This window comes from Dromiciops gliroides, chromosome 6 (genome assembly GCF_019393635.1).
Source record: "Dromiciops gliroides isolate mDroGli1 chromosome 6, mDroGli1.pri, whole genome shotgun sequence".
Lineage (NCBI taxonomy): Eukaryota > Metazoa > Chordata > Mammalia > Microbiotheria > Microbiotheriidae > Dromiciops > Dromiciops gliroides.
This window is the reverse complement of record NC_057866.1, coordinates 166,866,797-166,938,885: the sequence shown is the minus strand read 5'-3', so window position 1 is coordinate 166,938,885 and position 72,089 is coordinate 166,866,797. Positions and strand designations below refer to the sequence as shown.

Here is a 72,089-nt window from a genome sequence, read left to right as displayed (position 1 = left end):
TGCTATCATCCTGCATATGGTGTAGTAGAAATAATGTTGGTGGCAAAGAATTGGAAATTGAGGGGATGATCATCAGTTGGGGAATGGCTGAACAAGTTGTGGCATATGAATGTAATGGAATTCTATCGTGCTGTAAGAAACAATGAGCAGGCAGATTTCAGAGAAACCTGGAAAGACTTACATGAGCTGATGCTGAGTGAAATGAGCAGAAGCAGGAGAACATTGTACACAGTATCAACATCATTGTGTGACGATTAAATGTGATAGACTTAATTCTTCTCAGCAATACAATGATCTAGGCTAATTCTAAAGTACTCATGATGGAAAATGCTCTCCACATCCAGAAAAAAGAACTGTGGAATCTGGATGCAGATGGAGCCATACTGTTTCTACTTTTTTTTTCTGTTTTGATGTTTTTCCCTTTCATTTTGATTCTTTTTTCACATGACTAATGCAAAAATGTTTAATATTATTGTGTGTGTATATATATATATAATATATATAATTGATATCAGATTGCTTGCTATCTTGGGGAGAGAAGAACAGGAGGGAGAAAAATTTGGAACTAGAAATATTATCAAAACAAATGTTGAAAAAAATCTCTACATGTAACAAGAAAATAATAAAATACTTTTATGATTAAAAACAAGAAATAATTTTGGGTTTGGTGGAAGAAGACTATGGTTCAATTCTAGTCTTTGCCTCTCCACAAATGACATGCTAGACTGGGAAGGGAACAAGAAATCCACAAATGTGAACAAAAAAGACACAGAGACACTGTGACATGATAAGTACCGGCTTAAAGTAAAGGCAGCATTTTAACTGTTTTAGATTCTCATGTAGAAAAAGGCTTTCCCATACTTCCATCTTCTCATCACCTCTTCATATACCCATTTATTTTTCATGTGTAAATGTTTTCCTTGGTTTCTGGTAGCCTCCCTCGAAATAGCTAGATGGTGTGGTGAATAGTGTATTGGGCCTGGATTTCAAATCTGGCCCCAGATACTTACTGGCTATATTACCCTAGACAAGTCACCTAACTTCTGTCTGTTTATATTTCTTCACCTGTAAAATGAGATTAATGATAGCATCTATTTCCCAGAGTTGTTGTATGGATTAGATGAGATAATATTTGTAAAGCACTTACACAGTGCCTGGCTCATGTTGTTCTATTGTTTTTTAGTCATGTCTGACTTCTTGTGACCCCATTTGGGGTTTTCTTGGCAAAGATACTAAAGTGAATAGCCATTTTTTTCTCCTGCTCATTTTACAGATGAGGAAACTGAGGCAAGCAGGGTAAAGTGACTTGCTCAGGGTCACACAGCTAGTAAGTGTCTGAGGCCAGATTTGAACTCAGGAAGATGAGACTTCCTGACTCCAGGCCCAGTGCTCTATGCACTATGGTGCCACCTAGCTACCCTAGTTGGGATACAGTAGGTGCTTAATAAATAAATACATCCTTGTGCCCTTCTCTTCCCCCTTCTGACTCCCACCTTAAAGGGACAATTATTTCATTTTGGAGTGGATCTGAATTCCATAGGTAACTTATGTTAGTTGTCCTCACTGTCCCATGTAAATATACACTGTGAAATGAAAGAAAATATCCCAAGTGTCACAGCATATGTGTTGTTTTGGAGCCAGGCTATGCTTACTATCCACTGTGGCTCAGAGCAGGTCAGGCGTTGGACTAGATAATCTCTGAGGTTCTTTCCACCTCTAAAAAATGAAAGAAAGTGGAAAAAAAACAAAACAAAGCACTTTTCATCTTGAAATCAGCACCTTGACAGAAAGACTTAAAGACTGTAATCTGAATGTATAAACCAAGTGTGTATAGCCATTTACATGCATAGGGTGCCATTATAGAGGGAGCACATATTTTCCTAGTGGGATATAACATACAATCACCCAGTTGAGTAGCTAGAAGTGAAATATAGACTTACAGTACTTAGGTCCAAGGGTGGAAAGGTATATGTTGGGGGATAAAAAATAATGAACTGATAATTCTTCCACTGAATTTTTTTCCCCAAATGATGGGGGATCTCTCTCTCTCTCTCTCTCTCTCTCTCTCTCTCTCTCTCTCTCTCTCTCTCCCCCTCCCCCTCCCCCTTCCCCCTCTCCCTTCCCCCTCCCCTCCCCTCCCCTCCCATAATCACTAGCCAGTAGCTAGCCAGTGTAACAGGCAGGATTCAAACCTAAGTATCTTAATTCCAATTCCAGGGTGCTTCTCACTACATCAAGTTGCCTATCTATACCATTTTGCCCCTCTCTCTGTCCTACATATATATGGCAACAGGTAGAACATTGTAAATAATAATACCACCACTACTACTGCTGCTGCTACTACTACTACTACTACTGTTAAGGGGTCCCCTGAACTTGTCTTTTTGAGCTGCCATATTTTTTAGAAACACTGGACCCAAAGCATGCAGGAGGCCCTGAATGTATCAAGAACAAAGCTCCCCCTGAGCTGACATAATTTGTTGTTGTACCCCAAGCTGGACTCTCTGTGTCCTTGAGAGGGAAGACAGTTGTCAGTCAGTCTGTGCCAGGCTGGGATACTGCTTGTGCAGCTGGGGTCCTTTGCGGAAAAGCAGACCCTCCTATCATCATAATCCAGCAGTTCCCAAGGGAAAAGAATGCTGCTCCTCCCTGTGGGGAGTGGTTTTGGTGTCCTATGCTTTGATGCACACTGGTCCTCTCCCCATGTTACACCCCTTCCTGGTATCTCCTTCTTCCCTTGTCCTGCTATTATAAAAGTGTAAACTTCTGTAAAAACTTCCAGCCCTTAGGGTTCCCATGCATGTTCATTTCTCTTGTAATAAACATGGTTTTCACATAAGTCTCATGGTGTGATTGTCTGTTGACACTACTACTACCACTACTACTGCTACCACCACCACCACGCATTTATATAGAACTTTAAAATTTGCAAGGTTCATGTATATCCTATTTTGTGCTCACAACAACCCTGAAATATAGATATTATTATCCCCATTTTGCAGATGAAGAAACTAGGCAGATTAAAAAAACCCAGGGGACTGGACCTTGATCTCCTAGAGTTTTACACTCAGCATCAGTGTGACAGCTATTTCTTTTATCCTCACATGCTCTCCAGATGTGTTTGTCCCCAGATATTACACTGGAAACCAGCAGTATGTAGACTTGGCACTCTGTGTGCATAACGGTAGAAGTAGCAATTGGTAAGTTCCCAAGCAGAGAGAATTTTGATTGTCTGTATTTTACCTTCCTGTCTTCAAATTCTATCATAATCTACACCATCTACTCCAAAATAATCCATAGCACTTTCCCCGGATGTTTTCATTCATTTCTGTCTCTCTCAATATTAAACCTCCCAAATTTTTAGGTTTACATAGATATCAAAGTTATATGCCATACAATTTATAAACTCAATTAGTTTATTAACAATTTATTAAGTATTTAGTAATATTTATTGATTTATTAAACAATGACATAAATAACACTATGGGCCTTGACTGTAAGAAAGATCACAACCAGAGTCACCTCTAACTAACCATCACTGCTACTACTGACTTCTAAATTCTGGAAACACATTCTTTTCCACTCAATTCTCTCAGGATACCAGTTAAAGTCTCCTCTAAAGAATTCTTTTGATGTTTCTTCACAAGATAAATAATCCCTTTTGTCATTTCTTTCAATGGAGTAATGTTCCATTAGATTCATTTACCATAATTTATTCAGTCATTTCCCCAATTGATGGATACACCTTTTAGTTTCTAGTATTTTTATTTTTCCCTTTTAATTCCTCCCCCCTCCCCCCACACACACCTTAAGGTTCAGGAAATTTATTTTGATAGTCCTTCACAGTGTTAGCCTCCCTCTCAATGCCTCCCCCTCCCTGTTCCCACTTGATTCCCTGTTGAGTTTGATATATTTCTACTTATGTCTACACTAAGGTATTCCCTTTACTATCCCTTTTCTTTCTCCTCTTAAAACCTGCATAAAAGAACCAATTTACTCCTAGGCTCTCTGTTTTTTATATTTAACTCCCTCAATGCCTTTGGAAAGAACTAGAAACTAGTAGATTTTGGCTCTAGTGTATAAAAAACCTCAATGATTAGAGCTATCCCACAGTAAGATGGGCTGCCTCAGAAGGAAGTGGGATCTTCAAGTACAGTCTAGATGACTCCTTATCTTAGATGTTGTAGAGAACTCCTGTTCAGATACAGATTGAACTAGATCTCTTCTAACTCCAAGATTTTGCATTGGTGGGAGAGATAAGAGCGAATAAGGTTACAAGATCATGGTCACCAGAGAAGGATACACGGAGATCTCTAGAGGGGAAGGAGAGGTCTGTATCCAGGTCTTGGAAGACATGATCTAAGCAGTTCATGCTTACAGTATAGGATTTGAAGTCAGGATGATGCCTCAGCCACTAGCTGTGTGACCCTAGGCAAGTCACTTGATCTCTTTTAGCCTCAGTTTCCAGATCTCTAAAATAGATAACAATAACAACTACCTCACAGAGTTGTTGTGAGGAACAAATATATTAACATATGTAAAGCACTTTTCAGATCTCAAAGCACTATGTATAAATGTTGTATCTTTATCACTACCTTTAGGACAAGGACGGGAAATCAGTCATTTCAGATTCCAAATGTAGGCCAGGGGGTGGGGAGAGGAATTATAGAAAATGGAGAATAAGGGGGAGGTGGAGAACCAGGCAGCAGGAGAGGGTGTGTCCAGAATGGAGACAGCCCTTTTTAAGAAGCCAGAGGTTTTTCAGACTACCACAGTTACACAAATGTGGAGACCCTGATGAATTTAAAAGAAACTCCTTCTAAAAGTCTCCCATTTTCAGACCTCTCCATTGAGAGGCAATAGTTTCAGTAATATTCAGTTCTGAAGAACTAATGAGTATGTCAGAGAGTCCCTCGCTATCTTCTCACTCCCTATATCCCCAAATGTTTGGGCAATTAAAATAGAGTTGAGTTCACTTATAGGGGAAAAAATGGAAAAACAATACACGGGCTTGTCCCAGTTACATGAATTAATTCTGTCTTGGGGTCTGGTGGCCACATAAACCAAAGAGCCCAGAATCCCATGATGAAATCATATCATTAAACTCCTTGGCAGCCCAGTTATTCTTTTATGTAAAATATATGCATGGGTTGAGAGAATCTCTATCTACCAGCAGACAGGATGAAAAAAAATAATAATGTATTAGCAATGATATGATTCCATGCTATTGTGCCAATATTTATATGACGTTATTGGTAAGAATGTGGCTTGTTTGGAATCTGGAAGGTAAACAGACAAAGTTTCAAATTCCAGCCTTCTATTATGGAAAGTTCTAACAGTACTGCTTGGTCATGCAAATTCAGAAACGCTGAAACCCCAAACCACCAATCACAGATCACAGCTCACTAACATTCCAAGCACGTCTCGCTCCCCAATGAGGAGAGTGGTTGATACAGTGGAATCTTTACAGTCCAGGCATCAAAGGCTACAGTATCAGGCACAGTATTTGGGACATCTTGTTACTGCAGCAGTCACAAGGTGGGGTGGGGTCAGAGGGTGCAAATAGCTAAATAGTTCTCTCCTTGCTGGTTCAAAACGCCATACTTGGAATTCCAGACCGTGGGCTGTGCTCTCCTGTGTTGCCCCCTCCCTTGCCCTGTAGCATTTTTATAAGGGTGTCTCCCTTGCCCTCTGTCCCATTCTAACATTACAACTTGCACTCTGTTTAGCATCTGGCCAATACTCAACACCGTCCACCTGCTACAAGATGTTGCTGAGCCCTGGCATTAAAAATCTTGCCCCACACTAGAGTAGAACAGGCAGGGAAGACGCCCTGCCATCTATGTATAGAAAATCCATCTGGGATCTCTCCTGACAAGTCACTCTAGATTTTTCATGGGCTTTATTATGTCACTGGAACCCTGTCTGGAATGCAAGAGATTGTGTTACTCTGACTTCACCACACTGTATGCAATATCTGTCTGTACATCCCGAGCTGCTGGGCAGGGAAGGAAGGAAAGAAAGCCAAGAACTTTTTTTCCCCACAGGCACAAGAGAAAATCTAGACTTTTTAGAGCCTCCCTACTGATGGCTACCCAAGACTCTGTTGGCAAAGGGACAAGTCTTCCTGTAGAGCTCCTGAAGTTTAGTCTCCAGACGGACAGGGAAAGATGAGGGGAGTTCAGAAGTGCTCTCATGAAAGAGTGGAACTCTTGCTGAAATCTCTCTGCATCCCCAGTGAATAGATCTAGGGTTTGGGTACAGTGTAAAGAATGGGAGTTAACTCAAGTGGGGTTCCAATCTTGGCTCTGCCATTTACTACCTATGCGACCTTAGACAAGCCATTTAAAACTTCAATTCTCTGGCCCTCAGTTTCCTTATCTGTAAATTGGGGGTGGCTGGATAAGATATCTCCAAAAGTCTCTTCCAGATTTATGATCCTTTATCTCGGGCTCACAAAGGTATAGAAGAGGTAAGAATGTATGGCAGAGCCATAAATAATCATACAAACAACTCATCCTTATATTACACTCAAGTTTATGGAACACTTTGTTGTCACTACCCTCATTTTGAGGAGAAGATATCTGACGTTCAGAAAAATAAATTAACTGATTCAGTCACAACTAGTAAATGTCAGAACCCAGGGCTCCTGACTCCAAGGTCCCATTCAGCCCCCTTTCCACTGCCCAGGCTGCCTATGTACATATTCTGTCCGCCCCCTATGAGCACAGGCTAACTTCCTGAGCAGTTTGAGATCAGTCCACACAGGTGCTTATTTCCTGAATGCTGGAAAGTTGTCAAGAATAGAAAAGGCTCATGGTTGGGCTATTTCCTTAAGGTGGGCCAGATGATCTTCAGCATACTAGGAATTATGAGTGGAATGGCTTGGTTTGTTCCTTAAAGGACTGGTGTAGTCAAGAGGACATGAGTTTTAAATCTGGGTCTCGGCACTTACTGACTGTGTTACCCTGGGCAAGTCACTTAACCCTGATTTCCACCCCTCCCCCCCCCCCAAAATAAGAAGACATCTATTTTTTTTTAAGTAGGGGGAGGTGTAGGTGCAAGGAAGAAGAGGAGCCTCTTCCTAGAATGCCAAAACTACTTGAGTTTTTTCAAGTTGGGAACTTGGGGGTAGGGTGGAGTGGTAACTTCTGTGGAAGGGATTGTGATCTGGACTTAGATGGCCATGATAGCATTTGCAGCCTTTCAGCAGCACAGAAACAGAACATTGCACCTAGTTAGCAAAAATACTAAGTTAAAATAGGACGCTAACAGATGGTCTGCTTTCTTCTTGCGGGCTGCACCCCAGGTGCGCTGTTCCCTGGCCCATTGTCCTCCTCCCATCCCGACTCCCCCCTCCTCCCCACCCGCCTGCGCCAGCAGTACAGTTTAACGCCCGTTTGTCTTCTCTTGCTCTAGGTCTCAAAATAGCTAGTTCTGGCTCTGGGTAGAGCTAATCTGACCCTGCTAGGAAGCCAGGTGCCTTTTAGATAGCGGGCTGCCTCTAATCCTGTTTAGTCATCTATCCACTGAAAACGCTCCTTTCAGAATGACGGGGGATCTCTTAATGGCCAGATCTGGTGGTGTTTTCTTAGTCCTTACTCTTCCTGACCTCTGGACAGCATTTGACGTTGTTGTCAACTCGCTCTTTTGGGAAACTTTCTCCTCCCCGGGTTTTTATTACAAAGCTCTGTCTTTGTTTTTCTTCTCTCTCTCTGACATCTCGTTCTCAGCCTCCTTTGCTGGATCATCCTCCATTTACCAACCCTCTCTCTGTGGGTGTTTCCCCTGCTTCAGTCCATGGCCTTCTGTTCTCTCTCAACACACTTTCTCTTAAAAACATTTTTAAAAAATGTTCAGCTTCAAGTTCTCTCCCTCCCTTCACCCCTTCCCCTCCCCATTGAGAAGGCAAGAAATACAATGTTCATAATAAATATGAAGTTATAATATGCTTCTTGCGATAAAATGGATGTGACATAGCACTTAAATGTGTGGGATTGTTGTGAGTATCAAATGGCATAATATATATAAAGTAATTAGCACTTCTTAAAGTGTAGTTTATTCTGATTTTTTGTTTGTTTGGTTTTTTTCCAGGGTAAGGAGGATTAAATGACTTTGCCCAGGATCACACAGCTAGTAAGTGTCGTGTCTGAGGCCGGATATTGAACTCAGGTCCTTCTGAATCTAGGGCCAGTGTTCTATCCACTGTGCAACCCTAGCAGCCCCCATCACGCTCTTTATCTGGGTATTGTTTTGTTTTGTTTTTAAAGTGTAGTATAAATGCTAGTGATTATGATTAAACATGGAGTTTGGATGAGACTAAACTGCCAGGTGGGTCTTTTTGCTAGCCCGAGTCTGAAGGTCCCACCTCTTGCTCCGCAGGGCATCAATGGCTTCCAAACCCCATCTCCTAAATATCTGGGGCTCCCATTCCTCACCCTGGTTGGAGTCTCCACTCTCTTAACCTAGAAATGAAAAGGGCCAAGGACAATGGCCTATTTCTTTTAGCTTTTGAGGGGAAGAAGGGCCCTAATGTCCTTCCTTATTGTGTGACCTCTCACTGGACACTGTTGGAGGGTTACTGAGCTACCCCCAGATGGAAATGGAGCAAAGAAGAAATAGCTGAAGGCCTTTTGGAAGATGCCAAGAGTTGTGTCTATACACTCAACTCAAAGGATCCTCCAACCACATGGTAAAACAACTGAAATCAGTTACAGAAGGTCCACATACGCTTCATGGCATCTCCCAAAGCACTGCCTGCTTAATGTCATCTCTGCTCCCCTGCCCCTCCGCAGGTTCAGCTGAACAAGGTGATGGGATCTGTACCAGACCCCCATTGTATTGTTGTTACTGTTACATCATCAGCTCTTATGGATTTAATTATCATCTCTTTACACCTGACACCCATATCCACATATCCATCCCTGGTCTCTCTCCCGATTTCAGTCCTGCATCACCAGCCACTTATTGGACATTTCAAATTGGCCTGTCCCATTGACATATCCAAACTCAACTGGCACCAAACAGAACTCAATCTTTCAAGCCCATCCTAAAACTTATCCTTTTTCCCAACTTCCCTATTTCTTTTTTTTTTTTTTCGGGGGCAATGAGGGTTAAGCGACTTGCCCAGGGTCACACAGCTAGTTAAGTGTCTAGTGTCTGAGGGTCGGACCTGAACTCAGGGTACTCCTGAATCCAGGGCTGGTGCTTTATCCCACTACACCACACTAGCTGCCCCCTTCCCTATTTCTTTTGAGAGAACCATCATTTCCCAAGTCCCTCTGATGTGCAAATTAGGAGTCATGCTGGATTCTTCCCTTTCCCTCATCTCCATATAAAATCAATTGCTAATCTTGTTAATTCTGCAATTCACAGCATTTCACATAACCATCACTTCTTCCTAGTGATATAGTCAACACCATAGTTCAGATCCAGTCTTCTCATCACCTGGATGATCATAAAATTCTCCTTATTGGTCTCTAAGCCTAAAACCTCTCCCTTTTCTAATTCCTCCTCCATGCAGCTACCATCATGTTATTCCTAAATCCTATATCACTGACCATTCCACTGCTCACACATCATTCAGTGACCACTAGGATCAAATACCAATTTCTCAGTTTGACAATAAAGTCTTTCACAATCAGATTCCAGCTGGTCTTTACCTAACATACATTATTACCCTTAATCCCCTCTTATTCCAGACAAAACCTCCCTTACTTCTTGTTCCTCACATACAAGATTCTGTGTTCCATCCCCTTGCTTTTTCACTGGCTTCCACCCATTACTAGAATCTAGTAATCTAGAATCTTCCTCCTTACCTCATCCTCTTTGAATCCTTAGTTTTCTTCAACACTTATAGGAATGGGGGCAGCTAGGTGGTGCAGTGGATAGAGCACTGGCCCGGATTCAGGAGGACCTGAGTTTCAAATCCAGCCTCAGGACACTTGGACCCTTACTAGCTGTGTGACCCTGGGCACGTCACTTAACCCTCATTGCCCACCCCCCAAAAAATTTACATTTTAAAATGACAAACATAGCTATCAACAAATACATGAGCCAATAACATAGACAAATAAAACATAAATTTTCCTGGTTCCAAGTGCCTACTTTCTGCCCTCTAAAGGAAAAACACGTAGTTTGCAAGATTTCAGCAAGCAGCTGACAAAGTTTTTAAGTTATACTTGTGAAAAAGGAGAGTTTATGATTAGAGGTGTGCTGGTGAGTACTTTAATAACTAGCTTTTTGAAAATGTTCAATGCACACACTTTAAGTTTAAGCTTCATTGATAACATTTCCCTATCATTTCCTGTATAATCATCAAAACAATTAACTCCCTGATTTGTAATGTTTTCTTATTTCTGAGTATAAGTGCTCACAATGAAAACTCTAAGGGTCATATCTACATGAAATAACTTCTGTTTTTAGTTCTGTTTTTGCATTTTCACACTGATATTCCTTCTGCCCATAGTAGAAGAGCAAGTGAAACATATAAAGAAATGATAAATTATGTTTGAGCAATGGGGGTGTGTGGAGAGTCATAACTATAAATATGGACCCAAGGGAGGGAAAGTTTACTGAAGGAAGCTGTGATAGGATGCACCAAACCGGTTGCCAAAAGCATTATTTCATGATCAAAGTCACTTAGCTTGCCTAGGACAGAAATTTGGCATGACGCTGCTTTCTGGAAGGGTGTCTTTGTCTCTTTTTGACCTCCCTATTTCTTGTGTGTTTTTTAAAATGCCTTTTTTTTATAAAGAAAGAGTCTTTTTAAATACAGTTTGTGCAAGCAAATTCCTAAAGTTGCTCTAATAGGGATTTTTTTGTTCAGCATTTTCCAGTCATGTCCTAACTCTTCATAACCCCATTGAGTTTTTATGGGCAAAGATCTCGGAGTGCCTTGCCATATCCCTTCTCCAACTCATTTTAAACTTAGAAACTGAGGCAAACAGGATTGGGTGGCTTGACCAGGGTCACAAAGCTAGTAAGTGTCTGATGCTGGATTTGAACTCATGAAGAGAAGTCTTCTTCCTTCCAGGCCTGGCACTTTAGCCACTGTACCACCTAGCTTCCCAAGAGACATTTGGCTTATCCTGAAAGAATGAATTTCTTTTCGTGACAGTTGTGGATACTAGACTGGATCAAGAAATTTCCCCTCTCAAGGCTTGTAAAGTAGTAAAGATTCTTTATTTCTCCTGGGTGATGGTCTACTCAGCTGCAGGCAGAGAGATGATAAAGATATGTCCCCTTCAAGTTTTGTTAAAAACTTTAATAACAGCTAACATTTATTATCTTATTATGTCCTTCTCACTATATATATACATACATATATGATGTATGTGTATATAATATATTTATATGTAGTATATAGTCTTATTATATCCTCAAAGAATCTATGAAATAAGTGTTATAGTTATTACATTTTACAGATGAGGTTGAGCAAAGTCAAGGACTTGTCCAGCGTCCCATAGCTGTTCAAGGCAAGATTCAATTCAAGTCTTTCTGACTTCATGTCCCATGCTCTATCCATTGTGCTGCTTAGCTGCCTAGGCTCTACTTTATACATTCAATCTTATTTGGTCCTCAAAACAAACCTATTATATGAGTACTATAGATATTATTATTTCTGCTATAGAGATTTAAAAACAAAATAGGTTCAGATTGATTAGATGACTTTTTTTAAAAATTTTGATAGAAACTATTTATTAATAGACAAGGCAGCCAGTGAAGATGTTTACTTCCTCTTGAACACACCCACAGTGCAACCCCTGAGGCCTGTAGTCTTGGTTTGCTGGCCCCAGACTTGGAGACCCCAGAAGTGCCAAAGTCTATGATGGGCCCAAATCTTTTTCAGTCGCTCCAGATCCTCACGAAGCTTATTGTCCAGACCATTGGCCAGAACCTGGCTATATTTTCCATCCTTTACATCCTTCTGCCTGTTAAGGAGCCAGTCTGGAATCATGTATTGTGGGGGATTCTGCATGATGGTGATCACATGCTCCACCTCATCTTCAGTGAGCTCACCAACCTTCTTGGTGCTGTCAATGTCTGCCCAGTACTACATGGGTATATCTTCGACCCACGCCCTTGATGGCTGGCTGTGAAGGCAAAAGCTATTTTCTGCCATCCATCAATGTTGGTGTGGAGCACTCTCAAAGTGTGCTGGAACTTCTCGGGGATTACTAGAGACATGGCTGCAACGGTGGCATGAAAGCCTTCTCTGGAAGAGCTAGATGACTTTTCTAAGGTCACACAGCTAGTGAAAGTCAGAGGTAGAATATAAAAACACAACTCTTCCTAATTCCAAGTCCAGCATACCTTCTGCCTCTGAAGGAAAAAAAGCACATAGTCTTCTGAGATTTCAGAAAAGCATCTAAGTCTTTCATGCTATGCTTACAAAAAAAGAGTTATGGGGAGAGGTGTGCAGGTAAGTTTGTAATAACTAGCTTTTTGAAAATGCTCAATACACACACTTTTACTCTCTAGTTCCATTGCTAACATTTTCTCCATCACTTTCTGGACAATCAACAAAACAATAAATTCCTGCTTTGTAGCACTTTCTTGTTTCTGGAGTGTAAGTGCTCACAATGAAAACCTAATGATCAGTTTCTGCTAACCTGCTAGAGCTGGCTCCAGCACATTGCTAGGTATAGGCTGGTACAGTTAGAAGACTTTGGTATTAGTTAAGTGACTAGGTACGTCTAAAGTTGTCATTAATGGATGATGTCAGCTTAGAAGAAGGTTTCTAGTGGAATGTTCCAGCTGTCTCTCCTTTACCCTGTACTAATCAACATCTTGATTAATTAATTGGAGAATGGACACAGATACTCATTAAAACTGTAGGAGACACAAATTAGGAGCAATAGATAAGATTTTGGATGACAGAACAAGGGTCTAGAAATATCTCAGCAGGCAGAAGGATGGGCTAAAAAGAACAAAACCAAACTGAATAGTCATAAATATAAATTTCTGTGTCAGTTCAAAAATCAAATACACAATATGGGATTTGGGAGCCATGTCTAGACAACCATTCTTTTGAATAAAAAAATTGTAAAAGTTAGGAGGAAGTGATCAGCAAGATGACATAGTGGTTTGCTTTAGATTTCCCCAATCTAGAAACCTGCAGAAACATTTTAAGCAATACATATGTGCCAGATAAGAGAACAATTAAAGGTGAATTCACAAGCTAAATGATAGAAACTCTACATGATTTAAAAACAAATCCCTTGGAGAATTTTGAGAAATAAACATTGGAGAAATAAAATATTCTACCTTCTAAATGGTGTCCTCATCCTAATCTCATGCCATTCACAGGGCACAGTCAACTTTGTAGAGTTGTGCTTCAGACTCCAAGTGTGGGGATCACTTCCAATTCCCCACCATAGCAGTTGATTCAGTTTAAACTCCCTTCTTAACTCATAAGAAGTAGTAGACACTAATTCTACCCAGGTACTCTAAGGAAAGCAAAAACAACTGGAGGAGGCAGTGGAAGCAGGCAGAAAATGTGACAACACTGAGGGGAAAGGGCATCTCTACCTGAGGGAAAGGATGCTGGGAACTCACCTTGTGTTAGCCCTCTTTCTGTGACTTTACTGTGATTAGAAAACTGGCCAGTCCAACCACATCTCTCAACAGAAAAAGACTGAGGATGATGCTTGGGGATCTTTCCAGCGAAGAAGGGAGAGATGGCAAAGGATGAGAAGATAAATCAAACTCCTGAAATACAATAGAAGGATTAAAAAATCAAAACCTGAACAGTGAAAGGACTCCTAAGGAGATAAACCAAGAGACTCATAAAGACAGATAGGAAATTAGGAAAAACTTCAAAGAGAGGCCAAAACACAACACAAGTGTTATATACTCTGAAGGAACATAAATCAAACATTTATCTTTAGGACTAGAAAATGCGGACGTAGAACACGAAAATATAAAATATGAAGAAAATTTGACAGAAGAGAAGCTAAATGCAGCAACTTTCAAAAGAACACATTAATTCCATGGAAGCCAAAGTAATTAACCTTGAAGACGAGTTGTGCAGAGATAGCTTAAGGATTATGGATCTCCCAGAAGAACATGATTAATAAAAATATGTATATCACATTGCAAGAAATTATACAGGAAAATTTCTTAAAACTCTTAAATACAGATAAGAAAAAACTGATTGATTAATTCTACAGACCATGGCCGGAGAACAACCCTGCACTCAAGACTTAGAGACATACTGTGGATACATGTCATTATTTCTATAACAAGCAACACAGTTTTTAAGTAGCAAAGAGAAAGGTCACCATCTATGAAAGAATACTCCAAGATACGAGCAGCCCAGGAATACTCTGGTAGTCACAAGAATTCAAAGGAAAAAATGGAATACTTTATTCCAAAAAGCAAAGGAGATCAAACTCTAATCCAAAACAACATATCCTGAAAATTTTAGCTTAATAATTAACAAAAAAAAAAAGAGTTAGACCTTCAATAAAAGTCAAACAAACTCAGAATTGAGACAATATGCAGTTGGCAAACACTTCCAACAACAGAAACACAAAAAAAGTAAATTAGTTCAATTTTCAAGAAAAGACCAAGTAATGAAATAAATTATCTCATGTTAACTAGGATTATTTTTTTAAAAGAAATAACTAAAGGACAAAAGAAAGAATAAATAAGAATTGTCAAAGGACAAAAAGGACCTAAAGGAACCTAAAGACCTAAAGATTTAGGGGAAATGTAAAGAATTTGCACAAGGCAAGGAAAAAGAGTTGAATTAATATTCCATAGAGTCAATTCTGTTTTTACTTACATGTAAATCCATATCTTTTGTTGGAAGGATAAGTCTTTGGGAAGTTACACAAATGAGCATAGAGAAGTTGGTGACATACCTCATACAAACACACTTAGGTAAGAGATGATTAAGGCAGCTAGGTGGCACAATGGATGGAACACTGGCCCTGGATTCAGGAGGAAGGACCTGAATTCAAAACTAGCCTCAGACACTTGATACTTACTAGCTATGTGACCCTGGGCAAGTCGCTTAACCCTCACTGCCCAGTAAAATAAATAAACAGGGGGCAGCTAGGTGGGGCAGCGAATAAAGCACTGACCCTGGATTCAGGAGGACCTGGGTTCAAATCCAGCCTCAGACACTTGACACTTACTAGCTGTGTGACCTTGGGCAAGTCACTTAACCCTCATTGCCCTGCAAAAAATAAAAACTTTAAAAAAATAAGTAAATAAACAAACAAATAAGTAAATAATGAATGAATGAATAAATAGTTAAATAAATGAATGAATGAATAGATCAATCAATAGATAAATAAATAGACAAATAAATAGATAAATGAATAGATAAATAAGCAGAAAAATAAATCAATAAATGGATGAATAAATAGATAAATAAATAAATATAAAAGAGATGATTAAAAAGGAAAATTAATATCCTTAGTCCCTCAAGAATAGTAGGAGATGAAGTAATGAAGATGAGGGATAATAAGGACAGGGGAAGTAGAAATTCAGTCTCATCCTAGAAGGGAAAAGAAAAGAGTTCTACTACAGAAAATTTCCATGGAATAATGGGGGAGTGGAGAATGATCACAGAAAGGGTAGGGGGTAGGACTGGACATCATGATGTAGACCCAGAATCATTCCTGGAACATAGAACAACATGCGTTCAATGTTACTTAATTCACAAATTGATATTCCTAAGTGTGGGGTACAGCAGATTTTTTGAGGAGGATGGTAAGACCTATGGATTCAATGACATAGAAATGGTATAAAAGATTAAATTCAAATTCAGTTTTCCAGAGAACTTCTTGAGGGACATGAGAGAACAAAGAAGTTTAAAAAAGACATAGGTCCTGACCTTATGGAACTCATTTGTTGCCTTAAATTCAGATATCCTCCTGTCCCAATTCCCTAAGGTTATCTCAGGAGCAGCTAGGTGGCACAGTGGACGGAGCACTGGCCCTGGAGTCAGGAGGACCTGAGTTCAAAAGTGATCTCAGACACTTACTAGTTGTATGACCCTGGGTAAGTCATTTAATCCCAATTGCTTCCAACATCTGGGGCCATCTCCAGTCATCCTGATATATATCTTGTCACTGGACCCAGATGTCTCTGGAGGAGAGAGTGAGGTTGGTGACCTTGCACAGCCCTGCTTCATTTAAATCCAATTCAGTGCAAGTCATGGTCCTCTTTGAGAAGGAAGGACAAACAACAGCAACAATGTTATCTTAACAGAAGATGTCCAAACAGTTGAAAAATCCCTTTCATTATAAATCATGCCTCTGTGCCAGGCTCAAGATATGTTTCATAAACTCTTCATCTATTTTCTCCTCTCCAGGTGATCTGTAGTATACTCATACTCCAATACACTCAGTATACTCTATAGTGGAGATGTCAAAATTCATGGCCAGGGAACAAGCAACCAGGCTAGCACAGACTAACATGCAATTGGAAAATGTTTATCAAAATAAATCAAAATGCAATGTAGATAATGTTCATTTAATTTGTGGTTTTCCAGGTCAGTGTGTGGCATCCATTTCTATTTGAATTGGACATCGTTGCTTTTATCCTATGTTATAGAGGCAGTTACACAGCACAGTAAATAGGGTCTGTAATCAAGAAGACCTAAGCTGAAATCCAGCTTCAGACACTTCCTGGCTGTGTGATCTGGGGCAAGTCGCTGACCCTTTGTCTACCTTAGTTGTCTCAACAATAAAATGGGGCAATATACTGATCTTACAAGGTTGTTGTTAGGATCAAATAAATATTTTGTTTTTGGTTTTTTTTTAGTGAGGCAATTGGGGTTAACTGACTTGCCCAGGGTCACACAGCTAGTAAGTGTTAAGTGTCTGAGGCCAGATTTGAACTCAGGTACTCCTGATTCCAAGGCCAGTGCTCTATCCACTGCACCACCTAGCTGCTCCAAGATAATATTTGTAAAGTACTTAGCTGATTGCCTAGTATGTAACATATGCTTCCACCCTGCTCCACCCCATCCCACCTCACTCTTTCCATGGTGATATTGCTTATGTCCTTTGGTTAATCTTCAAACAAATATTGTCCACCAAACCCCCAATATCTTAAACCTTTGTAATTCCTGGATATCCTTAGAGGAATATATTTTTCGGATATTTTCCATTTACATATGAGTAAGTTGTTGTTTGGTCTTCATTTTCAAAGAGGGCAATGATATCAGGAGGTGATATCATGGCTTGCTCTGAATTGGATTTAAGTGAGGGAGGGCTGTCCAAGGTTACCAACCTCACTCTCTCTCCCAGAGCCATCTGGGTCCAGTGGCATGATTTATATCAGGACAACTGGAGATGGCCCTGGATGTTTAAGGCAATTGGGGTTAAATGACTTATCCAGGGTCTCACGGCTAAGTAAGTGTCTGAGGTGACATTTGAACTCAGTTCCTCCCAACTTGAAAGCCAGTGCTCTATTCATTGTGCCATCTAGCTGCCCTATTGGTAAATAGTTAAGTCCTCAGAACCAGATTTCTTGTTGAAAATGGGGATGATAATAATACTTGCACCACCTACCTCAAGATTGTTGTGAAAGAAGCATTTAGAAAACTTTAACATTCTATATAAACGTAAAGTGTCTTGTTACTATTTATGATGTTCCTCTGCCACCATTTCCCCTTTCATCTATTCTGTTTTTTTTTAATAAGATATAGAGTGTCCCAAAAGTCACAGTACATTCTTAATCTTTAATATCTTAAGCCACTGGATTTGGCAACTTAATAGCTTAAGCTATTAAAGTTATTAAAGGAAAAAAAAAATCTTAATATGCACCAAGACTTTTGGGACACCCAGTATCAACCCTCCCAAAGACATATTTAATTATGAATCTTATCTCATCAAGTCTCAGTATTATATCAAATTTATCTTTCTGTCAGGGCCTCTAGTTCACCTCACTTTTTTAAAACTCATTCGATGTTCATTTATATATAAATATTTGAGACCTGCCATGTTATTGTTACATATATGGAGGTAAAATTAATAACCGAATATCCCAATGAAGACATGCTACAGGCACATGGAGATCTAGAACCGGAACTCAATTGGGAATACTCCACCAAAGATAACACTATGGTGTTCATTTGAGTATGAGTGACAGTTTAAGGCCAAAAAGAAAAGGAGATGAATTTTCTGGTTGGGGTGACTGCATAAGGAGTTGGGCTAGGGTCCTTTCCTTCTGTTGTCCCATGAAAGTGGAGTCTACTTGGCTGAATTCTCGGCCTCCAGCCTTGCTTGCTTTCTTGGATCTTCTCTGACTCAGAGATGAGCTAATTAGCATCAAGGTCTGGTTGTTTAGCCTTTAAATTCTCCCTCTTCCTTTCTCTTCCCCCATTCTCCTTTTCTTCTTTCTCTCTTCTTCTCTCCCTCCCTTTCTGTCTCTCCTCCTTCTCTCCTCATTTCTCTCCCCACCTCCTCTCTCCTGTTTCTCCCTCTTCCTTTCTCTTCCCCCATTCTCCTTTTCTTCTTTCTCTCTTCTTCTCTCCCTCCCTTTCTGTCTCTCCTCCTTCTCTCCTCATTTCTCTCCCCACCTCCTCTCTCCTGTTTCTCCCTCTCTCTTTCTCTTTCTTTCTCTTCCTCCCTTAGGAGTTGAGAAATCCACTTGTTCTTGTGTCCAGGAATAACATATTGATTGCAGTTTATTTTAATCTTCTCTACCTAAGTAAGTGTGTGCCTCATATGTTTAGGATTCTATTTTCATTATACAGGAACAATTTGATATATTAATATATTTATTACTAAACTAAGAATTTCCCTATAATTTATATGCTGATGAACTCCATGAAATATTTCCCTTTAAAACAGGGCTTCCTAATTTGGGGGCTGTGAGTTTTAAAAAATATATTCTGATAATTATTCAATATAATTCATTTACTTTGTAACTCTATGAAAAGCTTTGATTTTCTTTTATACATTTCAAAACAATTTTCTAAGAAGGGATCCAAAGGCTTCACCAGACTGCCCAAGGAGGATCATGACACACAAAAAGGTTAAGAATTGTACAGCTACTTCCTGGGGTTCTGCTCTGCAGGTATGGCCAAAGCCTAAATCAACCCCAAGATTCCCAATTCTCCAACAGACTCAGAGGCTGGGAGTGAGTAAAGAGGAGGACCAATAATTAAATCTTGGGATTGGCCATAGAGATAGGGTAGAAAATGAGAAATTAACAAAGGAGACACAAAGAGCAGTCAGGGAGTTAAAAAGAAAGGGTGACACACTGTCACCGGGACCCTGGAAGGAAAACATCTGGGTTAAAATGAAGTGCGTCAAGCCACCCAAAGCTACAAAGAAGGCTAAAGGAAAATGATGCCTCTGGATTTAACGATTCTGGGCTTGCTCCTCGGTGATCCCGTTCCCTGTAGGAGTGAGAAAGAGGTTCTTAGGATGGAGACCAGTCTGTGAGTCAGGCTTGCTGCACCAAGTCGTGACAGAAGGAGAAGTAGCCAACCTCCCAGGGACTGGCTCATAAAGGAACAGGAAGTAGCAAAGCAGCTAAGGTTCTGGACCCATTCAGCGTGATCCAAAACATATGAATTGCCAGGCAGGTGGCCTGCCCTTCTCCATTGGGAGAGAGAAGTGGAAGAAAAATGAACTGATTTTTAAATTGTTTTTTGATGTGCCAAAACCCAGGAGCAAGCGAGCCCCGGTTCGCCAGAAGAGGTCTGACTAAGCTACCACCAGGGATGATGTGGTGGTGAGCAGACCCCCCTGGGTAAGGCGGGAATGTTCCACTATCAGGCTGTGCTTTATGAGCAGGAGACTGGGGAAATGAGCTCTGATATCAGTGAATAAAAAGGAAGCCCTATCACTGTTGCTAGGATAGCTCATCCATCTCTCTAGGACTAAGCCAGAAGAGTTCCTGTTATGCTCATGATAGAATATGACAGCATGCATTTATTATGCACCTTCCACATTCAAATCCCTGTACTATGAGCTTAGGAGGATAGGTAGGCTATATAAGACCCCATAGTGGTAGACTTGACTTCCAGAGAAATAGGAGTTTGAAGGATGCCTTCCAACACGATAGCTATGGACAAATGATTTCACTGTAATTTGCCTCAGTTTCCTCATCTATAAAATGGACATGATACAACTCCCTTTGGGACCTAGTTCTAGTGTGGATCAGAAATTTTTACAATCTCTGACTTCCTTCAAGATTTAGCTCAAATGCCACCTTCTGCAGGAGACCTTTCCTTGTTCCCCCAGGTTCTAGAACCTTCCTCTCTAAGGTTACCTTATATAAGCTTCATGAGGAAAGGGAGACTTTTGGTCTTTTCTTTGGCATTGCCAGTTCTTAGCAGAGTGCCTGGCATTCTGATTGATTCAATGAGGTAATGAATCTAGTATTCTATAACCCTTCAGGCTAATTTGATAATATTATTATTATTATATTAATATTATCATAAGGAATGGTTACTTCTTTCAGAGAGCTCACAGGAGAGGAAGGGGATAAGATGTCAGCACAGATAGCAATAACACTCAATGTCATATAAGTTGGTGAGAGCAGTAAGGTACAATGGAAAGAAGTCTGAATGTGGGCCTACCTTCAAATCCTGTTTTGGTGACCTACTGTTTGTAAATGGGCAAACTACCTATCCTCCCTGGGCCTTAGTTTCTTCATCTGCAAAAGAAGGGATTGGACTACATGGTCTCAAAGATTACTTCTGGTTCTAGATTTATGATTTTAAGACCTTGTGAGTTGTATTGTTGGCATTAAGTCGTTTCAGTCATGTCTGATTCTTCATGACCCCATCTGGGGTTTCCTGGGTTTTCTCGGGGTTCTCTGTGTCTTTGACACACTGGAATAGTTTGCCATTTCCTTCTCCAGTTTATTTCACAGATGAGAAAACTGAGACAAACAGGGTTAAGTGACTTGCCCAAAGTCACACAGTTAGTAAATGTCTGAGGTCAGATTTGAAATCAAGAAGATGAGTATTGCTGACTCCAGGCCCAGCACTCTATCCACTGTACCACCTAGCTGTCCATGAAGTATATCAGAGAGGTATAAAACAAAGTACCATGTAAGGTCTGAGAGTGATGAGTGGGGAAATCCAGAAAAGCTTCCTGCTTTGAATGTTAAGCGTGATTGAAGAATCTAGTCAAGGCGGAAAAAGGAAAAAGGGGGCAGAGCATTCATCTGGGGCTGTGCTCCAGGAAAACTTGAAGTATTAGGAGCTCAGGAGAATCAGGAAACATTTAGATAAATTCTACTGGATCTTGAGGGCTGATACACTGTGGTGAGAGGTGCCCAACCAATGAGAGAGTGGAGAGCAAAACAAAAGGTCACTGAAGCACCCTCTAAAAGTCCATCCTCATAGAAAACTAAATGGATGAAGAATAGATGGTGTCCAATTTATGGGATCCAGTTGAATGACCAGTCCATTGAGTTAGTCTATCAGTACATATATCTTGGACAGGCCCTGCAGAGGGCTAAGGAGCTAGACTGAGAATTGGACAAGAAGAAGAAGAAAATGGACTAGATTACACTTTGAAAATTATGGAGCACTTTCAACAATCTTGAGCTATACCCTGATACAAAACTCCATCTTTTTAACACCAGTATTCTGCTGATCCTGTGCGTCTGCCAGACTCCCTCTATCCCACGACTTACTCCTTCACTCCGTCTCAGCCATACATACACGCCAGACTTCACCATTATCCAAAAGAGTTCCATTCTTTAATTAAAACCTATGGCATCCCTCTATTTCATGATAACCTCCTATCATTCCCTCTCTTCCTATGCCTCACCCTTCCTAAACTCATTCTTGCCTTTGATTGAGACTTCTAACCCCTCTCCAATTCCTCCCTAATTACTTTCTCAAACCATTATGCCTGCTTTGACTTCCCTTCTTTCCCTCACTAGCCATGACCCTACACTGTCATCAACTTTCAAATTCCTCCCACCCTTGTCTTCTTGCTCCTCAGACCTTGCTATCCTTAGGTCTGGGTTGCTGCCAAATTTTGCCTCCTCTGCTCCTACTGGTGTACCACTGAACAAACCTGGAGGAAGTCTCACAATAATGTTGATTGGGTACATTATAAAGGCATGTTATACAAATGCAACTGGGCTCCCACTGCAGCAAGGCAATTCTTTTTATTATTCTCTTACTGAATCCCTATCTTACTCTTAACAAAAGATTTTCCAAACCATTTTTTTTGTGTTGTCTCTTCAAAGCCTTCCACATCTTCCCCAACCCTCCTCTTTTTCAGATGAGGACTTTGACTCTTACTTTACTGAGAAAATTTTTGTTATTAGATGTGAGGTTTGCCTCTTCCCATTCTCTTAATCTCAAAACCCTTCAATCTCATCTCCTATCTTCCTTTCCCATAGTCTTTGACAAAAGGGTGGTCCTTGTCCAGTCCAAAAGAAACACATTCACTGGATCCTATCCCCTCCTGTCTTTTTTTTTGGCAGGACAATGAGGGTTAAGTGACTTGCCCAGGGTCACACAGCTAGTAAGTGGCAAGTGTCTGAGGCCAGATTTGAACTCGGGTCCTCCTGAATCCAGGGCTGGTGCTTTGTCCACTGTGCCACCTAGCTGCCCCCTATCTCCTGCATTTGACACAGATAACCACACTTTCCTCCTGGATACTCTCACCTTGCTTGGCTTTTGTGGCTCTACTCTCTCCTGGTTCTTCTCCTACCTGTTTAACAACTCTTCATTCTCCTTTGCTAGAATATTAGCTACATACCAGCCCTAACTGTAGGTGCTCACTAAGCCCCTCTATTAACCCCACCCCTCTGCTCTTCTTCTTCTACATTCCCTCCCTTGGTAACTTCATTAGCTCCCATGGGTGTAATTTTCATATTTTCCCTCATTAACTTCTAGAGCTATATATCTGGCCCCAGTCTTCCCTGATTTTCAGTTATGTATCACCGATTGCCAATTAGACATTTCAAATTGGATGTTCTGGAGACATCTCAAACTTAACATGTATAAAACATGGCTTATCTTTCCTCCTAAACCCACTGCTTCTCCACTCCTCCTTATTTCTATGAAAGGTAATACCATTTTTCTTGCATACCAGCATCATAACTTTGGTTATCTTTGACTCTTCTTTCTCCGGTATCCCAATGTCCAGTTGTCAAATCTTGCCATTTCTACATGTGTTGCATCTCTCAGGCAGTTACCATTTATTTCCACTCACAAGGTTAACACCTTAATTCAAGCCCTCATCAACTCTTACCTGTACTTCACTGATCTCCCAGCTTTAAGCAGAAAGAGTCTCACTTCAGTCTATCTCCACACTACTGCCAAAGTGTCTTTCTTTGGATATAGATCTGGCCACGTCACTTTCCTACTCCAACTCCAGTGACCTCCTCTCCAATCAGAGGGGAGGGGAGAATACAGGGCCTGGGGACTCTAATGAGGTGAATTAAAGATTGATGTGATTTTGTAGGATAAAATGAATCAGAGTGTGAGTTCTGGGGAGTTAGAGGGATTGAAAGCCAATTAGATTACAACCCTCTTAGAGAAAAAGGAAATGTGTATGAATGCAGGGAATACTTTACTACTTGATTCACTTTTTTTGTTATTTACATTGTTTAACATCCCAATTAAATGATTTCGTTATTGTATTTTAGTATCCCTGGTATGTCTAGCAACCAAGTGACATATTGAGAGGAGGGCCTCAGGTCATGGTTTGAATGGTTATTACCTTGAAATAACCATAGCCTGATATTAGTTAAGGTGGGGCTATACATGTAAATAAAAAATTTTATATGTGCCAATCCATGAGTTATTTATAAGTCCTCTCTTCTCCACCCAATATAATTCATCCAAATATACTAAAGTGGTAAAATAAATGAGACAATGGAACCAGCATCCTTTTATACCTCCCTTAAATAAATTATTCCTTGCCACAGACTATTTTTATAGGACTATGTACAAATACATTTTGACATCATTACAATATATGAACCTGGCAATCTTTCATTTTTATCCACTGACTTTTTACAAGGAGCCCCTTATTGATAGGGTTTTTGCTGATGTACATTAATAATATTGCATAATCATAGGTTTGCATGTAGAATTATGCAAATGTATGCAGATCCTAATACACATCAAGCTAGGCCCTCTGGCTTCCAATTCCCTGTACTGAACTGTCAATGCTGTCTGCCCTTCCATTCTGTAAAAGTTTGAATGCCCCCAGGCTAAATGTAATAAATATCATATTAACTAATATGTGACCAGAGGCAGGAAAATTAATACCTATAAGAAGCAGAAGAAAGGAATGAAGAAGAAACTCAGCAACAAAATAGAATATAAATGAAATCAGTAACATTATCAACAATAATTCTTGGGTCATCGCCTAATTGGAATGTTCTCAGAATAATAATGGGGCAGCTAGATGGTGTAGGGGAGAGAGTGCCAGTCCTGGAATCAGGAAGACCCATATTTCTGAGTTCAAATCTAGCTTCAGACACTTAATAGTTGTGTGACCCTGGGTAAGTCTCTTAACCCTGTTTGCCTCAGTTTCCTCATCTGTAAAATGAGCTGGAGAAGGAAATGGCAAACCACTCTAGTACCTTTGCCTAGAAAACCCCAAATGGGGTTACAAAGAGTCAGACATGACTGAAAAATGACTGAATAACAATAGAATAATAATGAAGGATGAGAATCTTATCTCCAACTTAAAAAAATTCTCCAAGAAAAATCAAGTCATTTCAGCATAATCCATTTTAGCATACTTCCATAGAGAGGTGGGGGGCTGCAGATAAAGAATGTTGTATATGCTGTACTCTGCCAGGTTCCAGGAATGAAAGGAAGACAGAATGCCTGTCCTTGAGCTTACATTCTTGCATGCTAGCTGGGGAGACGGTATGTACATGTAAAGAGAGGAGTAATGATACAAGGTACAGTTATAAGTAGTGAAGCTGAAAGATCAAGGAAGGAAGATCTGCTTCAACCTCCTTCCTGTAAAAAGGCAAAGTATTACCAACTCCCATTTTATATGAAATAACCAAGATCAGCATATCACAGTAAGAAGAGTGGACTTCAGTGTAGGCTGTTTTGTTTCAGTATTTTTCTTTGTAACAAAGGAGGGTTCTGTGGAAAAAATGGTCTATCAGGATGTGATGCATGTCAAGAACAACAGAAATAAAAATCAATAAAACTTTACAAGTCAGTTCAGTAACATTTGGAAGGGGAAGGGAGTGATGTATATGGTGAGCATACCTCTATGATATCATGATATAGTACAAAGAGCTCAGAATCTGGGTTTGACACCCAATTTTGACATTTATTCATTTTGAAATTGTTGTGTTACTCAATTTCTCCAAGGCTCGATTGTTTTTTTAAATCTGAAAAATGGGGCTAGTAATGCCTGTTCTATATTCCATGCCTTTGAAGACATTTGTCAGCCCCAATGAGACAATGAAATAGACAGAACAGAAACCATGCCATTTTCAATATTTGTTTTCCCATTTATACAACAACTCTAGCCAGTGAGCTAGACTACCCTGGAAAGATCAGACCATCTCCTGACCTCAAGAGATTTACAAATGATTGGATCATTCTTCTGAGGATGTAAAGAATCCATTTGCTGCCCTGGAATGGTCACTCTCAACATGAGCCAGTGACTGGCACCTGTCAACGCAGGAAGAAATTTCTCAGGAAATTCTCCAGACTAATCACCTCACATGGCCCCTGAACAGGGGAATTCCATGTCTTCACTTCTGCAGCTATTAGACAAATAATTTTCTGCCTTTAGAAAGGAAGCCTTTGTTATGAGCACAAGCCTGTCATCCCAGGGGTTCCAGGCATTAAAAAGCAAACTCTGCACAGCTCAGTAAAGAAATATCCAGAAGAATAAAAGATAAGAAAAAAACCATAATAAGGGCCCTGAAAAGGAGAAGGAAAGTGAAATTTACACTGATAAAGAGAAAGAAAATAGAGATGACTTAACACTCACTACCCATTCATGCAAGAATCTAAAGATGAAGTTGCTGTACTGAGTCTTATAGAGTTGCATTGCCAGGTCCTGACATTGGACACAAAAAGAAAAAAACAAAACCATAAACCAGACTGTGCTTATTCTGCCAAAGCTCCCCTGGTAAAATCTAAGGATTTTGTGTTGTCCTGGTGTTCTTCCTGGGGATTGTGGCTTCCAGTTACATCTTTAAAGAGTCAAATTCACATTCTATGGCTGGGAAGAATGCAGACAGCAACACAAAACTTTTGTGTTTGGCAACATGCACAAAAGTCTATCCTTGTGTTTTCTTCCCTGGCCACCATAAAAGAAGAGATTTTTTTTCCACTATTTCCTCACCAGGATCTTCTCATTCCTGTCCTGGCTCTGCTTCTGACTTTCTGATCTGTGAGCCCATGAGCCTTAGTAAGTGCCTGCCCCAAATTTGGCTTTTAAATTTTAAATTTTCCAGTTACATTCATAGATAGTTTTCAACATTTGTTTTTATAAGATTTCTAATTTCAAATTTTTCTCCCTCCCTCTCCTCGCTGACCCCTCCCTAAGACAGCAAGTAATCTGATGTAGGTTATATATGTATAATCATATTAAGCATATTTCTGCATTAGTCATGCTACGAGAGAAGAATCAGAACAAAAAGAAAAAACCTCAAAAAAGAAAAACAACAACAATAAAAAACAATAGAAATAGTATGGTTGGTCTGCATCTAGATTCAACAGTTCCTTTTTTTTCTGGATTTGGAGAGCATTTTCCATCATGAGTCCTTTGGAACTATCTTGGACCATTGTATTGCTGAGAAGAATAAAGTCCATCACAGTTGATCAACACACAATGTTGTTGATACTGTGTACAATGTTTTCCTGGTTCTGCTCATATCACTCATCATCAATTCATGCAAGTCCTTCTAGGTTTCTCTGAAATCCACCTTCTTACAGTACAATAGTATTCCATTACATTCATATACCACAACTTGTTCAGCCATTCTCCAATTGATGGGCAACCCCTAAATTTCCAATTCCTTGCCACCACAAAAAGGAGCAGCTATAAATATTTTTGTACATGTGGGTCCTTTTCCCTTTTTTATTATCTCTTTGGGAAAAATACCCAATAGTTGTATTGCTGGGTCAAAGGGTATGAGCTTTATAGCCCTTTGGGCATAGTTCCAAATTGCTCTCCAGAATGGTTGGATCAGTTCACAGCTCCATCAACAATGCATTAGTGCTACAATTTTTCCACAGCTTCTCCAACATCTATTATTTTCCTTTTTTGTCATATTAGTCAATCTGATAAGTGTCAGGTTACCTCAGGGTTGTTTTAAGTTGCATCTCTCTAATCAATAGTGATTTAGAGCATTTTTCATATGGCAATAGATAGCTTTGATTTCTCCATCAGAAAACTGCCTGTTCATATCCTTTGACCATTTCTCTTTCTTTTTTTTTTCTTTCTTTTTTTGTGTGAGGCAATTGGGGTTAAGTGACTTGCCCAGGGTCACACTAGTAAGTGTTAAGAGTCTGAGGCTGGATTTGAATTCAGGTGCTCCTGAATCCAGGGCCAGTGTTCTATCCACTGTGCCCCCTAGTTGCCCCCCTTTGGCCATTTCTCAATTGGGGAATGACTTGAATTCTTATAAATTTGATTTAGTTCTCAGTATATTTTAGAAATGAGGTCCTTATCAGAAGTACTGGCTATAATTGTTTCCCAGTTTTCTGTCTTCCTTCTAATTTTGGATGCATTGTTTCTGTTTGTACCCAAACTTTTTAATTTAATGTAATCACAATCATCCATTTTGCATTTCATAATATTCTCTATCTCTTGTTTGGTCATAAACTGCTCTTCTTTCCAAAGATCTGAAAGGTAGACTATTCTGTCTTCTCCTAATTTACCTATGGTATCACCTCTTATGTCTAAATCATGTACCCATTTTGACTTTATTTTAGTATAAGGTGTCAGATGTTGGTCTATGCCTAATTTCTGCCATACTATCTTCCAGTCTTCCCAGCAGTTTTTGTCAAATACTGAATTTCTCTCCCAGAAGCTGGGGTCTTTGGGTTTATTAAACAGTACATTACTAATGTCATTTACTACTGTGTCTCCTTTGCCTAGCCTATTCCATTGGTCCTCCACTCTATTTCTTAGCCAGTACCAGATAGTTTTGATGACTGCCGCTTTATAGTAAAGCTTCAGATTTGGTACAGCTAGCCCACCTTCTTATGCATGTTTCTTCATTATTTCCCTTGATATTCTTGACCTATTGTTTTTCCAGATTAATTTTGTTATTATTTTTTCTAGCTCTATAAAATAATTTTTAGGTAGTCTGATTGGCATGGCACTGAATAAGTAAATTAATTTAGGTAGAATTGTCATTTTTATTATATTAGCTCGGCCTATCCATGAGCAATTGATATTTTTCCAATTATTTAGATCTGATTTGATTTGTGTGAAAAGTGTTTTGTAATTGTGTTCATAGAGTTCCTGGGTTTGCCTTGGCAAGTAGACTCTCAAGTATTTTATATTGTCTACCATTACTTTAAATGGAATTTGTCTTTTTAACTCTTGCTGTTGGACTTTGTTGGTAATGTATAGAAATGCTGATGATTTATGTGGATTTATTTTATATCCTGCTGCTTTGCTAAAGTTGTTAATTGTTTCAAGTAATTTTTGAGTTGATTCTCTAGGATTCTCTAAGTATACCATCATATCATCTGCAAAGAGTGATAGTTTTGTTTCCTCCTTGCCTATTCTAATTCCTTTAATTCCTTTCTCTTCTCTGATTGCTAAAGCTAACATTTCTAGTGCAATATTAAATAATGGAGGTGATAATGGACATCCCTGTTTCACCCCTGAAATTATTGGGAATGCCTCTAACTTATCTCCATTACACATAGTGCTTGCTGATGATTTTAGGTAGATACTGCTTATTATTTTAAGGAAAGTAGCACCTATTCCTAAACTCTCTAGTGTTTTTCTAAGCTCTCTAGTGTTTTTGTAACAAATATTCATAATCAAGCAAAACAGATTTGCATATTGGCCACATTCCAAAAATATGCCTCAGTCTGTACCCCGAGTTCATAATTTCTCTGTCAGGGGGTTGTTAAAAGTATTGATTGCTTCCTAGGGTCCAGTAATATTCCGTTATATCCATATGCCATTTTTTTCGATCTTTCCACAAATTTTAGATACCCACATCATTTCTCTTCCAAAGACTATTGCTATGAACATTTTAAACATTTGTTTTTTAATTTTATTTCCTTGGGAGTATGTCCCCTGAGGCAGCTAGGTGATGCAGTGGATAGAGTGCTAGGCCTAAAATCAGGAAGACTCATCTTTCTGAGTTCAAATCTGGCTTTAGACACTTACTAGCTGTGTGACCCTGGGTAAGCCACTTATCCCTGTTTGCTTCAGTTCCCTCATCTCTAAAATGAACTGGAGAAGGAAATAGCAAACTACTCCAGTATCTTTGTCAAGAAAACCCCAAATGGGGTCACAAAGAATCAGACAAGACTGAAAATGACTGAACAAAAATGTGCCCAATGGTAAGATTCCTGGCTCAAGGGGAAGGGCCATTTTAGTCACTTTTCTTACATGATTCTAAAACAGAAATCCAGAATGGTCAGGCCACTTCACATTTCAATCAACTTCATCATCCATGTGCCTGCCTTCCCACAGCCCTTCCAATACTGACTATTTCCACCTTTTTTTTTTTTTCATTTGTGCCCTTTTTTTTTGTGGTGGAAGTTGAGGCCTCAGTTTTTAAAATTGCTGTTTGTCTTACTATTAGTGATTTGAAGCATTTTTTCCCATGTCAATTTATAGTTTACAATTTGAAAAATTGTTCATATCCTGTGTCTACTTATCTTTGGAAACTTAGTTTTTGTTGTTGTTTCTTCTTAGTCTATAAATAGTGACATATATGTAATAACCTGTACTGCATCAAGGTGTGTGTGTGGTGGGGTGAGATAAGAAGATCTGAATTTGAATCCTTCCTCTGTCACTTGTGTGATCTGGGACAATTTATTTCACTTCTCTAGGAGATTTGTGCTCACGTCCTTTCGTGAGTCCCATGTAGAGAATTTACCTGACATGCTGGAGGAGGCCTTTCCCCGGGTCTTTAAAAAATGTGTAGATATCAATGTAACACTGTATTTACTAATATTAATCCCTCACTGTTACTTCATAACCAGTTTACCTCCTTTTCTGTTCTTATAAGTTATAGATGGTGTCTCTTGCATCACTTACTATGTATGCATAATTAATTGCTGGTAATATTAATTGTTAATATTAGTTATTATTAATTGTTGTTAATACCAATTTGGTCAATTTAAATGCAAAATGCAGCTTTCTATTGCCATTTGATTTTACCCTATGACTTGGAGTTTTCCAAAGTTGTGGTATTCAATGATTTGCAGGCATATTATATCCCTAAGTCAATAGTGTTAAAAAAGATGAGGTTTTTTTTCCCCGTGGGGCAATGGGGGTTAAGTGACTTGCCCAGGGTCACACAGCTAGTAAGTATCAAGTGTCTGAGGTTGGATTTTAACTCAGGTACTCCTGAATCCAGGGCAGGTGCTTTATCTACTATGCCACCTAGCTGCCCCCCCCCAAAGATGAGTTTTGAAGATAGGGAAAAGCTGATGATCACTGAAAATCTTATTCCTATATGTGATCTATATTGTTCTTATTTGACTCTGGGCCCTGAAAACTGTCTACATGGAATGCCTGCTGGGATTTGTGCAGTTAGGAATTAACTCAATGGACTGCCCATCCAACTACAGCGAGGTGGTACCACAATGCATAGAGTACCAGGCCTAGAGTCAGAAAAAACTGAGTTCAGATGATATCCCAGACACTTCCCAGCTCTGTGACCCTGGGCAAGTTACTTACCCTCTGATTGCCTCAGTTTCCTCATCTGTAAAAGTGAGATTAATAACATCACCCACCTCTCAGGGTTGCTGTATTAAATGACATAATATTTATAAAGTGCTTCTAACAGTTCCTGGCCCATAGTAGGTACTTTATAAATGTTAGCTATTTTTGTTGTTGTTGTTGTTATTATTTTTATTCTTATTATTAATGGATGAGGAAACTGAAGTTTGACTATTTTAAGTTCCCAGTGTCACACAGGTTAAATAGCAAGTGGAATTTGAACCCAGTTCTTAAGATTTCAAAGCTAGTTTTTATTCCCCAATATGAGCCTGCCTTTTCTATATAGAAGAATTCAAATTGACCAAGTAGATAAAATAAGGAGGGGTCTCATCCATTCATAGGAAGGCTCTACATCATAGACTCTTTAAAGAGTTTATAATTATTAGATTTTAAAGAGTCACTGTTAATTAATGATCAGATATAATTAAAACTAGAAGTTGAAATCATAGTGTATATTAATAGGATTTACAATTTTATTATAAAAATTGTTTTATGTATAACTTTTCCTGGGCAATCCAATTATGCAAAACAATTAGAGGAGAGCAAGCAACAACTTACTTTAACTTTATATAACAATTTAAACTTTCTAGTCATGTGACCCAGATTCTAACTTGAAATTACTCTGCCAATCAAGAGAATGACTCCAAAGAATAATTCACAAAAAATATAAGATAAGTAGGGAGAAACTTGATTAAACAACTGTACGTCTAGGGGAGGGGTGAGTTCATACGATATGAAGATAATTACTGAAATGAGGATGTTTAGTTTGAAAAAGAAAGACAAAGATTGATTCATGCTAGCTACCTCTCTTGAAGAATGTGTAGGGTTGTCATGTGGAAGAAGAACCTGACTTTGGCCCCAAAGGGAAGAAATGGAACAATGGTGGAAGTATTAGAGAATGACATTTAGGATAGATGTCTGGAAAAACTTCTTAACTATTAGGGTTGCCCCAAAGCAGAAGGACTGTCCTAGAAGTAAGTGGGTTCTTCCTCATTGGAGGTCTTCAAACAAAGATTGGATAACCATTGGAGGTAGAGTTTATGTTGTCATCCAACATGAATGGGTTGGAGTAGATGGGAGGAAGAGGAGGAGGAGCAGGAGGAGGAGGAGACTGGAAAGAGAATGATGTTAAATTATGAAAGGGCTTAAATTCCAAGTGAGAACTTAAAAATTATCCAGTAGACAATGGTGATCCATTGAAAATCTGGGAGGAAGAGGAGTGACATGATAAGATTTATGCTTTAGGAAGATTCATCTGGAAGTGCTACCACCAAATGAGCTAATAATGATTCCTAACCCTGGTATTCTACACTTATGGGGGCAAAGGGGGGGGGGGTAGAAACATAATGGAGAATGGTTTGATTGACAAAAAAATCTTTACCTGAAACATCAAGTGATTGTGTATGTATGGTGAATGTGTGCACACATATATCTTTGGTCATGTAAAAGCTACTCATATTTCCATAGCACTTAAAAGCTTACAAAGCATTAAGTCTAATTATAGGGTGTCTCAAAGATCTTTTGTGCAGTTTAAAGCTGTTAAAACTTCAAGCCACACTAGAACTGGGACATCTACTCCTGACAGCCCCATTTTATAGATGAAAAACACTAAGCACAACCGAGGCTCAGATAATTGAAGTGACCAAGTGACCAAGGCTACAAAGTTAACCATTGCCAGAGCCAGGAGTTGAAACTAAGTCTTCCCAACCTGTCCATAGCTTTTTCTACTAACCTTCCTTTCATGGGGACCTTTGTAACTCTAGTGGAAAAATCTGAAATGGGTTCTCTGAAAATTCAATGGAAGTGCATAAGCCAAGGACTCAATGGCAAGTCTTAAAGAGTTGTATGGCATGAATGGTAAGCAAGATAGGGTCAGTGTGTGTTAGAGTGGGGTGTGTACATCAGAGTGTAGTGAGGAAGTGGGTGAAGGTAACACTGTTTAATGCTTAACCAGAGGTTGGCAGACCAACTCAAAGAAGGAAGTTGCGGTATTTATGGTAAAATTGTGGGTAAGCATTATTTGGAAAACTATCCAGAAGGGAATTACCTAAGGGAACCAAGAGATTATTAGAAAACAAATAATTACTTTCAGAGCACGTTTATCCATCAGGGATCCTCCTCACCCTCCCCACCTTTGGCCCGTATAACGGATACATCCAGCAATAATTCATAACGAGAAAGCGATTTTCTCAGGCTGAGGTACAGTATATCAGCCAAAGCTCTGCATTCCATGACTGGTCTGACCTTTCCTTTCATGTTATTTGGTAATTTCATTGGTCAAGATTTTACAGACTGTGAAATAGCAAGTAGCCACTGAGAAGCCAGAATACTAATAACTTATCTCCTGGGTCTGGGATGCCATTGTGGGGTGTTTTTTTTAAAGCTTACAATCTGCCATTTGCAGCAAGAAATGAAATTTTACTTTTTTGTGGTAGAAAAAAACTGGAAGGAGAATAAAGACCCGTGGATTGGGACATGACTGAACAAATTCTATTATAAGAATACTATGGGAAGAATGTGAAGAAATGAAGACTATGCAGGATTCTGAGAAGCAGAAGAAGACTTATAGGAACTGATGCAATATGAAGAAGGCAGAACCACAAAAATATGAATGAAATTAATACTGAAAGACCCAGAGCTCTGACTGATGGCCAGTCTTGCTCCAGGGGAATAAATGATGAAGCACACTTCCCCACTATCTTTAGAAAGGAGGAAGTTGGGAGTTGCAGGATATTGCATATGCTACCGAAGACAGTCACTGTTTTGGCTATCTTTACTTGCTCATTTTAGGTGTTGTTATATAATGAAGAGAACATTTGACTTAGAACCAAGAAGACTTGAATTTGAATCCCACTTCATATTTGCCAAATGTGTGATCCTGGACAAGTATCTTAAATTCTCCTAGTCTCAGTTTCCTCATTTGTAAAATGTGGATGATAATAATAGGGTTGTGAGGCACTACCTGTTTGGCCCTGATAAAGTAATTTTCCTTTCTAGTTCTTAGTTTGCTCATCTATAAAATGGAGATACTAAGAACATCTATCTTACAAAGTTGTTTTCAAGATCCAAATAGACAATAAATATAAAGTGAATATATGTAACATATAATATATGAATATATACTGTACAAAATATTTATACTATACATATATAAATTGGCTATCAACATTCTGAGAAAAATATAAATGTTAAGATTTATCATCATCAAAGTTTATTTTTTCTGCTTACCAAATATACAAATAATAAATCACTGTACAACTGTCATCTAGTTCTTCTTATAGTTAATATAGAACAATAGTTCTAAGTTCAAGGGAGACCTTAGGGTAGGAAAAATGTATCAGGAAATGACTGTGATATAAGCACAGAAGTTATCAATAAAACATAAAGAAAAAAAGGAGGAAAGAAGTTGAATAGTAGATATACTCCCCTTCCCCCTCCCCCCCCCCCCGCCACCTCCTCCCCCCAATTCTAACAAAGCTCCTAACTGGAATGATCTTCCTAATCATTTTAGCATTATTTGCACTGCTTTTGTTGCCAATATCTAGGATACAGGGGACTGAGAAGATCCTATTTCTCTTATCCCTACAGGGATTTGGCTGAGACCTGTATTACCTTATTTCAAGACAGCCCCATGGCTGCCTCTCCCCATGAATCTGCAATGAGACCAAACTTTGTTGGGAGCTGCACAGGGGACAACAAAGCTGGCTCCAGCATTTTCCAAGTTTGCTGAGTGACCAATCAATGGCAGAGACCGCAGCAATTGTCCAGATGCACTCATTACATGCTGGGTGCACAGAGCCGGGGAGCTATGATATGCCAAGGCGGGCTGAGACTCTTGTCAATTCACCAAACAGGATGTTGTCCATGCAGTAAACAGGCTCGCACACTGTTGGCAAGTGGAGTTCTGGCTGCCAGGGTCCAGGCCAGCCACATCATGGGCACTGCCCCAAAGGTTCAGGCAGTGCTTTATATTCCAAACCATGCTGCAGACACTTCAGCATTGCTCTCTGAGGAAGCCCTCATCTCCTGGATTGGTACACACTGTTGTTCAGGAACACACAACCCTTTTTGTTCACAAATGTTGCTGCGATCCGTAAAAAGGAGCCTTCCTCACCCTCCTGCCTCAGACACTGGGAAGAAAGGCCTGGCAGAAAGGCTGTGGGTCAGAGGCCTCGCCTTGCTAAAAGCCAGTCAGAAGAGGCAGAAATGAGTAAACCCACAAAGAGCCTCAAGCTGAATTGTTCTATCCTGCCAATTAATCATTTCCCCCCAAACTCCCTCAGACAGACCATGGAGAGAAGGAAGAGAGGAGGGGGTGGAAAAGAAGGATTTAAAATGGGCCACTCTCAGCAGGGTCTGGTCATTAAACAGGGACAAAGTAGGTGTGCTGGGGAGAGCTCTGTAAACACGGGCACTCAGGTCTGTGCTTTCTAAATGACAAGGAGGCCCTTACTTTGTGAGAAAGGCTGAGGAGTCAAGATAGATTCCTTCTGAAGTACAGGCCACAGGGTAATTACCCTGCTGTCTCTTTGTGACCGCTGCTCTGTTTGCACTGAAATCAGCCCTTCTCCAGCCCAGGCATACTCAGAACTCCAAGGCAGGGATATTTCTTGTGCCCTCCAACTGTCTGAGTGACCTCCTTCCCAGGAAGGTAAGAGGCAGCCTATGGATAAGTCCTTTCCTATTTAACCAATGGTCACCTCCCTCTTCGTTATCAGAGAAAACCAATGACCTCCATTTTGACTGAGGGAAAGGAATCACTGCAGGTCCTCCATGCAAATGGATTTGTCCTAAAAAAAATAAACTTTTGTCTTTTTAGAATAATAGTTCAAACGTTGTTACTGTTGTTTAGTCATTTCAGTTGTGTCTGAATCTTCATGACCCCATTTGGGTTGTTGTTGTTGTTGTTGTTGGGCAAAAATACTGGAGTGGTTTGCCATTTCCTTCTCCTGCTCATTTTACAAATGAGGAAACTGAGGAAAAAATTTAAGTGACTTGCTCAGGGTCACATAACCAGTAAGTACCTAAGGCTAGATTTGAACTCTTAACTGCAGACCCAGCACTCTCTACACTATGGTACCATCCCACTGTCCTGGCACTGTCACTTACTACCTGTGTGATCTTGAGTTGTCAATCCATTTCCTCATCTGGAACATGAAGGGGTTGGACTATATGATTTCCAGGGAAATCGCACTAAAGCAATGGGTGGCTCTATGATTTCAATGTACCTGCTTTCATGAAAAGGCTTCCACAGGAGTAGAATTGGATATTTTATGGTGAGTAGGACAAACTTTTTTTTTCCCAAAGGAATAGAAGATGCAACGTTTATTCACTGAACAAATAAATAATGGGTGATTATCATGGGCATAATTCTCCTCAACCTTACAAGGGATACCAAAAATATGACCCCCTCCCCCATGAAGCTTAAGTCCTGATGCCATGGGAAATTATCTGACTTAGTTTTAGGGGGACATTCTATCTTCTTGCTGGTGTCTAGCCTGACATTAGGCTGGACACCAGTAAAAGATGTGGCTGCTTCCACTGCCACCCTAACTTAGCCCTGAGTCCATAATGAATAACTCTGGTACTCAAGGTAACCACCACAAGATGTGCAAGCAGTTGTTGGAGTGAAGTACTAGAGGAATGTTAATCAAAGTACCAGGACACCTTGAGACCAGAAGGGGCTGAGCTAGAGAGATCTCACTTGGGATGCAGACACTAGGGAGAATGGACCATAAGGTTTGATCGTTGCCTTTTTACAACTAATTCTATTCATATAACTAGGTGCTAAGTCCAGTTGTTTCTAATTGCCGAAGGATATAAAGTGCTGTCAGCACCCTCTAGGACAAAGTGCCAGTCACCTTGCCCTGATTTCAACTCTGCTGAGCTCCATCCCCTTACTTGGTGTTACTGTAAGTATGTTTATATTAAAGAGCAGGAAACAGATTTTCTATTTCTTCTTGGTATTCCCCTCCCCCAAACTCCCCCCCCACACACACACACGCTTTTTACTTAGGAGACATTCAATAAATGTCATTGACTGACCAGAAATATAGTTACCTTCTTTAGTTAGGCGTGTCAATAGGATTAGAGACAATCTTTTTCCTATGATTTAGTCTCCCCCAAATTCGGACAGACTGTGTGGGACATAGACACATGGTTCCTGGAAATCACAAAGGAGAAGACATTTTTTGGTTTTACCCCTGCTATCAGCCATCTATCCTATAATCCCACCATGCATGTGCATAGAATGTGGCCAGGGATGCTAAAGCATTTGGCCCACGCTCTATGCATACCCATAAGACCTTATGTGAAGCTTCCAGACAGCAGGGGAATTCAATTCAACATGCATTTATTAACAACTCCAAAGCACTGTTTCCTCTAAGACTATCTCTGTCCCTGTATACTTAAGGTTGGTGCCAAACTGAGGTAGAATAAAGCCTATGGTTGTTCAGTTCCTCTTTTCTCCTCTCCTTTTCCCTCCTCTTCCTCCCTGCCCTCTCCCTTTCTTTCTTTCTTTCTTTCTTTCTTTCTTTCTTTCTTTCTTTCTTTCTTTCTTTCTTTCTTTCTTTCTTTCTTTCTTTCTTTCTTTCTTTCTTTCTTTCTTCTTCTTCCTTCCTTCCTTCCTTCCTTCCTTCCTTCCTTCCTTCCTTTCTTTCTTTCTTTCTTTCTTTCTTTCTTTCTTTCTTTCTTTCTTTCTTTCTTTCTTTCTTTCTTTCTTTTTCTTTCTTTCTTCCTTCCTTCCTTCCTTCCTTCCTTCCTCCTTCCTTCCTTCCTTCCTTCCTCCTTCCTTCCTTCCTTCCTTCCATCCTTCACTTCCATCCTTCCTTCCTTCCTTATTTCTTTCTTTCTTTTGGCTTCTTCTTTCAGCTACTCTCTGAATAGGTGAAATGTCTTGAAGCAGCCTCTCTAATATATTCCTCCCTACCTCTTCTACTTTTCTTCCCTCTCTTCTTCCATTTCTTTCCCTCTCAACTAGTTCCCCCAATATCAGAGCAGAATATAGAATATGTAGCACACTTCATGAGGAAATCTATCCAGGATTTATTTTCTTTTTAAAATTAGGAACACTTGAGTGATCATTCATAAAAGACATTACTTGTATTCATCAAATAAAATAATAAACTTATACATGTTGCATAGGATCCCTTTGCTTGAGAGTTGGATTAGATGATGATGACGACTGGCCTTTATATAGTACTTTAAGGTTTTCAAGACAATTTATATATTATCATTTGATCCTTATAATAACTCTGTGAGGTAAGTGCTATTATTTTCCACATTTTAAAGATGAGGAAACTGAGATTGACAGAGATTAAGTGACTTGTCCAGGTCCCTGAGGTCCCTTTCAACTATCCAATTCTGTGATTCTATAAATTTAATTTTTAAAAAATGAGCAGCTAAGCTTCATTCTAAAAATACAAACTGAAAAATAAGACACAAAATACCAAATTTTTGCTGTAATAGTAACCATAATTTTCATCTTTATCTCTAACCTGATAATGAGATGACACAGATTGACCAGAACAGATAAGTTTCTTTAGTTTCCTATCCTAGAAAATGAGACCAGGTATTATGGAGTTAAATTCTTCAATTATATCATTGTAATTAAAGCCAGTTCTTGGTCAATGTATAAAATCACTACTGAATATCATCATGACATTGTATTTATTGGTTTTGTTTTTTTCATGCTCTAGTTTCAAAAGGTTTATTTCTCATGAACAACTTGTAATATCTAAACCTACAAAGCCCTGAGTTGATTTGTAAAAGGTGTGGGACATGGAAGATTGAACCTATTCCTTTAGCCAATCAAGCTACTCTCCAGTGGTGTTTGTAGTGTTCATCAAGTACCAAGTATCTTGATGAACAGATGAACAGATCTCTCATGACCTCAAAGCAATCTGATTTCAGCCTTCAACTCATCCAAGAATGCTTTAAATTTATTTGCAATGATCCTCCCATCATCCCTGCCAATAACTAAGCTTATCACTTTTCCTATTACAATCACAACTTTACAAGTCTCCTGTTCAAATTGCTGGTTAATGTCAGTAATCACTCATTCTAGAAATGGGGTAACATGAAATTATTCTCTCCTGTTCCTCTCATATAAAAATCCTGTGGGGATCTTGGACATGTCATCAATACAAGCAGACATTCTTCTCTTTTTAACTGAGGGAATCGCTAGATAATTCTTTATATACATTTCCACCTTGCCATTGTGAATAGAATGAAAATATTCTTGGCCACTTCTTATCACAAAGAGTCACAAAAGCTTTTCTACCCATATTGTTGTGGTAAATAAGGTTAAGATCTGGAACTTGGACTGGTCTTATTACTTTTACCATCATCTGAAGAAAAAGGAACATTATGTGAAGGGCAAAGATGACTTTGAATAAATTCTAGTTCATGGATAAAGCTCCTGGTTTTTATTTTAGCAAAAACCTATGAGTTTCTGGTAACTTCTGGTGAAGCTTTTAAACAACAGAGTAGTTCAGTTTTCCAGCTAGATATGCTTCCACTCTGTATTCTCAACTTCTGTTGTACAGTGACTAACTCTTCAATTCTTCTCTTGAAATCTTTTCCATTACCATATGCCGAACAGGCGTCTCTCCAATTAACCAATCAACAAACATTTAAGAGGCTTCAATATGCCTAACGCTTTACTGGTATAATATACTCTCATTTATGGTTTGTTGCTGAGCTAAGCCTACATAGTTCCTGAGGGAGGATTGTTAATGAAGTAGTTACTCTCTGACTCAGAGTTCTGAGAAAAGCATCAGATGCTGCTGAGTTTTGAATGTGACAAAATGTAATAAAATTGAGGAATTACCTAATCAGAATTTCTGTAGAGATTTGGGGGATAAATGTGATTTATTTGATATAAAAACAAAAGCTGAGAATTGGATTACTAATCAAACACTAAAGTGGGGTCAGTCAGAAAAAAAGGCAAGAGTCTGAATCCAGAAAGATAAAAGAAAAGAGGCAAGAAGTCAGATTTTAAAACTGCACTGAATAAATTTGTAGCTGGAAGTGATAGATAACTACAGTAGCTGATGCCATGAGTAAGAAACTGAAATAGAGAAAGAGTTTGGAAGCATAGAAAATCAAGGAAATATCCAGGAGATCAACAAGTTTGAGTGAAACATTTTACACGGTGAGATGTTAGTCAAGGAACCCTGAGGACAAATTCAATTTGGTAATTATCCAACACAAAACTTTATTATTGAGGAAGTTTATGTTCTGTTTCTGAGGAAGATGACATTGAATTTTAGAGTTTTTGATTTTTGAACATATATGTATTAATGACTCATGTTTCTTCTTGTCAGTTTCTGTAAGAAGAGTGTGTCCACTATCTACCAGAGATATTAAGTGTATTGGTGGGAGAATATGACCCAGGTTTATAAAAGGATTGTAATATATTTTTATTATTGATATGTGTCATTATATCATATGAGTGTTGCTGATATCATGTTTCTTTTTGCTTTATGCTAAGTAAATGGTAACATTACAGACAGAAGAATGCCATTTGTTGAAGAACAGAGAGAAGAACAGTTGGCTAGGACTATAGAGGTGAAAGGAGGGTAATGTGTAATGAAAAATGAAAGATAGGCTGTGGTCAAGATGTGATAAGCTCTAAAAGCCAAAAAAAGATTTTGCATTTTTTTCCTAGAAACAATAGAGAAGCCACTGGAGTTTATTGGAATGTGGAAGTAAAATGGTCAGATCTGTGCTTAGGAAAATGATTTTTTGCAATAGGAAGAAACTGGAGTCAAGAAACCAATTAGGACTCATTATAATAATCCAGGAGAGATGAGATGAAAAACTGAACAAAAGTAGTGGCTGTGTGAATAGAAATGTAAGATAGAAGTAAAAATGCAAGAGTAGGATGCAAGAAATGATGTGGAGAAAGAAAAATCAAGATTTGACCAATGATTAGATAAATATATATAGGGAGGAAGAAGGAGTAAAGAGATTACAAACCTGAGAAAATGGAAGAATGGTGATGTTTTTGTGTAAAAACAAAATTTGTGAGGAGGGTGTGAGTTGAGGTAGGGGAGGAGGGAATATAATGAGTTCTGTCTTGGTGTATTGAGTTTTAAATGTCTCTAAGTCATCCAGTTTGAAATTTTCCAATAGGCATGTTGGTGATTAATGAGTTGAAACTCAGGAGAGAGGGTTGGATAGATATATAGATACACGAGTTATTTAAACATTAGAGTGACGTGATTAAACTTATGGAAACAGATGAATTCATCAAAGAAGCATACAGCAGGCAGAATGAGACCAAGGACAGAGTTCTTGAAAAATACTTAGGGCGGCATGTATGGTCAGCAAAGAAGTCTGAGCGCGTTGACCAGACAGCTTAGGAGGAGAACCAGGAGAGAGAAGCCCCACTCTTTGGAGCAGGAAGGACTATCCAGGATGGGCGGTGGTCAACAGGGAGGTCATTTGTTCTTCCTGGGCTGCTCCTAACTCTGGACTTTACTGTCATGTCGTCTATCTATCATACCTTTCTCTCAACTCCTCACCCCCCACTTTTCACATCCCCAATAAGTCAATTAATTGAGGGTGTTATTGTCATTTTTTTTCATATTGACTGGACCTAGCCATGGGCAATTAATCCATTTATTTAGGTCTGTCTTGATTTCTACAAGGAGTATTTGGTAGTTAGATCATATAATGGTGAATCTTGGTAGACACACTTCCAAATATTTCATAATACCCATATTTATTTTAAATGAAATTTCTCTTTTGAGCTCTACTTGCTAGGGTTGTTTTTTGGGGTTTTTTTGTGACATTTTCAGGAAAGCTAATAATTTACAGTTAACTTTTTTTTTAAGTGAGGTAATTGGGATTAAGTGACTTGCCCAGGGTCACGCAGCTAGTAGTAAGTGTTAAGTGTCTGAGGCCAGATTCAAACTCAGGTACTCCTGACTCCAGGGCCAGTGCTCTATCCACTGCGCCATCTAGCTGCCCCTACAGTTAACTTTTAATTGACTCTCTAGAGTTCTCTAACTATACCATAATATCACTGCAAAAAGTTTTAATTTGTTTCCTCTTTGCCTATGTTTATTCTCTCAATTTCTTTTTCTTATCTTATTACTATGGCTAGCATTTCTTTTCTTTTCTTTTTTTTTTTAGTGAGGCAATTGAGGTTAAGTGACTTCCCTAGGGTCACACAGCTAGTAAGTGTTAAGTGTCTGAGGCTGGATTTGAACTCAGGTACTCCTGACTCCAGGGCCGGTGCTCTATCCACTGCACCACCTACCTGCCCCTAGCATTTCTAACATTATGTAAATAGTAATGAGGAAGATGAACATCCCTGCTTTTCCCCTGATCTTACTGAAAAGTCCTCAAACTTTCCCCCATTACATCTGACATTTGCTCTTGGATTTAGATATTGTTCACTATATTAAAGAAGGATCCATTTATTCCTATGATTTCTAGAATTTTTAATAGAAGTGGATGTTGGATTTTTCAAAAGCCTTTTTAACATCTATTTATATAGTGAGCACCTAATAAATGTTCTGTCTTTCTATCTAGCTTGATAGCTAATGGTGTCCTAGCTAGCTAGCTGTCACCAAGGGAGAGTTAGCATGGTGTAGTAGATAAGGTGTTGGACTTAAAATCAGGGAGAACTGGATCTAAATCCTACTTTAGGTTCTAGCTAACTCATGTAACCTCTCTGGGACTCCCATTTCCTAATCTATTAAAGGAAGAGAGTTGCACTCAATAACTTGCTAAATCCTTTTTAGCTCTAAGTCCTCATGCTGTCTGTACCTCTCGTGACCATCTCTGTGACTTCCCAGGACAAGAAAACCTTTCCTACGGCCATTATCGAACTTAGATATGCTTTCAACCCCCACCTCACCCCCATTAAAATACAAACATCTTTAGGGCAAAAACTATCACATTTTTTGATTTTGTATCCCTAGCACATTAACAATGCCTGCACTTTACTAAGGTGCTTACATAGTATTTTCATTCCTTCAGTGCATGTCAGAAAAATTCCACTACTAGTCTATATTTTCTCATTCTGTTATAAAATGCTATTTTATTATGAATTTAAGGAAATTAAAACACAGCATTTCTCATAACATAGAATGGAGGGGGACGATGATTATACAATGGAACCTGAAATCCCATTATAAACAACTTGCTATTCCTTTTAAATAATATCAATACACGTTAGTAATAACTTTTTTCTCCTTGTTTTTTCTTCCCTCCTTCTCGCATCCTTAGAGATGGCTACCACTAGACACAATATGTAAATATATGTAAAAGCATTCCTATACATACTTCTTTTTATCAGTTCCTTCTCTGGATATAGATAAGGGCTTACTTCATATATCCTTTGTAGTTAATTTAGGTATTATAATAGTCAAAATGACCTCAGTCACTCAACAGTGTGTTGTTACTATATACAATGTTCTCTTGGTTCTTCATGTATCACTCTTCATTATTTTATAAGGCTGTAATTATTCTCATTTTTCTATATTTCTCATTCAAACTCATAAAACATCTCCAGACACAGTGGTAGATGCACCATCAAAACAGACAGACATTTCTGATGACCAGCTTTAAGAATGCTGAGAATGTCAAGTAAGTGGTCAAAAATAGACTGAACATTAATTGTTAATAGTCTCTGGAAAGACACATGCTCAACTGAGCTAGGCTTTTCATTGTCAAAATATAGTACCAAAATGGATATCCTTTCATGGTGTCCACAATGAGTAGTGTCATCAATTATTGAAACCATTTTTCCACTTAGCAATGACACAATCTTTTGTTGCACAGCATTGTGTGGGGACACAAATCATTTTGGATATGATTGCTCAGGCAAAATTTCAAGGAGATTATGGCATATTCATTGTCATTATAGAATCCTATTTGTGCAGTGTATTGACAAGATTTAAAAGGAAACTTTTTTTTTCAAAACCATGAGCTTTTTAACTGTAACCCCTGCATAGTCTCTCACCTTTCTTCAAACCTAGAACAATGTCAAATTGTCCCTTATTTATTCACTTTCATTATAGCACTATTCTTACTTATGCAGGTAAGCCTGGTGGCTCTCATTAAACAATACTTCAATAGATTTCTTTTCATTAAAACATGATCATGAAGGATAGCTCAACATATGAGATTTTGACAATTGGTGGGTTTTTTGGGAAACATTCTTTAGCCCTATGTCAGTTTCTAATTCCCTTATCAATAAATATTTCATCAATGCTAAATCATTAGAGGAGAAATGGTTGTAAAGTTTAAAGGCTCCTTCTGTGTGATCTGTATTGTAACCACCTCTACTTTCTTTTCTTTACACCAACCAGACTGAAAACTACTTTCTATTCTATTCCTTATTTTTACTTCTAGGAAATATTTTTAATCTCTTGCTGAGAATGAAACTGGAACTCAAATCTATTTTTTTGGAACATCACAGAGCAGGTCAACAGACTGAATGTTTGATGACCTCAATAGGAACTACACTGACCTGAATGAAGAAATGTCTGTGTCTGTTGTGTGTACTCCTGATTGCAATGTATTGCAATACCAGGGGCAGCCAGGTGGTGATAGAGCACTGGACCCTGAGTTCAAATCTCACCTCAGTAGCTATGTAAACCTGGACCAGTCACTTACCCAAATTGCCTTCAACATCTGGGGCCATCTCCCAGTCATCTTGATATATGTTGTGCCACTGGATCCAGATTGCTCGGAAGGAGAGAGTGAGGTTGGTGACCCTGCACAGCCCTCTCTTACTTAAATCCAATTCACTACAAGTCATGACATCACCCCGATGTCACAGTCCTCTTTGAAAACAAAAGACAAACAACTGCAATACCTCATCCCAAGGAGTCCATGGTATTTGCACTATCAGCAGTATAGTCATTATAATTCAGTCTGTGCATTCCTTTTCTTATCATAATAATGAACTGACCCATGAGTTAAATTAAAAGGGGGGATCATGATTGAATTAAAATGGAAAGCCATGGACTTTTTATGATATTTCCATAGTATACAAACACTGTAGACATTACACTGGGAATGCCTGATTAGTACCCTGCTTTTACTAGAATGGTAATCAGAGAGAAATGGGGAGGACCAGTGATAAGGTAGCACCAGAGTAGAGGGGATTCATGTTGCAAGAAAAACTCCAGTTTTCTATACAATTCTGGTATATCTCTCAGATATAGATCTATAGATATTAGATATGCATACATATATAGATATAGAGATGATATTACAGAATTTGATGTTAAATGCATCAGTTTATACTTTGAAACCACAAGGTTTATCATGTGACTATTTTCACTTTTTAAATTTTTTTCTTTCTTGTGGTTTTTCCCCTTTTGTTCTGATTCTTCTTTTACAAACATGACTAATGTGGAAATATGTCTAACATGATTGTATATATATAACCTATACATCACATTGCTTACTGTCTTGGGGAGGGGGAGCAGAGGGAGGAAGAAAAATTTGGAACTGAAAATCTTATGAAAATTAATGTGGAAAATTATCTTTGCATGTAATTGGAAAAATACTAGTAAGTGGAAAAACAAACAAAAGCAAAAAGTGAATGTATCATGTGATTAAATTGAAACTCAAAGCCGCTTTTTTGGGAGACATTAGGGCATCCCTGGAATATTTTGTGTGTATACATGTCCATGAGGTAGAGCTGAAAGACACCCTTAGACATTATCTAATCCAATAGCCTTCATTTGACAAATGAAATAAACTGAGGCTCAGGAAAAATGAAAACCATCTTACCTCAAGTCACACAGTGGTTGAGCTAGGATTATAACCAAGTCTAAACTATACCAGACATAGTGTAATACTAAGGATCCTAGATTTGATCTAGGAGGAGCCTCAGAGGTCAGAGGTCTGACCTGATATAATCAACACCCACTTCCCTCATTTTACAGATGAAGAAATTAAGGCTCAGAGAGGTCAAGTAATTTGCCAACGGTCAGTCCTGAAGCATAGAGATATACTAGGAAAACCTGGCCAAAATGTGGTAAGAGGAAAAGTGTGGTCAAGGTTTGGTGAGTAGAACACCATCCCACTTCCCCAGCCATCATATTTCACTTCATTCATTCAATAAGCACTTATTATCACTTATTATGTTCCAAGTCCTGTGCTAAGAAGCAGAAATGCAACAACAAAAACAGCCCTTGCTCTTAAGAAATTTACCCTTCTATGGAAGATCTTACATTATAATGGGGACCAGGATGTCTGTTTTCATTCAAAGGAATCTGTCTCTGGGTCATCTCCTAAAGGACCACCAAGGGTCACTGAAGGTGACGTTAGGTCATCAGCATTCAGTTGGGTCAAATCATACTTAAATATCTTTGAGTCTCATTTTTTTAGTACTGGGTCTCCCCATCTTGTTCAGGCTTGAATGCAGGAGCTCCCAAAGGACCCCATCCCACTACTGGTTGTCATGGGAGCTTTGACCTGCTCCCTTTCTTACGTAGGCTGGTTCATCCTGTTTAGGTAACTGTGTGGTCTCCTGTTCCCAGGGCCTCACCATAAGAACGCTGAACTTAGTTTATGTGCCAGATTGTCATAGTCCATCCCAACTAAGAATTCCACTATCTTCAGCCTCCCTGGTACTGGGAGCCTCTCATTTAAAAAAAAAACTGTATTGACATATTTTGCTTTTATATCACCCAAATTTCCCTTTCCTTTCCTATCACTCCCCCCACCAAGATCCAACCTATATAAGCCTCCTAGTTTAGTGCTCAGACAGTTGGGTACTGAGGACACTTTTCTGAGCTGTATTAATAGTGGGGATTTGTTTGTGTCTAGATGAGATGTTTTTAAGGCTTGCTTTTTGGAACTTAGGCAAAACTGACCTACTGGTATTGCTCAAGCATATTATGTCTCTGGTGCCTCTCTCTCCCTCTGTGAGCAAGGATGATGGAACAGAGCTTAGGTGAGATTTTTGATTTTGGCAGATTGAAATTGCTTTCTAAGGACCATAGATTTATGGGTACCCAATGCTATATTTCATGCTGATCTGGTCCCTCCGGAATTACTTGAAATCCCACACCGAAACACAGCAACAACAATACCATCAACTACTGCTCACATGTACATGTAACCTTATAGTCCAATTCAACTCCATTCAAAAAGCCGTTATTAAGCACCTCCTCTCTGCCAGACATCAGGCTAGATGCTGAGGATACAGAGACAGCAATGAAAAAGTCTCTGCCCTTAAAGAGCTTCCATTGTACCAGGAGGAAGCAAAATATACCTAGAGAAGTCAAATCCAACTATGTACAAAGTAAGAGATGAGGACTATACCTATGATTTCACTGGTGTATGGAACTCCTAGGTAAGGAAACACCCTCCACCCATGAAGATTGGCACCATCTCTGCAACTAGCAATTTAGAGGGTTACTCAGAGTATGGGGGAGAGCGGACACAGAATAAATAAACTTGTCCAGGGTCACACAGTTAGTATCAGTCAGAGACAAAATTTGACCTAGGTCTTCCTGGCAAAGTTCTCATCACTACACTAACATCTGAAGGAATCCAAGAAAAGCTCTGTGGAAGAGGCTGTGCTTGGAGCCTCAAGTGGAGAACTGAAAATTCTTTCTTCACAACAACCCAATGAGGCCAAATGTTATTATTCCAAATTTATGGATGAGGGAACTGAGCCTTGGAGAGACTAATAAATTTGCCTAGTCACTCAGTCAGGAAATGGCCCTGCTCAAGAAACTCCAGTGGCTCCCTATTCCCTCCTGGATCAAATAGAAGATCTTCTGTGTGACATTCAGAGTCCTTTATAATCTGTCCACCCTCCCCCACCATCTGTCCAGGATACTGATACCGTACCCAGCCCGTGGTAGAGACTTCTTAGCTCTTGTTGGGCTGATCAGCCACAGTCAGACACATTGTAGCTTGACCCAGACATTGTGATGCCTTTCTGGTTCTCTTTAAGACAACAGCCAACCTGGGGCAGCTAGGGGGCACAGTGGATAAAGCACTGGCCCTGGATTCAGGAGGACCTGAGTTCAAATTTGACCTCAGACACTTGATACTTACTAGCTGTGTGACTCTGGGCAAGTCACTTAACCCTCATTGCCCCGAAAAAAAAAAAAAAAGACAAGAGCCAACCAGCCTTATACGTCACTGTGTATGCTGCAATCCAGTGACCTTGGCATGCTTGAATAAGATTCATTTCCCAAACCCAGAAATTTTCAATGACTGTCTGCCATATCCAGAATGCTGTCCCTCCTCATTTCCACTTGCTGGTTTCCCTGGCTTCCTTTCACCAACCGCCCCCTTCAACCAGAAGCCTTTCTCAATTCCCCTTAATTGTCATCCTCCTCTCTGTTGGTTATTTTCAATATACCTTATGTGGGACTTCTTTGTACTTATTTGTTTGCACATTGTTTACTTCAGCAGACGGTGAGCTTCTTGAGAGCTGGAATTATCTTTCACTTTAGTTTGTACATCCAGTGCTTAGCACAGTGCCTGGCGCATAGTAGGCACTTAATATTTATTGGTTGACTTGAACAGGAGCAGCTTGATACAATGGAAAGACTGAAATGAGAGGAACTGATTTTTCACTTCAGTCCTGGAATTCCCACCATTGAAATACCCTTTTCCCTTGGGTAGGTCCTTCAGAACTTTCATTTAAAGAGAGGAACTGGGGCAACTAGGTGGCACAGTGGATAGAGCACTGGCCCTGGAATCAGGAGGACCTCAGTTCAAATCCGACCTCAGACACTTAACACTTACTAGCTGGGTGGCCGTGGGTAAGCCACTTAACCCCAATTGCCTCACCAAAGAAAAATTTTTTTTAATTAAAAAAAAATAAAAATAAAGAGAGGAACCTAGGATATCCTTCTCTTTACTTCCCACCAGTTTGTATTCCTCTAGAGGGGCAGCTAGGTGGTGCAGTAGATAGAGCAGCAGCCCTGGAGTCAGGAGGACATGAGTTCAAATCTGGCCTCAGATAATTCCTAGCTGTGTGACCTTGGGCAAGTCACTTAACCCCATTAGTCTCAGTTTCTCATCTGTAAAATGAGCAGAAGGAAATGGCAAGAACTACTCCAGTGTTTTTGCCGAGAAAACCCCAAATGGGGTTACAAAGAGTCAGAGGTGACTGAAAACAACTGGATACCACACGGCGTTCCTCTGAGTTTCTCTATCACGCTTTTGAGCTGTGTAACTTTTCCTTCTGCCTCCAACTTTTATAGATTCTTTTTTTATGTTTTGTCTTCCCCTTTAGAACCTAAACTCCTCCAAAGTAGGAACTATCTTTCTTTTCACTTGTTTTTGTATTCCCAGGGCTTAGCACAATGCCTGCTCCTTAATAAATGTTAAATAAATACTTACTGACTAACTGACCGAACTGGATTCAAGTCCCAGCTGGGCCACTTGTAGTGACCTTGAGTAAATCTCTTCATCTCCACCGGCTTCAGTTTCTCAATCTGCACAGTGACTTTGTGCAAATCACTTTATCTCCGTGGGCCTCATTTTCCTCATCTGTAAAATGAGAGGGTTGGATTAGACAGCCTCTGAGATCATTTCCAACTCTGACATCTGTGAATCTAAGTACAAGAGCTGAGACTTGGACCTGAATCTTGTGCTTCTTGGTCCAGTGACCTTACCTGGCCACACCAATCCTCCCTGGAATCAGAATAATAAAACAAACCCCCAACAACAATCTTCCCTTAGCTGCAACGACGTCCTTTATTTCCCAGAGGAGGAAGGAATAGGAGCAGCCCTTTGTCAGCATTTCTAAACTGTGAACATCTCTTTCCAGAGCCCTGCCTCCGAATTGCTTCCTGTTTGCTAGCACATGTAACCAGCCTTTGCAGGTACTCAGATAACCGTCTCGTGATGTTCGAGTGGGTATGCGAAGAGACAAGGAGAGACCCACAGGCAACATCTATCATCTGTGTTTGCTGGCTCACCATGTCACCCCTACTAATAGGATAATAAGCTGCTATTGACACAGCACCATCTTTTAAAAATCAAATAGAGGCAAACTGCAGTGAGAGAAACGTTGCAGATAAAAAGTCCATTTCCCAGACTGCTTAAGAGCCCCACAGTCTATTTCCATTAAATCCTTTCATTGATTATATTGTCTTAAGAAGTTGAGCCTCTGCAGAGGCTAAACTGTACCTGCTAGATGTCCAGTGCCCACTTCCTCCCCCATCATCTCCCCTCCTCCCCACGCCCTGATAACACACAAGCTTTCAGATTTGGAGAAGACTAAAAGAACTCTTCCCTGTCCTCACCCAATCTTTACACAGAACTAACTGCCTTGACTCCTCTTTGGGGTCTTCAACCCACCTAGGTCCCTATGCTTGAAGACTGCTTTAAAAAGGAATTGAGGTAGCTGGATGGCACAGTGGATAGAGGGTTGGGTCTGGAGTCAGGAAGATGGGAATTCAAATCCTGCCTCAGGCACTTATAGTCTGTGTGACCCTGGGCAAGTCAGTCAACCTCTGTTTGCCTCAGTTTCTTTGTTTGTTTTTTTCGGGGCAATGAGGGTTAAGTGACTTGCCCAGGGTCACACAGCTAGTAAGTGTCAACTGTCTGAGGCCGGATTTGAACTCAGGTCCTCCTGAATCCAGGGTCGGTGCTTTATCCACTGTGCCACCTAGCTGCCCCCTGCCCCAATTTCTTTAACTATAAAATGGAAATAATCATAGCACCTTCCTCCTAGAGTTGTTGTGAATATCAAATGAGATAATATTTATAAAGTGCTTAGCACAGTGTCTGGCATATAGTAGGTTATATAAAAATGCTAAATTATTATTTTTATCATTATCATTAGTTATGACCTCCACATAGGTGATAACAAACTATCTCTGTTTACTTGTGCAAGATCAGGGTCTTTTACAAAGGTGCACTGTCCGAGTAGTATGATTTCAAGGATCCAAACAAACCATTATCATATAATGACATTACTTTAAATACACTGAGGTGTAGAAGACTAACTGGTAGAGGGAGGAGTAGGTGAGAATAGACCTGTGATTTCATTGATATGGGAAACTTCTGATAAGGAGACTCCCAAGACCAAGGCAGATCAATATCTATTCTCTAACTCATGGTTTTAGAAAGTTTCTTGGGGCACTATGAGGTAAAGTGACTTGCTCAAGACCACACAGCCAGTATATGTCAGGACTTGAACTTAGGCCTTCCTGACTACCAGGCCAGAACTGGATCTACTGTTCCAAGCTGCCTCTCAGACTAATTATATGTGTGTACATATATATGTATATTTGTGTGTATGTATATATCTGTATACATGTATAATGTATATATTAAATCCATATTTTAAATTTTCATTTATTTATTTTAAACATTCATTTAAAATTTTTTCGGGTTATAATTTTTTCTTCCCCATCACCCTTCCCCCACCCATTGAGAAAGCAAGCAATATGATATCAATTATACATGTAAAGTCATGCAAAATATATTTCCATATTAGCTATGTTGCAAAACAAAACAAAAAAAAGCAAGAAAAATTAAGTGAAAAATAATACTTCAATCTGCACTCAGAGCTCATCAGTTCTCTCTGGAAGTGGATAGGGTTTTTGTTTTGTTTTGTTTTGTTTTGTTTCGTTTTGGTTTTGGTGAGGCAATTGGGGTTAAGTGACTTGCCCAGGGTCACACAGCTCGTAAGTGTCTGAGGCCGGATTTGAACTCAGGTACTCCTGAATCCAGGGCCAGTGCTTATCTACTGTGCCATCTAGCTGCCCCCTTGTTTTGGTTTTTGGTGAGACAATTGGGGTTAAGTGACTTGCCCAGGGTCACACAGCTAGTAAGTGTCAAGTGTCTGATGCCAGATTTGAACTCAGGTCCTCCTGACTCCAGGGCCAGTGCTCTATCCACTGCTCCACCTAGCTACCCCAGATAGGGTTTTTTTTATCATTAAGTCCTTTGGAATTGTCAGACTGGGGCAGCTAGCTGGCCCTGGATTCAGGAGGACCTGAGTTCAAATCCGACCTCAGACACTTGACACTTAATTAGCTGTGTGACCTTGGGCAAGTCACTTAACCCTCATTGCCCTGTCCCCACCCCAAAAAACAGTTATTCATGGAATTATCAGACTAATAGATTTTAATAGATTATAGAATATTGGCCAGGAGGGTCCTTAGAGACCTATCCCCTCCCATGCCCTCATTTTAGATAATAAATTTGAGGGCCCAGAAGGCTTAAGTAGTTTGCCTAAAGCTACATGAGTAATAAGAGTTGATGTTCATGTAGTTATTTAAGATTTTCAAAGTATTTTACCTACTTATTAAGTGCCTTCTATGTGCCAGACACTGTACTAAAATAAATGGCAGAATAGATGATAGAACCCAGGACTTGCTATAGAATTTAGTCTTGTTCTCATTCTTCAACAGCATTTCTGGGAGCAGGTTTTGGTATAGGTAGGTAGTGATTTAATTCAGTGTCCTCCTTCTCCTGTTTGATTCTGGGCCCAAATCACTGTTGTATGTATGTATGTATGTATGTATGTGTGTGTGTGTGTAAATATATATATATATATATATATATATATATATATATATATACACACACACACACACACACACACACATGTATATAAGTGATGGAAAAACTCTAAGGATTGACCATGCAATTGTGTATCATTGCCCGGACAAGAGTCATTCTTCATCCACTTGGTTTTTCCTGTGTGGATTGTTGGGTTAAACTCTTTTGAATAATTATGGATCTCACGTAGGAGTCTCTACAATATTCCAGAGCTTATTGTAATCAGTATAGTGTCATCGAATTGAAGAACATCTGGAGGACTTGGGAGCTCACCATCTGTAGAGAATCTTACTTCAACTTGGATTCCATCCTTGACAATAGCAAAGATACTTGACAAGTATATATCCCTGCCTTATGCCTCTCTGGACACTGATAATCAGAGGACCATCAATATAATTGTTTCTGTTGTTATTTTTCAATTGTTCTTGTATAATTGAGTGGAAAGCAGCTTGTTGAAAGAGAACCTATAAGGTATTGTTTGGCTTTACCATATCAAATGCTCTTTAAAATAGTCAACAAGCAATTGGTACAGTGGGATCCTGGGTTCTTGACATCTTTCAGTTGTATGGTAGTAATATGTGGTCTAATATGGAATACTGTTTACAAAAGCTTGCCTGTTCCTCTTTAGTACTTTCACAAGAATGTTCTCCACACTGAACTTGTGAGATGATATGAGCAGCTTACCACTGTCCTAGCAGGATAGAATAAATTGGCAATCACTTAGGAGCATTGGTCTTCAAGTCAGGAAGATCTGAATTCAAAGCCAGACTCCAATGCTTACTTAGCTGTGTGATGCTAGGCAAGTCTCTTAGCCCTGTTTGCCTCTATTTCCTCATTTATAAAATAAGCTACAGAAAGAAGTGGCAAACCATTCCAGTGTCTCTGCCAAAAAAAACCCCTAAATAGTGTCACAGAGAGTCATATATGACCAAATAACCTTAGCAGTCACTCTTTTAGCCCAATTTCTGTCTGTCTATTCTCTCTGTCTCTGTCTCCATCTCTCTGTCTCTGTCTCTCTCTGTCTCTCTCTCTCTGTCCTTCCTCTCCTCCACACCCTCCCCCTGAGAACTGGTATTATTATCTTAAGAAACTGGATCCATTTAGAATGCAGGACTCAGACTATAATCCTGCAAGTTCAAGGACATCCCATTTCTGGGAAATGGAACCAGTGGACATATTGTATGTACTCAATAATTAGTGAGTAATTTTTGCCTTATGTATAATTGGGCTTTGCACAAACCCAGATGATCAAAGATGAAGGCACCCATGGGGGAGACAGCAGGGACACACTTTGGGGAGAAAACATCTTGCATTCTCCTACTGTGTGAGTGGGAACAGTCTCTTTTCATTGGTTGCAGAGCCAGAAAAGGCTGTGTCTTTTAAAACTATCAGGCTGGGATAGTCTTGTTCTTTTTTTCTGGTAATGTCCAGGAGGTGAAGATTATTTTCATATAAAGCATGATTCATGCACTGAGCTAGGTGAGGGAAGGGCTATCTTCGCCATCTCCCTTTTAGGTCCTGTGCTCCCAAGAATCCAATTTCAGGCTTTAGTCTGTTTGTTCTTTTTCAGTTCTAGGCCAGATGGTAGAGTCTCCATACCTGGAAGATTGAGCCACAGCAGCCTTGGAACCTGGATTCCAGACTGAATGTTGGTGCCAACTCATCAGAGAAGCCAGGGTGCCAGACTACAATTGAGGGGGTTGTAGGAAGTAATGTACTGTAGAACTGGAACTTGGAAACTAAATATATATATATATATATATACACACATATGCATTTATACATGTATATATCACCAATATGTTTGTATACATGTATATATTTATATGTGTATATGCATGTGTGTGTATATATATGTGCATGCATTCATGTATGTGTATGCATGTTCCTGAACCTAATCCTCCTCCTTTCTCTAGAGACTGATTTGAAATGGTTTAAGGGCCAGGGGGATTATGCCCCCTCATGTTTTAAGGAGGAATATTTGTATTTGTTATACTTTTGAAGTAAATATTCTTTTGTAAAAGTTAATCTGATTGTTAAGTGGATAAATAGATCTAGGGTGCTGGGGAACCCTAAAATTTGGCAACTACAATCTATGATGTATTGAGCCAATAGCAGAGACTAGACAGCCCCTGTCCCCACTAGGGGTACCAAAGAACCCTGGGGGAGAGGTAAAATGTAACCTATCTGGCCATCAGATAGTGGGATCCATTGTAGTCACTGCCACACCTAAAATGTAGTAGTTCATGAAATGTCGTAGAAAGAGCCTTGGGTGTAGATGGAGTCCAAAGATTTAGGTTCAAGCCCTAGCTTGGCTGCTTCCTAACTCTGTAACCTTGGGCATGTCAGAGAGAATCACCTCTCTGGGTTCAGATCCTCATCTGTAAATTGAGGGGTTTAGATTACATCACCTCTAAGGTCCCTTATAGCTTGGAGTGTTGCATTAGAGGTTGTCTGCTTCAAACCTCTCATTTCAAAGATGAAGAAACTGAGGCTAAGACTCATCCACAGTTACATAGGTAGCCAGAAGTCTCAAAAATAGAACTCAGACCTCTTAACTCCCTATGCAGTATTTATTTTTTCTTAATTCTTTCTTAATCCTTTAGTCTCCTCTATTTCCTCTTCTTTTTCTTCCATCCTCCCCTCCCCCAAATCCTTCATGTTTATTTCCCTTTCTTCCAATCCAACTGGCTTTGGAGCAAAACTGCTATTTTATCCAGATATATGTGTGACTGTTACTGTTGGTCTAAAAAGAGACAAGCTTCGCCATGGCTGGCTTTCCTCACTCCTTCAGAGCTGTGGCATTTGAGTTTGCTTGCTCTGTTCACTGAACAGCCCCATGCTCCTGTTGTTTCTTTTCTGTTAAACTATTGATTACATCTCTTGGCAGCTGATGGTTGCTTTGATGCAGAGATATGTTGGCATTTCTAAAGAAAGGAGAGTGTCCGTGGGTGGGGGCAGACACAGCTGTTTGAAGAATTCCTTGGCCCTGACCATGGTCCTGAGCAGAGGAGTGAGAGTGGTGCATTCTCACAGGCTTCTAGTAGATCTTATGAACTCTGTGTGTGTGTGTGTGTGTGTGTGTCTCTCTCTGGGGAGGAGATAGGAAAGATGGAAGGACTTCCAAGCAAAGATCTAAGTAATGACATTGGATCTATAGGTGTTTATGATTGCACTCAAAAGAATTTCCAGGTACAACTGCTATTATGATGAGTGGATTTTGCTCCTTTCCCTAAGCCAGGGAAGATAATATATTTTGAGGGTTGTTGAATTTTTAAAAATTGCCTTCTTTGTCCCTTGTTCCCAGCACATGGGACTTCCCCTGGTCTGTTCCAGGCAACTCAGAGCTGAAGGAAATAGTACTTTCTGGGGACGTTGACTTCTCTAAGTAGCTCTGCAGTGGTATTAGTAGAAATCTTAATGTGCAGTGCTGTGTTTTAATAGACTATTAAACTCCCGCATTACATATTAGATTGTGATGGTACAATTGCAAGGAATATCAAAGATGTGGTCTCTGGAAAGCACTACTTACTATAATGGAGAGATACAGCAATTAAGCAAAAAATCTGTGTAGCTAGACGGGGGCAAGGGAGAAGAAGGGAAAAGGAGCTCAGATGGAGACAAGCACTTGTTTTTTTATTTTTTTCCCTTGGGCACCTTAAGCCACAAGGGCGGTTCCACATCAGCTCTAACCAACTCAGCAAAAGATCCTTTGTCATTCTCTGGAAATAAATGTTCTCCTTTCTACCTTCAAGTTTCTAGGACATCTGGTCCGCCAGGAACCTAAGTGGCTGACCCCAAGGTTGAGGTGACCTTGGGGGATGGGATCATTTGTCTCAGTTTCACAGGGCCAGGGTATTCATGTTTTTAGCTCACTCTCTTCTATGACCCATGTTGTCTGAGCACTGGGTGGCTAAGGTTCTCTTTTGTAAAAGATGGCTTCATATGAGGATATGTCTCCCCCTCAAAGCCAAAATGTCAAATTGTAGCTTTCAACAGTGAGTAAAGAGGCCCAGAAAAGCTGTTCCTGCCTTATCTTTGCCCTGGAGTCTGGAATTCTTCCCAAACCTTGAGAAAAGTAGTTTGAGACTAATGAGATAGGAGCTAAAAGGCCCCATTCAACTATGATGAAGAGAAAAATTATAGGACAGGTTTTCAATCTGTATAATTCTATAGAAGAAATAAAATGCCAGTGCCAGAGATGTATATGCAAACCCTCCTCTGGATGAAAGCCCTTCACTGCATTTTAAACAATCTATCTAAACTCATGTCCTTCTTCCTGTGCTAAGCTTATTTTAAAAGTAAATAGCAAACTGAAAAGGCCAATACTTGTGCATGTTCCCAAACCACACGCTTTAAGCAATCCTGAAAAGGAGGTCTTGGGCTTGTTGAAAATAGCACTCATCAAGGGGTCAGAAAACCTGAGTCTGACCTTACTGGCTACATGACCTTAGACAAGTTATCATAGTGAACTTTCTTCATCTACAATACAGGAATTTGCCCTGTCTTCTTTACATGTGAGGTCAAATAAGATAATATGTTTATGAACAAACTTGGTGAAGTGAAAAATACAAATGCAAGGCACATATTATCGCTGCCACCGCCGCCACCACCACCACCATCATCAGTGTCAAGAGTTATACTGCATAGGTGCTGGATTTGGAGTCCAGAGAGATCTGGGTTCAAATTTCACCTTGGATGTCCATGAGCAAATCACTTCATCTTTCTGAGGTGTCTCAGTTTCTTCACCCATAAAATTATGCTATTAATATCTATTTTACCTGCTTCAGAGAATTTGTCATAAACAAATGAGATTTTATATATGTGTGTGTATCTATGTATAGAAATATATTGTGGTTTTTACCCTTAAAGTTCCATATAAATATATTAGTAATATAATAATTTTCCCTAATAATGATTTAAAATGTTATTGTCACTAATAACAATTTATAATGACATGGTAATAATAATTAGTAATAATAGTAGCAGTGGCAATAATGACATGATTATTGTTTAATAACATCTTGTATATCTCAAGACAACAGTATGCTTAGCAGACAGGTTGTCAAGGATGGGCACACTGTAAGTTGAGGTTTAATATCAGGACAAAATGATTCACTCATGGGTCAATGAATAGTTAATAAAAGGAAGTTTACTGAGCCCTAATATAGCAGGGATACCCAATAACGATATAGTAGAAGTGATATTTAGGGAGAGATGAATAATTTCCTTTCCATATAGAAACATTGTGGTCATCTGGGCAGACTTGCAATGTTCTCAGGACATACACCAACTCTGAAGGACACAGACCCCATGCATTTGGAATTTTCATGCCCTCAAGTTAGACTTTGCTCAAACTGGCTTGTTAAATTTTCAGTATGAGCATTTTTACCTCTGAAATTGGCAAATACTACAAATCAGAGCTTGATTTATTGTTTTGTTGATCGTCTAGACTTAAAAAAAATGATAGAGAATATTTAAATAATTCATATTAAACTTAAAAGGTTTCCAGCTACATTTTTTTTTCTGGAGAACCAATTGTTAAGCATTTATCTACACAGTGCTGCCCTTAGATGCCCAAGAGGTCATTGTGATACAGCCAGAAGACACCTACAAGTTGGCCAAGGTCATTCCAAAGCCAATCAAGTTCCAGATTTGCCATCGTTAAGGGAAACTCTAGTCTAACCGCTGCTGTGAGGGGAAGGGGAAACCTCAGTAGATATTGGTACTATCATACAAATGAAAAAGGGAGATAAGGTAAGTGACCTCCAAATTCAGCTTTCAGGAATACAATAAGCTTTCCCAATTTGCCTCTCTAGGTAGACTAGCGGCTCAAAGGCTTAAAGATGTCTGCACACCTGATTTAGCTAGTAAATCATAGGATTTAGAGCTGAAGGGCTCCTTAAAGATCATCTAGGATAAATTCCTCAGTTCCAGAGAAAGAGTGACTTGCCTAAGGTCACATAGCTAGTTAAGTGGTATGATTCAAACTCAAGTTCTCTAAATCTAAAACCATTACTTTTTGCCACTTCCTAGCTAGTCTAGCTCCGTGGTGTAGTGAGTGGATAGAGTGGTAGAAACTATTGCTGTTGTTGTTATTGTTGTTCAATCATTTCAATCCTGTCTGACTCTTCATCACCTAATTTGGGGTTTTCTTGGCAAAGATACTGGAGTGCATTGCCATTTCCTTCTCTAGCTCATTTTATAGATGAGGAAACTGAGGCAAACAGGGTGAAGTGACTTGCCCAGGGTCACCCAGCTAAATAAGAGTCTGAGGCTGTATTTGAACTCTTTCCACACCAATACACTATGTAATAAAAAACACCCTATGTAATCTTACCTTATGCTGCAATGTAGGTTTAATAATTATTAGATAACAAATTAAATATTAACTATTAGTGTGGCAAGTTCAGCTGGCTAAGAAAAAAGACTGCAGGGTAACAATGAGCAAGAGGGTTTTGGACTATCATGGAAAGTAGCCAACAGCAAATCTATATTGTAGCATAAGGTAAGATTTCATAGTGTATTAAGGTGGAAAGAGCATTGGCTCACAGTCAGAGAGGCAGCTAGGTGGGACAATGGGTACAGTACAGGCCCTGGAGTTAGGAAGACCTGAGTTCAAATGTGGCCTCAGACACTTTTAAGCTGTGTGACCTTGGGCAAGTCACTTAATTTCTCTGGGCTTCAGTTTCATCAACTCTGAAAGGAAGGGATTGGATTACATGATCTCCCATGTCTTTCTGCTCTTGACCCTATGATTCTCTCTCTTTCTCTCTCTCTCTCTTTTTTTTGCGGGGCAATGGAGGTTAAGTGACTTGCCCAGGGTCACACAGCTAGTAAGTGTCAAGTGTCTGAGGCCGGATTTGAACTCAGGAACTCCTGAATTCAGAGCCAGTGCTTTATCCACTGCGCCACCTAGCTGCTCCCAATCCTATGATTCTCAATGATGCTTCCCATTATCATGCTGACTGTGGTGTCAGTACGTGACTCTAATGCCAATGCTCAGACCCCTGTCCACTGACGTTAGGGGACCCCAGTACTTGAAGCTTACCCTGTCCCATTCTTGCATAAGGGTTAGGAGCTAGAACCAACTAGGATGGGGTAACCAGGGCTTTGTCCCAGGTACTGAATTTAAAGGGCACTTACTACACTTTCAGTTCTTTTATAGAGCTTAGTACCCAGTAAGCAAGAATAATTTGGTGAAAATAGGGAACTATCAGATATCTTGTTGGCGTGAGTTCTCCCTTTCCTATTTCTGTTTCTCTGACCTGGATGGAACAAGTGTCTTCAACCTTCCACTTAGGGTGTGGCTCATGATGCTTACATTGGGCACATGAATTCCTAGTTATGGCTCTGTTGGGAACTTTGCTACTGCCAGAACTTAGGAAACACAGATTCAACCCAAAGAGGACTAATGTGTTGTCAACATAAAGATTCTTCTGAAACAAACAACCCAAAGAAGCCCACATTTTAATTCGGTGATATCATTCTTGCCTTGCAATTAAACCAAACTCTGTTTATAAGTGTTTAGCATCGTTCTAGAGATTGCAGTTTTGAAATTATGTGAGCAGGGAGAAAAGTCAGCCCACACAGTGATTTCTCACCAGTAAGTGACTGCTGCTTGCATCTGCAACATCTTATTTCTTAGAGGATAATGAAGGGATTTTAACCCTTGGTCACCTCCAAAAGGTCTGTCTAGCACCTACTGTCAGGAGGCTTACATACCATGTACTAGCCAACTTTCCTTTTCCTTTCTCTTTTTACTCATCTGCATAATTACCTTACAGATACACTTTGAAGAGGGGAATAGGGGACAAAGGAAGAGATTCTGAGTGCCCAGAGTTCATCCAGAAGGGAGAGAATTTTCCACTGCAAAATGAAAAGGTCTCTGTTTCATGACACTGTACTGGGTGCTGGGAATACAAAGAGCTAAATGATATGATGCTCAAGTTTCTTACAATCAATTGGGAGGAATTATATCTGTAAAAATAATTGATTACAAAATATATCCAGAGCTTATACTTCCTGAGGGGTGTGTGTGTGTGTGTGTGTGTGTGTGTGTGTGTGTGTGTGTGTGTGTGTGTGTGTGTGTGTGTGAAAGAGAGACAGAGACAGAGACAGAGAGAGACAGAGAAAGAAAGACAGAGAAACAGACTAAGAGCTGCAGGGATCAGAAAAGTTTTTTTCGTGTATTCACATGTGATCAGTCTTGAAAGAAAATAATGATTCTAAAGGGAAGGATCATTGAGGAAAGAATGCATTCCAGACATGCAAAAGAGTAGAGACAGAGAATGAATGCCCAAAGCCAAGCAGACCAGTTTGGCTGGAACATAGAGTGTGTGAAGAGGAATGATATGAACAGGTAGAGAAAGATCATTTTTTAAAATTCAATTTTATTTTTATTTTCAGTTCCAAGTTTTCACTTTCCTTCTACCCCTCCCCCACCTACTGAGAAGGTAAGCAATATAATATATTATATATATTATATATCTACATATATATATATCTACATATATATATATCTACATATATATATATATATATATATATACAGAGAGAGAGAGAGAGAGAGAGAGATAAGAAACATCTTTCAGCATTGACCATGTTCAGGAAAAAAAGAAATAAAGAGGGGGAAAAGATGCTTCAGTCTGCACTCCAAGTCCATCCATTTTCTGTCTGGAGGTGGACAGCATTTTTCAACATGTGTCCTTTGGAACTATGATGGGTCATTGTATTGATTAGCATTACTAAGTCTAGAAAGATAATTTGTAGCCATCTCATGAAGGGCTTGAAATGCCAGAGAAGTTTTATTTTATCCCAGAGAAGTCTCTGAAGGTTTTTGGCCAGGGGATTACATGGTCAGACTCATGCTTTAGTGATATTATTTTGGCTCCTGAGATGACTGATGAGATGCCATATAAAGGGTCCCCCAACCAGGTCCTGTTTCTTTTTGCCTGATCTTTTGCTGGTCATATTTCATAAGAACCATAGAACTTGAGAGCTAGAGGGGACCTCGGAGGTCATCTTGTCCAACCTCTTCATTTTATAGATGAGGAAGTTGAGACACAGACAGGAGAAATGACTTGCCCAGTAAGGGGCAGTGACTTCTTATTAGTCCAGCTAATAACTGTCACTAGGGAAGTAGAGGTGTATGTCATTTGCTTGTCTTAAAAAAAACTAAAACAAGGGGGCAGCTGGGTGGCACAGTGGATAAAGCACCAGCCCTGGATTCAGGAGGACCTGAGTTCAAATCCAGTCTCAGACACTTGACACTTACTAGCTGTGTGACCCTGGGCAAGTCACTTAACCCTCATTGGCCTGCAAAAAAAACCACTTGAAAACCAAAACAAAACAAAACTGGACTATTCTCTCCCCATGGCACCACCACCTTCAAATATGGCCTGAGTTTTACTGACCATTTAACCTTGACCACATGGTTCCTTGAAATTCCCTTCCTTCCTCCTTTGCCTTCAAAACTTCTACCCTTTAATGACCAATTTTAAAGGCTGCCTCTTCCAAGAAGTCTTTTCTAACACTTTTCTTACTCTCCTCTACAGTGTTCTGTTTTGTAGTTTTCATATATTTATCATGTAACGTCATGTGTTAGAGTTACTTGTGTTGCTGCTTTGTCCTACTCCTCATAAGCTCCTTGAGAATATGGGGAATGGCTGAATAAGTTGTGGTATATGGTAGGGATGGCATACTACTGTTCTATAAGAAATGATGAGGTCAATGATCTTAGAAAAACATGGAAAGACTTGCAATAATAATGAAGAGCATAATGAGCAGAACCAAGAGAACATTCTATACAGTAACAGCAATATTGCTTTCAGAACAACTTTGAGGGGGCAGTTAGGTGGCATAGTGGATAAAGCACTGGTCCTGGATTCAGGAGGACCTGAGTTCAAATCTGGTTTCAGACTCTTGACACTTACTAGCTGTGTAACCCTGGGCAAGTCACTTACCCCTCACTGTCCCACCCCCACCCACTCCCCCCAAAAAACTTTGAGAAAATAAGTCATATGATGCTCAAATTAACTATAGAACTGTATAACATGTGAAGAAATATGTTGTCTGTATCCAGTGGGAAAAACCCAAAAAATAGAAGTATGTATAGAATAACTTTACATATATATATATATATATACATTGGAAAAAAAGGAAAAAAGAAATTTACATGATAACTGTTGTATATTTAAAAGGAATAGCTAGTTGTACACATAGTAGATTTGCAGTTTCACATACAATCATCTTTTTTATTATACTATATTATGGAAATGCTTGTTTTATTCCATAAATTAAAAACAAAATAAATTTAAGGGGGAAAATGCATATAGGCTGCATCTTATTTCAACTCTGTGTCTTATCCAGAGCCAACTACAGCTCAAACTGAGGTCCCTCTCAGTTCTGACGTTCTGTGTGCTTAGGGTATTGTGATTAGAGTAGAAACAGCCAGTGTGTTCTGTACCATAGCACTTTGCTTTATACCACTTTATCATTTTCAGACCACAACTTTATTGATGTTTATTTCTAGTAAGAATAGCAGCTAATGTAGTGTAATGGAAAGGCCTCTCTCTGAAAATATCCCTGCTAGACCACCAAGTCCAAGGTGGAAGCATTGCCCCTTAGGAACCTGCTAGAGATTCATATATTTTAGCTGACTGAAGGTACAAGGTGAAATGGACAGAATTCTCTAGGTAGTCACCAGCAAACATTGGCTTGCATCATAACTTATTGAGTGCCTATTTTTTTCCAGTGAAGATCAAGGTTCAGGAACAGGGAAGATGGAATTTAATTAGAGAGAAAGAAGGGGCTGGTCTTGGTGGAAGCTACTTTGTCTACCAGAGGGCATTAGTGAGGGCACTAAACATTGTAGAGTTTGCAGCATTCTGGGGGACTGAAACCAAAAAGACTATTGGGGAGTCACTGAAGCCAATCTTTGCATCCTTCAGAGTTTTGTCTAGAGACAATCCTAATTACTTTTAAACAAAGGGAAAAACTAAGGCATAGCATAAAGAATCTCCCTCAACAAATTTATCATCTTCAAAGGCAACTTCTGTTACTTACTATCTTCCTGGATTTCACCTTTTTCATCTTTACCACAAAATAATTGACATAAGTAATAGGATCATATGAGCAGGATGTGATCAGAAAAACCTGGAAAGACTTACATGAGCTGATGCAAAGTGAAATTTACTGTATACAAAATAACAGCAATATTGTAAGATGATCTGCTGTGAATGACTTAGTTATTTTCAGCAATACAATGATCCTAGACAACTTTGAAGGACTTATGAAAAATACAATCTATCTACAGAGAAAGAACTGATGGTATCTGAATACAGATTGAAGCATAATTTTTTGTTAGTTCCTTTTTCTAAAGTTTTTTTTGTCTGTTTTCTTTCACAACCTGACTAATGTGGAAATGTTTTGCATGGCTACACATGTATAACTTGTATTGAACTGTTTAAGTTATTAAGGGGAGGTGGGAAGGGAGAGAGGAAGAGAATTTGGAACACAAAGTTTTAAAAATCAATGTTAAAATTTGTTTTTACATGTAATTTGGGAAAAAAATAAAATTCTAAATAAATAATAGGATCATAAGTCTAGAGTTGGAAGTAAGGCCATCTGGTTCAACCCCTCCATTTTACAGATCAGAAAACTGAGGCCAAAGAGAGGTTAAGTGATTTGCCCAGGGCCCCCATAGGTGGTAAGCTGAAGATATGAAATTTAAACCTAAGTCTTTTGACTCTTTTTACTGAGGACCCTTCAGCTATAGATCCTATGAAACTTATAACCAATTGACTTATAATATAGTGGACAGATCAGTGAACTTGGAGTCAGAAAAGCCTGAGTTCAAATCTTGCCTCAGGAAATTATTAGTTCTGTGACCCTTTCTCGTCCTCAGTTTCCTCAACTTAAAATGGGGGAAATAATAGCACCTGATTCACAGAGTTGTTGTGAGGATCGAATGAGGTAACATATAAAGCACTTTGAAAAAACCTTAAAATACTATCTGCATGGGGCAGCTAGGTGGCACAGTGGCTAAAGCACCGGCCCTGGATTTAGGAGGACCAGAGTTCAAATCTGGCCTCAGACACTTGACACTTACTAGCTGTGTGACCCTGGTCAAGTCACTAAACCCTCATCTCCCTGCCCCCCCAAAATACTATCTGCATGCTAGCTATTATTGGTTTACAATGGCATCTATACCTCCATCCTCATAGTTAACTAGGATTCTTAGAAATCAGAGAAGCTCAGTGGGTAGCCAGATCCCCTGCCTTAATTAGTGGCTTTGCAGTCAGTAAAATTCATGAAGCAGTTAAAAGTGTCCCCTCTGTTTTTCTTAAGTTAATTTTTCAATGTCCCTTTCATCTAAGAAGTCATCACAAGTATAAGGATTCCTTATAAATATAAGGCTGGTCCCCTTCAGAAATGAAGGACGAACAACAGACTCCTAGTTACACCTCTAATGGGAACTTCCTTTTTGTCTTACAGGCAGCCTCTTAATTGCTACCCTTCTTTAAATATACTTCTAATATTTTTAGACATCAACTAAATACCTTGCATCCAGGTGGTGCAATGGATAGAGGACCAGGACTAGAGTCAGGAAGACTCATCTTCCTACATTCAAATATACCCTTAGACACTTACTTTGGGCAAGCCACTTAACCCTGTTTGCCTCAGTTTCTTCATATGTAAAATGGGCTGGAGAAGGAAATGGCAAACCGCTCCAGTATCCCTGCCAAGAAAATCCCAAATGGGGTCATGGAGAGTAGGAAATGACTGAAAAATGACTGAACAATGACAACAACAAAATACCTCGCATGACATTTTTTTTTCCAGGGCAATGGGGGTTAAGTGACTTGCTCAGGGTCACACAGCTAGTAAGTGTCAAGTGTCTGAGGCTGGATTTGAACTCAGGTCCTCCTGAATTCAGAGCCAGTGCTTTATCCACTACGCCACCTAGCTGCCCCCTTGCATGACATTTAATGTTACTTAAACTACTGGACTGTCAGTGGGGATAGAAAGATCCTAGAATAAAGGGGCAGTGGTCAATGTGGGCTTTGCCTCAGTGCACAGCAACAGAATTATGGGTTAGAACTCACTTCTTTTAGTTTCTAGCTTGTGGTTTATCTCTGAAAACCCAGCAGATTCTTCAGCTACCTTTATGAATTGAAATCTTCCTCCTATTCCCTGAAAGGAGAGAAATAAACAAACAACATTCAAGTAAAGAATGAAAAAAATATTTGGCTAAGTATGGTTGGCCTGCATTCCTCAGGGGAGTAGGGGGTTGATTCTCCATATTTCTCTAAGAACTATGTCACCTTGGTTAATTACTGGCCTGTGGGAGGATTAAGAAGAGGATTAGTTATGTTTGAAGGCATAAATATCCAAACAATCATATTTTTTAGCCACATACAAATGCCCCTAGAAAATCCAGTTGAAGGAAAGGAGGGGGACCCATAGCTGAGTGGGTCTATGGATAAAGGGCGGGGCTATTCCAGATGGAGTTTGGAGTTTTCAGAAAGTCCTATACCCCAGGGCCCAGTTTGCTGACCCATGTGCTCAGAATTGATCCTGTCGGTGACCAAAGGTCTGTGGGAAATGATCAGAACCATTTAAATGGACATTTTGCAAGCTGAGAACAGCCCCTTGGAGTTCCTGTTAGACTATCGATTGAATTAGTCCAGGGAAGTTTTCTATCAGATAGAGATATAACTAACTCTAAGGTCTAGGTTTATTTTGACATTTCTGGACGTGCATGGACTTGAGTTTCCCTCAAAGGAACTTATATTTTCCCCTACTCTCTCCTAAGGTCCAGCGTTCACTCAAGGCCTTCTCATTTTCTACTGCAGTGACGAGTCCCTTGGTTTTCCCAGGAGAGACAAGGAAAGGATTCCCTAAGTCCCCAAGCTACTTAAAACTCCCCTCCGAAAAGCTCCCACAGGACTTTGCCTGACAAATGTATTGAACTTAATTATGGCCTTCCTGAGGATGGTGAGATTCCAGTCTGTTTGGATGTTCTCCTTTGAGCCTCAACCACTTCCCCTCACTTCAGAGGGAATAGTCTCTACTGCATTCACCTTGCTAGACCTGGGCTGAGCTCATATTCACAGCTGGAGCTCTGGTAATCAGAGTGATTCAAGATGAGCCTATAAATACTGAGGAGGCTGATTCAATTCAAAAGGACAAGTATATTACATCTGATGGGTTGTGTGTGTGACTCACCATTTTAAAAGTAGGACCATGATAACTAGGAGAATTACCAATGGGTTGGAGGAATTCCAATTCAACAAAAATTGTATTTGGCCCTTACTGTTTACAAGATTCATACTGAGCACTAGGGCACGAAGACTTTTTAAACCCCCCCCCAAAAGTTACATTAAAAGGTTCCTCCCCTCAAGGAACTGACTTATTACCAGGGAAGGGAGGGGGGAGATGGCATGTATGTGGATAAGAACAATGTAACATAGGATGGGGGGGGGAGAAATCCGACCTAAAAATGGAGAAACTGAGACATCAGAGACACCTTCAGGTGCATGCAGAAGGGAAGGCTTCATGGAGGAGGTGAGATCTTAGGTGAGCCTTGAAGGAAGAAAAGAGGTGGGTGAATCCCAGCCCTCCCAGTAAGACCTTGGGCAAGTCATTTAATCTCTGAGCCCTAGTTTCTTCACCTATAAAATTAGAAGGTTGGACTAGCTGGCCTCTAAGGTCCTACTATACTAAAGGAAGTGCTTCTGGAGCAGCTCTCCAAGTTGTTTCTTGACTCCTCAGCTGTCCCCGGACAAGGCTCTTCCTTTGCCACTTGTCAATTGGTCAACTCTGATGAGGCAGCTGGTGGATGGGGTTCTGAGCCTGGAGTCGGGAAGACCCTGAGTTAAGATCTGGTCTTACCAGCTGTTTGATCCTTTTCAAGTCACTGAACTGAGTTTGCCTCAATTTCCTCATCTGTCAAATGGGGTTGATAATAATAGCATCTACTTCCAAGGGTGGTTGTGAGGATCAAATGAGATAATGTTTGTAAAGCACTCAGCATAGCACCTGGCTATGAAAATGCTGAATAAATGTAGCATATATGTATATATGTAGTAGATGCCATATAAATGCTAGCTATTATTATCATTAATTGTTGTTGTGATCAACTCTGTCTCCTAATTGTCAGCTGTTTCAATTCCACTTTCACTGCTCTTAGTCGTAACTACACTCCACTTCTGTTAAAAAAAAAAAAAAAAACCCTGGGGGTGGCTAGGTGGTGCAGTGGATAAAGCACCGGCCTTGGATTCAGGAGTACTTGAGTTCAAATCCGGCCTCAGACACTTGACACTTCCTAGCTGTGTGACCCTGGGCAAGTCACTTAACCCTCATTGCCTCGCAAAAAACCCAAAAAAAACCCTGCCATATTTCTTGCATTAGGCTCTAAGGTTCTGCCTTCTCAGTCCATCCCAAATTCAGCAATTTCTTAACTCCCTCCCAAACTGCAGCTTGTTTTCTATTTAGTGAAGCGCTAGTAAGTGGTGTTTTCGTTTCAGATTTCCCAGACTACCTTCCTGGGAATTATTTGTCATATTCTGTAGTGCATCTTTCACCTGCCTCATGGTTCTAAGGAGGAGGCATCCAAAAAGACCAAGCACACCATTGCTGTGAGGTCCAGTTTGTATTCCACTCCACAGAGAGTCTCCTGCATAGTTTCTTAACTAGATTAGGGTGAGTGATTTTTTTTACCCTGTTTTCTGTCTCAGGAGCTTTGAGTGGGGGCTTCCTACCCAGGTGATTCAAGCCTTTCAAGTCATTTTTCTAAGACTATAGAAAAACATACATGTTCCTCTTTATTGGTCTTTTCATTTCCCATGATGCCTGGCTATGTAAATATCCTTGAAGTTGAAAAACCTAACGAAGACACAAAAAGTCTCTTTGGGGAAGGCACGCAGTCTTCTGAGCATATTTCTGCTGTTACAGCAAAACCCTTTACATAAGGAAGACAATGGGTTGGAGGAATTCCAATTCAACAAAAATTGTATTTGGCCCTTACTGTTTACAAGATTCATACTGAGCACTAGGGCACAAAGACTTTTTAAAAATCTCCCCAAAAAGTTACATTAAAAGGTTTCTCCCTTCAAGGAACTGACGTTTTACCAGGGATGGGAGGGAGAGATATAGTATGTATGTGGATAAGAACATTATAAAGTAAGATTGGGGGTGGGGCAAAGGAGAAATCCGAGCTAAAAATGGAGAAATTGAGACAGCAGACACCTTCAGGTGTGTGCAGAAGGGAAGGCTTCATGGGGGAGGTGAGATCTTAGGTGAGCCTTGAAGGCAGAAAAGATGGGGGTGAATCCCAGCCCTTGTCCCCTTTACATAATGAAGAGAAAAATCTTTATCTGCCTCACCTTGTGGCCACTTCTGAATTTCTATTTACCATGCTTGCAGTTTGGCATCCTGCTGTCAGAACAACACTCGATCCTTGAAGAAGGCAAGGCAGAATTCTATGACATGAGGTCCTAAATGTGGCTCTGAAGAACCAAAGATGCTCTTCTCTCCCACTTACCCCTCATTCACAAATTTGCAGAAATTTAGAGACAAATGTTCATATGGACTATTTGTGCCCAACCTGTGGTAGAGCACCCTGAGCTTATACATGCCTGATCAGCCACAGTCAGACACATTGACCTCTGACGTAGTGATGTCATTTTGGTCCTCTTCAAGAATGAAGGATCACAACCAACCAACATTCACTCCTACTTGACTCCCATCTGCTACTCACTCATCTCCCACTCCCATGCAAACATTCTTCCAGAAACCAGCATTTTCCTTCTCCAGGAGAGTGTCATGAGCAGCAACAGCCTTTGTTTACTGAGTGCTAACTACATGCCCTCTACTAAAGTCATTTAATGCCTCAAGACATGGATGAAACTCTAGCTTCTGGAGGGCTACAGCAGGAGGACACACGTGCTGAAAGGTCCTACCAAGACAGAAAGGCTTTGTGTCTCAGTGCAATGATGGAATATGCTTCCTGTCTAAAGACTTGCCTTAACTAAGGAGGCTCATCACATCTTAAGCCGCAGCAACTCTTGAAGACCATCTGCCAAGTTGCAGAGGTGTAGCTGGTCAAGAAACACACTGACAAAGTGAAATGGATTATGAGAACACTATGTGTCTAGTCCTGCCCTAAGAATTTTGAATGTTGGGATATGGGACATGTTCCCAGCCTCCAAGAAGCTTCTCAGTCTGGTTTGGGGGATATCCCAAACATTAATAACAATATTAGGTAGCAGATAGCACCACAAGATTTAGAGTTGGACAAGATCTTAAAGATCCCTTTCCTACTGGACTAGTGCCTCTGGAAGAGGAAATATGACATAACAGATAGAGCATAGGTCCTGGAGTTACAAGGATTTGAATTCAAGTCCTACCTCCAATATTTACTGGCAGGGTTGTCAGGGACAAGTCGCTTAATTACTCTGACTCCTCTTCCTCATCTATAAAATGGGAATAATATGTCCTTTAGATAAAATGAGATCATGTATGTAGAGCACTTTGGGGCAGGTAGGTGACACAGTGGATAGAGCATGGGGCTTGGAATCCTGAGTTCAAATCTGGCCTCAGACACTAGCTATGTGATCCTGGGCAAGTCACTTCACCCTGTTTGCCTCAGTTTCCTCATTTCTAAAACAAGTTGGAGAAGGAAATGACAAACCACTCCAGTATCTTTGCCAAGAAAATCCCAAAATGGGACCATGAAGAGTTGGACATGACTTATACCACTCAACAACAACAATGTAGAACACCTTAAATTCTTTAAGGTGCCATATAAATGTCAGTTTTTTTTTAATCTGCTCCCCACTCTGATTCATTTTCCTCACAGCTACCAAAATGATCTTCCTAAAGCACCCATATGATTATGTGACTCTCCTTTTCAAGAAGCTTCAATAGGTCCGCATTAGCTCTAAGATAAAATAGAAAGACCTAAGAATGCTCTTGTTAACACCCTCATGGTCTGTCTCCAACCTACCTTTCCAGACATATTTCATTTACACAATCTAAGGGCATCATCTTCAATTCTGCACTCTCTCTCATCCCCTCTGCCCCCCATTGCTAACCTGTTGCCGAGTCCAGTTGATTTCTACCTTCATAATGTCTTTTTTTTTTTTTTCGTAAGCTCCCTTATTTCCTCTAACACAGCCACCAGCCTCATATAGGCCCTCACCACCTCCAAGCCGGCTGGTTGGTCTTCCTGCCTCAAGTGTCTCTCCCATCTAATCCACTCTCCATTCAGCCATCATGTTGATCTTCTTAAAGTACAGATCAGACAATGTCCTCCCTGCCCAGCCCCCCACCATTCCACATCTACCAGAGGCTCCCTATCACTTTGAGGATCAAACACAAAATCTTCTGTTTTGGTATTCAAAGCCTTTCACAAGCTCGTCCCTTTCTGCCTTTCCGATCTTCTGATACCTTCACATATTTTTTTGATCCAGTGACACTGACTTGCTTGCTATTCCTTACACAAGCCGCTCCATCTCCAGACAGGGAATTTCCATTGGCTTTTTCCCTTATACCCTAACCTCTTCAACTCTGCCTCCTGGCTTCCCTGGGCTTCCTTCGAGTCTCAGATAAAAATCCCATCTTCTACAAGAAATCGTTCTTGATCCCCCTAAATGCCTGTGCCTTCCCTGCTGATTATTTCATATTTGCCTTGTAGATGTCCTTTTTGTACCTAGTTGTTTTCATGTTGTCTCTCCCCCTATTAGACTGAGTTCTTTAATAATAATAATAAAATGTATATACTGGCCAGACACTGTACTACTAAGCCCTTTACAAATATTACCTCATTTGATCCTCACAACTTTGGGAGTCAGGTGCTATTATTATCCCCATTTTACAGATGAGGAAATCAAAACAAATAGAGGCTCAGTGATTTGCCCAGGGTCACACAGGTAGTAAATGTCTTAGGCCAAATTTGAACTCAGATCTTGCTGACTCCAGTCCAGGGTTCTATCTACCGTGCCACCCAAAAATTGAGAAAAAATTGAGAGTATAGTCCTCTTTGAGAACAAGAACTGTATGTTTGCCTTTCTTGGTGTCCCAAGCACTCAGCACGGTACCTGGCACATGGTAGGTGCTTAATAAATTCTTATTGATGGATAGACTGTACCTTTTAGCAAAACTGCCCCACAAAGTATTACCCGAACTTGGCATCCCATAAACTTTCTCTTTGCTTTTGAATGCCTGAAATAAACTTCTTCCCAATCCCCTTTTATAATCCTTAGCTTTCTTCCATAATGACTTAACTCAGACTGACTGCCTACATGAAACCTTTACTTAACTCCTTGGTTGTTAATACTCCTTTCCTCCTTAAATGATTCTATATTACTTTTCTGTGTAAACATAATCTACTTCTTTGAGAGTAGAAACTGGGTTTTTTGTTTTGTTTTATTTTGTTTTGTTTCATCTTTTTCTCCCCAACACTTAGCACAGTGTCTAACATATAGCAGGTGCTTAATAAATGATCATGTAATACCTGGGACATCCTCTTCTGCACTTGGAGCTCCCAGAAGTTACCCCAGCTTCAAGGTATTTATAGGTCCATATACATCCAAGACCATAGGTCAAGGACCCCACTCATGTATTTACTTCATCTCTACTCTGCCAGAGGACATAATTCATTCAGAGCAAAGGGATTTTCATGAATTATCGTAG

General features: G+C 39.7%; 1 pseudogene; it reads right to left on the bottom strand.

Annotated features, from left to right (window-relative positions):
* Positions 1 to 11,690: 11,690 nt before the first annotated feature.
* Positions 11,691 to 49,238, bottom strand: LOC122731515 (annotated as a pseudogene).
* Between the last annotated feature and the right edge of the window lie 22,851 nt (positions 49,239 to 72,089).